Below are 72,089 nucleotides of genomic sequence, written 5' to 3' on the forward strand. Positions count from 1 at the left end.
ATTCTACTAAAAATTAAGAGATATTAAAACCTTTTGAATAAAAAATTAAAACATAAAAACAATTATAACCTTACAATCATGAAAAGAAAACATATAACAATAACCAATTCAATTCAATGTTAAGTTTACATCTAATTTAATAAAAAATTACAAGAGAAAGAAGTTGTTTGAATAAAAAATTAAAAAGAACAAAGTTTTCATCAATCCATAGAAAAAGGTTCACCCACCATCCTAGGGTTCACAAAACCACTCCTACAATTTTGATATGTTCTAAAATACCCTTCTGATGATAATTCCCATCCCATCCCCCATTCACCGTGGGTGGAGAGAAACTATGTCCAATAAAAAAAATTCCTAATATATAATCGTTTAAAGCCATTTAAAATCGAAACCGATGAACCCATTCATTAAAAAAATTCGATTTTGATGTTACAAAAAAAAATCTTGCAACTATTCGAACCGAGCTGTTTACACCGAAATAGAACCGTTTTCCTTCTCCTGTATCCGAACTTTACTATGATACGAATCCGCACTTGTTGTAGTCGTCAACGTCGCTATACAGAATTTCATCAAAAACGTAGCTATACAGACAGAATCATGAGATGAGTAAGACACCCAACAACATCAAACAAAGGAAAGATACCAGAGGAAAGCAAGAAAGAGGCTGCCGACCGAAACAGAGAAAAAAAGGAAAACGGGAGAAGTTTGTTGCTGGAAGGGAATTTTGGGCAAAAGGGGCATCAACAGAAATCCTAAATGGCAAACCAGTCATCTTCTTCAGCATCTGTAATTCTCTGTGCTTCTTTCAATCAAGATAACAGGTGAAATTCCTCTCACTAAACGAACAAACTGTTAAGATTTTGATGATGTTTTGTTTCAATTACGGTTTGATTATGGAATTTAAACGAGGATTCATATGATATATTTTTATATATATATATAAAAAAAAAAATCCTCGCTTGGGTATTGTCTTCTGTTTTTTCAGTAATATTTCCATAAGTATTGACTTGAAGTAGTATCGAATTGCAGTTGCTTTGCCATTGGAACTAGGGATGGATTCAGGATATTCGACTCTAATACTGGGAGAGTTTTTTATGAAAGAGGTTAGTTAAATACCCAATCCAAATTTATTTATTTATTTCAGGTTCAAATTCATTAATTCACAGTCTCCTTTTTGTCCAGGCTATTTAAACTAGTACTCCCGAGAAAAACCCATAAATTGATAATCTGTAATAACCTACTTTAGAAGATAGCTTTTATTTTAGGTTCCGAACGATGAATGGATCGGGGAGGGCAGGGGTTGGATGGAAGTAGAGTTGTAAGTACAGTTGAAGAAATAGGGAACTTTTATATCTGGGCTAGTGATACTTCATTGACTTAAATGTATTGAATTCTTAGTTTCTCTATTGCTTTGTTCTTCTTGATCAAATATATGTATATGATTGTCAGATTCTTCAGTTTGGACTTACTTCTAGTAAAAATATAGCTTGGATATGTAGTATGTACAATTCATGATACTATGAGAAGGTAGTTAAAATCATTACTAATTCTATCCTGATGGAATATGATATTATGCTAGCAATTGGAGCTTTTAGCATCGTTGAAATGCTGTATAGTTCAAGCCTTCTTGCCATAGTAGGAGCGGGGCAGCAGGTATTTACACAGCTCTTAGTCTTTTTGTGCTTCTATAATGAGAGTACACTATTCTCCTAAGTATTGTACAGTTGATTGTTATATTTTAATCCAACTGCAACAGCCATCATTGTCCCCACGTCGGCTCTGCTTGTTCAATACTATGACTGGCACTGCACTTAGAGAGCTAAATTTCTTGACGTCGATTCTTGCTGTTCGTGTAAATCGGAAGAGGTAAGGAAGTCTAACATATTGGTTGTTCAAAACTAGAATTCCAGAATTGAGAATAGCTTGAATGATCTGATCGATCACCCCAGCCCTTTATTTATAATAAAATCTAGTCACATAAGAGATACAAATCCCCCCAATGCTATTCCTACTAGGAATTCCCACTAGAACTAGGAATCCCCAATAGGAATCGTATAAGGGGGAAAAAACAGAAATAAAAACACAAAATAGAATGCCCAAAAAGTCCAGAATACCGTGGGGGTATTCTGGTTACATTATTCAACACTCCCCCTCAAGTTGGAGCAAAGATGTCGATCATGCCCAACTTGACTAGATTAGGATAAAACAACTTTCCAGGCAGTCCCTTGGTGAAGACATCAGCAAGTTGATCCGAAGAAGTCACAAAGGGAATACAAATCTACCCACCTTCTAATTTCTCCTTGATAAAATGCTTATCCACCTCAACATGCTTGGTACGGTCATGCTGTACTGGGTTGTGCGCTATACTGATTGCAGTCTTGTTATCACAATACAACATCATAGGAAGGCGAATAGGAATACCTAGATCTTGTAGCAGTCCTTTAAGCCAAAGTAACTCACAAATTCCCTGTGCCATAGCTCGAAATTCAGCTTCGGAACTAGAACGAGCAACTACATTTTGTTTCTTGCTACACCAGGTGACAAGATTTCCACCTACAAAGGAACAATATCCAGAAATAGACTTCTGATCTGCAGAACCAGCCCAATCAGCATCAATGTAACCTTCTATCCGTAGGTGACCATGTGAAGACAAAAGAATGCCTTTTCCAGGAGCCGACTTCAAATAGTGTAGAATACGAAGAACAGCCTCCATATGAGAAGTGTAGGGATCATGCATAAATTGACTCACAGCACTCACAGCAACAGTAATGTCTGGACGAGTGTGTGAAAGGTAAATCAACTTCCCTACAAGTCTTTGGTACCGGCCTTTATCAACAGGCTCACCATCATTTTCCTTGAGCCGAACGGTAGGATCCATAGGAGTATCCGCAGGGTGGCAGCTAAGCAAACCTGTTTCGGCCAACAAGTCTAGGACATACTTTCTTTGGGAGAGAAATATGCCTTCTGAAGATCTGGCCACTTCAATCCCAAGAAAGTATCATAATTTACCTAGATCTTTAATCTCAAATTCCTGGCCAAGGAAGGTCTTCAACTGTCTGATCTCATTACTATCATTGCCAGTAACCACTATATCATCAACGTAGACTATAAGAACAGTGAGTTTTTCACCAACCCTCTTGATAAAGAGTGTGTGATCAGCATTACTCTGCTTATAGCCCACAGAAATCATGGCCTTGTGGAATCGACCAACCAAGCCCGGGGTGACTGTTTCAGCCCATACAATGCACGCTTCAGCCTATATACTTTTCCTTTATTTCTGTCACAAGAAAACCCTGGTGGAATGTCCATGTATACCTCCTCTTCCAGTGCCCCATTTAGGAAGGCATTTTTAGCATCTAGCTGTTGCAAATCCCAACCAAAGTTGACTACACATGACAACAATACCTGAACTGTATTCAGCTTTGCAACAGGTGCAAAGGTCTCCTGGTAGTCAATGCCGTATGTTTGAGTAAAACCCTTGGCCACGAGTCATGCCTTATATCTATCCACGGTGCCATCCACCTTCTGTTTCACCACAAACACCCATTTACATCCAACGGTTTTCTTCCTAGGTGGAAGAACCACAAGCTCCCATGTATTATTTTTCTTCAAAGCCTCCATTTCCTCCATCATGGCTGCCTTCCACTTTCCATCTGATAGAGCTTCCTGCCAAGTATTAGGAACACGAACAGAAGAAAGGGAAGAAATAAAAGCACGAAATGATGGGGAAAGGGAGTCATAAGAAACAACATGAGATATAGGATGCTGAGTGCAAGTCCTGACACCTTTGCGAAGGGCAATAGGTAACTCAGGAGAAGAAATATTACCGGGTGGAGAGACAGGTCCTGGATCCAGGTTTGGCAATTGGATGGGTACTGGAGCAACGGTTGATTGAACCTGCTTATGTTTCCTTCCATAGGTCTTCATATTGCTAGCATCAATCCTCTTTTGAAATTCACTAATAGTCCTCTAGATAGGAGTTTGGGCTGCTCCCCCTGTACAGGAACCTCTTCCCCTGACTCGGGGGGAGGACTAGAAGTAGGCTGAACAATCTCTCCCACTGACTCAAGTGGAGGACTAGAAGTGGGTTGAACAGACTCAAGATAAACAGGCTGGAGTAGAGGTGGAGAGTTTACAGTCAACACATCTTTACTTACACTCTCCCCCTGAAGATGTGGGGACACATAGTAGGAGACACTCTCATGAAACACGACATCCATGCTGACAAAAGTCCGGCGGGATGGGGGGTGATAGCACTTATATCCCTTCTGTGTAGCTGAGTATCCCAAGAAAATGCACCTAAGACTACGGGGATCAAGTTTGCCCGGGGACCTGGTATCCCTGGCATAGCAGACGCAGTCAAACACTTTGGGTGGAACAACAAATGAGGAAGAGCCAAGTAATAACTCAACAGGGGGTTTAGAGTTAAGGACCCTACTGGGCAGCCTATTAATCAAATAGGCTGCAGTGAGGACAGCATCCCCCCAATAAACGGAAGGGACGTTCCGGGCAAACAAGAGTGCACGAGCGACCTCCAAGAGGTGGCGGTTCTTCCTCTCAGCCACACCATTTTGGGCTGGAGTATCAACACAGCTGGTTTGATGGAGGATCCCATGGGCAGCCAGGTATTTTTGGAACTAACCTTCCATATACTCGCGCCCATTATCACTCTGTAAAATTTGAATAGTGGTATTAAATTAAGTTTTAACCATCTGGTGAAAGTGTTGAAAACATGAGGAAACCTCACTCTTATTGTGCATAAGATAGACCCAAGTAAACCTAGAATAGCAGTCAATAAAAGTAACATACCACCGATGCCCTGAAAGTGAAATTTTCCTACTAGGACCCCACACATCAGAATGAACAATATGAAATAAAGAAGCTGATCTTTTATTGGAAATGGGATAAGTTGAACGTGTCTGTTTGGCCAAGACACAAGGCGCACAAAAGAAGTCTTCTTTATGACAAGACTTACCTAATGCTAGAAATAAAGTAGATAAAGTACCTAAAGGTGGATGTCCTAGTCTAGAGTGCCATATGTGTAATTCAGAAGAGAAAGATGCTGGGGAACAAAGCCGAGAAGGTAAAGCCTGTGTTGATGCAGGGTCTCCATCAAGAAGGTACAATCTGCCATGCACTTTACCCGATCCAATCGTCTTCCCCAAGTCCAGTTCCTGAAAAACACAATGAGTAGGAAAGAAAGTCACTTTACAGTTTAAGGATTTGGTGATACTGTTAATGGAGAGAAGATTAGTGGTGAACTTGGGTATATGTAGCACTGAAGATAAAGTCAGAGAAGGGGAACAACCAATGGATCCTTTCCCAGATATGGAGGAGAGGGACCCATCAGCAATTTTCAATTTGTCCTTACCAGAAGCAGGAAAATATTTGTTAAAAAGGCTGGAGGAACCTATCATGTGATTAGTAGCTCTAGAATCTATAATCCAAGGAGTGGAAACTACTGATGCACAATGACCACCAAAGGAAATACCTGTACGGGCAAAGCAGAAACCTGAATTGGCAGCAGATGTAGTGGGGGCAGCAGATGTGTTCAACAGACGGCGGAGAGCTTGAAGTTCGTCCTGGGAGAAACCGATGTCAATAGTGGGAGCTGAAGTTACACTTTCAGTGTGATTGGCCTTGTTTTTAGATTTAGCATGACAACGTTTGCTCTCAAAATCAGTAGGCTTCCCATGAAGTTTCCAACACTGAGCCTTAGTGTGATATGGTTTGTGGCAATGATCACACTTCACAGGCTCTTTAGTAGTAGCAGTAGCAACAACATTATCAGCAGAAGTGTCAGTAGTAGTCTGTAAAGCTGATCTGGCGACCTTAGGAGTAATCATCATAGCAGCCTTGCTTGTCTCTTCACTGTGTACATATGAAAAAGTTTCCTCCAAAGTGGGGAAAGGAACTCGACCAAGAACCTGTACCCGAATAGGGATCATAATCATCATTAAGTTCAGCCAGAAAATCATATACCCGAAACTGATCCACAAAGGTATGGTAGGCAATAATATCTGCAACAGTGGTAGGCTGGAATCGAGCATAGTGATCCAGTTGCTGCCATAGGCACTTGAGGGCAGCATAGTACTTAGTGACTGTCATCTCCTTCTGAGTAGTGTTTTGAAGAGTCTTCCTGATCTCATAAACCTGAGCACCATTCCCTGAACGACCATAAGTACCCTTGACAGCAGTCCATATCTGAGTGGCAGTGTCAAGGAGAAGGTACTGACTAGAGAGGTCAGTGGTTATGGAATTCAGAACAAAAGACATCACCATTGCATCATTGGCAGCCCATTTAGTGCGAGCAGCCCCTTCTTCAGTGGGTTGCTTGGTGGTACCGATAAGGTGGCAGTGAGTCCCCCGCAAAGAACAATGGAGATAATGATCTGGCCCAAATCAGATAATTGGTACCATCAAGTTTGATGGCAGCAGCATAGGGCAGGAAATCATTCTTGGTCTGATCTCCTCCAGAAGCAGCCGAGTTAACCTCTGAGTCACCCATAAGTCAGCAATGCAGATTGCAAAAAAAAACTGATTTTCCAAAAAACTGCAGAAATCGATCTTGAATTGGGCAGAATTCTGATCTTCAAAAAACAGCAGGACCTTGGTGTTGAAACAGTGTCGATTGCAGTAATTGAATCAGGGAATAATCCCTCAAAAAAACTTCCCAAACAGCAGCCTATAATAGCCAAATCGATAAGGTTTCAGGGTTTTTCAAAACCCTGACAGTTGAGATCGATAAGAGAGGAAGTAGGCTGCAGCTTTGAGGTCTTCAATCAATTTGAATGCAGATATGATAGTTGCTGTCGATAGGCCTGCAATGATGCTCCAACAGAAAGCAATCGATCTCCCACTGTTATGAGATCAATTTCCACAAGAGTTGAAGCAGTCCCAAATCGCAGAGATGAACAATGGCAGCAGCTATCGATCTGATTTAGGGTTTTAGAATTGAGGTGGGATAGAGGGCAGCACTCGAACCATTCTTGGATCACCTCATGGGTGCTGCCCTAGAAGGGTTTAGGGGACCAAAGAAAGAGAAAGAAGAGAGAGAGAAAAGATTGAAGAAGGGAGAAGAAGAGGGAATCGATGGAAGGGGGAAGGGGTTTTTTTTTTGAAAATCGAGAAAGGCTCAAAACCGTAGCTCTGATACCATGTTCAAAACTAGAATTCCAGAATTGAGAATAGCTTGAATGATCTGATCGATCACCCCAGCCCTTTATTTATAATAAAATCTAGTTACATAAGAGATACAAATCCCCCCAATCCTATTCCTACTAGGAATTCCCACTAGAACTAGGAATCCCCAATAGGAATCGTATAAGGGGGAAAAAACAGAAATAAAAACACAAAATAGAATGCCCAAAAATTCCAGAATACCGTGGGGGTATTCTGGTTACATTATTCAACAGTTACCTTCTGAAGCAGCACCCTAGCTTTTCCATGTAAATGAAGTTCATCAGCTTGGGTGACATTTGAATAGTTTCATTAGCAAACTATATTGAGTTGCCCAATTTGATGATTATTAAACAACCTTAGTAGCTCAATTTTCTGGTCCAGTTAATATTTTGAAAGAATAATTCAAACCCTAGAATGTTATTATGTAATGTATCTATATCTGCCTTACCTTTATCTTTATGATAAACGCCTCTGTTGCTGTGTGCCTGTGAGCTCAGCAGTGTAAACCAGATCACAATTACTAGAACAAGATGATTGACTACTACATATATGTATGTACTTCTTGTTTATTCTGATTAAGTTCAATAAATTTGTATGCAGGCTTGTTGTGGTGTTGCAAGAAAAGACATACATATATGATTTGAACAGTCTTGCCATCCTGGACACAGTTGATACTGTGCCAAATGCAAAAGGTAAGATTGGAATCTCTTTTACATTCCACTCCCTCCATCCCAAAAGACTGTCTTGTTTGAAAAAAAAAAACCTACATTTTAAGGTGAGTGTTATTTATGCATTAACCACCTGTTAATTCTAGTCCATTTTCCAATACTACCCGGTCTTAACTTCTTCCTCATTCAATTATGGCATGTGATTATAATAAACATTTAGATAATAAAATAGGGACCTTATGAGAAATTCAAAAAGCTTCATATCTTGGTTTTTACGAGGAAAAACATTTTGGGACAGCAAAAAACCTCAAACAAGGATATCTTTGTGTTTCTTTGACTTTGTCATGTTCTAACATTGTATTTCTAAGTTCTCTAGCAAACTTTGGCAATTTTTTCAGACAGTCAATTTGCTTCAGTTACCTTATATGCAAGACTTATTTCAGGGCTTTGTGCATTTTCTCCTAGTTTGGATGGTTGCTATTTGGCTCTTCCAGCAAGTACGACAAAAGGATCTGTGTTGGTATATAATGTGATGGAACTCCATTCGCATTGTGAGGTTAGTTTGCTATGAGACCTGTGTAATGTGATTTCTCATGGGTATCATACTTTTTGCTGCCATGTCCTTTATGAACTCTTTTACTTTTATTGTTTTCAGTCACTGATATGCTGTTGTCTAATCTCCCTTCAAAATTCATTGCAATTTAATTTCTATCTTGTAAACGGTTATTCAAGTAATATGTTATAAACACCATAAATGTTATGCAAGTTCAAAACATTTTTGCCCAGTGGTAATCTTGTCTCTTGACATAGGGAACACGTTGGAAGTGTTTTAGATTTTGAACTGAAATATTGTGAAAATCATGGGAATATTGTGAAATTCTTGGAAGCAATGATTGTACATCAGGAAGTGATAAGAATCAGTATATTACCAAATGAGGTGATGAGAAAAGTTTGGTTTACTAAATGGAGCGTCAATACTCATACCCTGAAATAATTATACAAGGCTATTAGAATATATTAAACTGAGTCTGAAGCAGACTTTCTAAAAGCTTTTGAAATTCAAAATGATATATCATTAATGGTTTTTGCTATGTATTGGTGTTAGTTTCTTATAGGAACATTTGGAGAATGGAATGAGATAGCTGCATATTAATATGGTATTTTATTCTTCAATCAGAAATGTAATTGATTTTCATTATGTTTCATATTTCTTTTGCCCTTCTTTGTGCCTGATTGCTTCTCCCCCCCCCCCCCCCCTCTGCAGTTGTTTTTGGTTGCAATTGGTTCTTCCGTTTATTTGAAATGAATTACCATATGCAACTAAGCATGTAACTATGAGAGAACGGATTTATGTTTTGTTCCCTCTATCAGTTACTTTCAATCTGTTTTATTACCTATTTACTTTAATTCATGTTTAAAATAATGTAAATTACAGATAGATGCCCATCGTTCACCATTGGCAGCGATTGTACTTTCTTCCAATGGGATGTACATAGCAACGGCTTCTGAACAGGGAACCTTAATCAGAGTTCATCTGGTTTCACAGGCAACCAAGGTGAAGCATACCGCATTATTCTTTCTTCTTTAACCAATGGAAATCTGCTGTTTCTGTTTTGCAAATATCTTTGCAGTCTATAGAGATGCAGTCCCATAGATTTTGACCGTGGAGGCAAGGAGGATGGGATCCATCATTTGATAGGTTGCCTATGAGATCTACAAAAAGAAACTTGAATTGTAATCATTGATATATGAGGTCCTATTATGGTTATGTATGATATTTTGAAGGGAAGTTTGTATCCTCTGTAATCGAAACTATATTCTAAAATTGCTGGAGGATATTATAAATTTGACCATCATATGTGGGAATCACCACTTTTTCACTTCAAAGATGTCAAGTGGTGGACTTGCTAACCCAAAAAAAAAAAAAAACAAAGGGAAAGAAAAGACACTAGATGTTATGTGGACCTCAGGCTTTCTCCTTTTCTTGCTTGACTTTTACCAACTAGTGTCCAGATAATAACATGGATCAAAACAGAAAATAAAAATAAGAAAGCCTTATATTATCACTAATGGTTTGTCACTTTTTCCTTTAAATCTTCAGGTATCTGCAGTATATGGAACCTAACCATTCTTTCTGTACCAGTCATATAGTTTTCGAAGAGGGACATACCCGTCGACTATATATTCCTTGTCGTTTGGACCATCTACGGAACTTCCAGATATTCTTATTGCTACAAGCTCTTCGGGTTCTATTCATGTGTTTTTTCTTGGATTTATCCTAGATCAGAGGTGAGAAGCCCCTGCATGAAGAAATGACAATTTTTTGATTGACCAAAATACAAACGCATTTAATTGAAAATTTCTTCTCTAATTATCATATTGTTTTTCAGCGAAATCATCTGTTACTTGTATGATTTCCTTTTGCTTTGAAGACGCTTTCTGTTAAATACATTCCATGGAAACAAATAGAGTCTTATTATAAGATGTTTTTCAGTTTTATGCCATATGTAAGGTGTTTTTGAGTTGCATGCCACATATTATTTTTCCATTTACTCTTATGCCTCTAGGATTTTTTTTCCCCCATTAAAATGAAGGCACAACCTTATGCAGATAAAGGGCCCTGAAACACTCCTAGGGTTTTGCTGATGGATTCGAAGCCTGCACTATGCGGTTTTCTGAAACATAAGGGTTGATGTGGCAAATCCAACAAATTGTGGGGCACTCTCAACATGAGCCACATGCACAGTTCTCTTTTTAATGTCAACCCCATGGCCCACGTTGGATTGCTCTTATGTTCTTGAATCAATATATTTTAGAGGGTGGGCCTTGGTGCAACGGTAAGGTTGCTCCATTGTGACCAAGTGGTCACATGTTCAAGTCTGAAAACAGCCTCTCTGCGGAAGCAGGGGTAAGGCTGCTTACATTATAACCTTCCCCAGCCCCCGCAGTGGTGGGAGCCTCGTGCATTGGGTACGCCCTTTTTTTTTATACAAGTTTAGAGTTAGTATATCTTTTTGTCACATGGAATAAGTGTTGGAATATATGGGCCAGAATACTGTGGGGGGTATTCTGGACCTTTTTTACTGTTTTTATTTTTGTTTCTATTATGTGGGTTTAGTCCCACATTGCTCAGATGTAATTTTGTCTTCTATTTTCACTAATATAAATAAAGGCTTGGGGTGATCATTAATCATCCAAGCATTCAGCTCTAATTCTGCCGTCTCAACATGGTATCAGAGCAGGTTTTGGATTAGGGTTCTCCTCTCCTCCATTCTCGATCTCCCTTTCCTCTCCTTTTTTTCTCTTTTGTTCTTTCATATGTCATAGGGCAGCACTGATGAGGTGATCCATATGATCTAGTTGCTGCCCTCCATCACCTTAGTCCATGCTATAACAATTTCAATCGATAAGGGATTGCTCTCTGTCTGCGAAATTTGAAGACTTCATATTTTTTGGATTGATTCAATCTCCATTACATGGAATATCTCCACCTCTTTGAAGATCAAGACCAGCGGCAGTTTATTAGCCAAGCCTCTATCTCCAGCCAGCTCTTCTGAAGATCCCCTCTTTAATCGATTTTTTCAGGTTTCCCAAAACCGTGCAAATATCGATCTTGGGGATACAACTTTCTGTTAGTGCTGATTTTTGGAAGAGTGATTCAGCAGCCCTACAGGCCCACGTAATCCAAATTTCAGCTTCATCCCATGCTTTTTTGACAGCCTTCTCCCAAAAGTCGATCTCAACATTATCAAGGTTTTCTCAAAACCCTGAAAATATCAATTTCAGGGAATTACTTGTCTGTTGCTGCTGATTTTTGGAGGCACATCTGATCATCTTTTACAGAGTCTCTCCTCCTCTTTCTGGACATTCTATTGGAGTATTTAATGGGTTTCTCGTCACAACAGCCTCTCTCTGTAATTTGGGCTTCTCTGCTGCAATTATGGGTGACTCTGTTACTTCCACTGCTACTTCTGATAATGATGGCCTAGGCAAACTAGACTATCACACTTTTTATCCTAATCCAATCAAACTGGATGGTTCTAATTACTTGCTTTGGTCTCGGTCTATTTCCTTTGCTATTGCTGGCCGTGGCCTTACTGGTCACATTAATGGCACCACTGTTATGCCAACTGAGGCTGGTCATGCTCAAGAAAGATGGCTTGCCAACAATGGTGTTCTCATTAAATACCTGATTGGATCTATGACTTCAGATTTGCAACATAATTTTCTTCTCCTTGATACAGCCTCTCAAATTTGGGCTGCTTGCAAGGAAACTTACGGGCAGCTTAGTAATGATGCCCAAGTATAGGAACTCATGCAGAAGGTTCTCCATACTACTCAGGGAGAATTTTCAGTTTCTAAATACTATGCTACTCTACCCAGTCTGTGGCAACAATTGGACCACTTCTCTGATTTCCACCCTCCTCCAGTTGCTGACATTGCTTCATATAAGAAGCATGTGGACAAGATCAGGGTGTATGATTTTTTGGCTGGTTTAAATGTGGAGTATGACCAGATTCGTGTTTAAGTATTGGGCCATAAGCCTTTTCCCACACTTGAACAATCCTATGCCTTGAGAGCCTCCATTTCTTCTATCATAGCTTTCTTCCACTGAGGATGATTGAGGGCTTCTTTCCAATTTAAGGGTTATCTTGGTGGAAGAAATCGCTAAAACGAAAGCTTTAAAGGAAGGAAGCGTGATAGGACACAAAGTGAAACTTAGGGTGATAAGTACAATATCTCTTTTCTTTCCTCAAGGTAATAGGTAAATACAGATCATAAACAACAGAAGGAGGAAGAGCGGAAGTACCAGGGTCCAAGGGGGAATTGGTGTCCTCTGAGGAAAACCGTAGGGCTGTTATGTTGCACCCACCTATTACTGATAGATCAGCCCTCAAGGCTGCTGCCCCGGCTACTCCTGCACCTGTTGGCATTGCTTCTCTTGGTGATTCTACTACAGGGACTGTTGTTTGCGAGTACTGTCACAAACCCTACCACACTAAAGAGAAGTGCTGGAAACTTCATGGGAAACCAGCTGACTTCGAAGCAAAAAGGGCTGCCAAGACAAAGACAAATCCAAAGAACAAGGCTCATCACACTGAGACTGTTACTACAGCCCCTGCTACTGACATTGGTCTATCCCAGGATGATCTCCAGGCATTCCTACATATGCTAAGGACTTCCGCTGCTGCTGCCTGTACTACATCTGCTGATACTGCCAACTCAGTTGCTCCTTCAGGTTCACACTTTGCCCGGTTAGGTATTCCATTTGGTGGTCACTGTGCTTCTATAGCTTCCCATCCTTAGATCATAGATTCTGGAGCTACAAATCACATGACTGGTTCCTCTAGTCTGTTCCATCATTATTCTCCCACTTCTGGGAAAGACAAGGTCAAAGTAGCTAATGGTTCCCTTTCCTCTATATCTTGAAAAGGAATTATCAATTGTACTTCTTCTCTTCTTTTGTCCTCTGTTTTACATATTCCTAATTTTACTACTAACCTTCTTTCTATTAATAGTATTATTTGTGATCTTAATTGCAAAGTAACATTTTTTCCTTCCCAGTGTGTTTTTCAGGATCTGGGCTCTGGGAAGACAATTGGATTGGGTAAAGTACATGGTGGATTGTACCCTGCTTGAAGATGGTCGTCCCTCTCCACCATCATTACCTTCTCCGCTACCTCAGAACTCCTTGGTCTCTTCTGAACTTTACCAATGGCATTCTAGATTAGGTCACCCTCCATTAGGAATTTTAGCGCATTTATTTACTAGTTTGGTCACCGCATGTACTAAGGATGACTTTTTTTGTGAGGCTTGTGTTCTGGCCAAACAGACACGCTCCACTTATTCTTTATCAAATAAAAGGAGTTCTTGTTTTCAATTGGTGCATTCTAATGTTTGGTGTCCTAGTCGTAAAACATCTCTTTCTGGTCACCGATGATTTGTTTCTTTTATTGACTGTCACTCTAGGCACACATGGGTGTATCTTTTACATACGAAAAATCAGAATTTTGAGTGTTTTCGGCATTTTCATAAAATGGTCCAAACTCGGTTCCAGGCTACTCTCAAAATATTGAGAAGTGATAATAGAACAAAGTATAAAGAATCTCAATTTTAAAAATATCTAGATGACCATGGTATTGTTTACCAGACCAGTTGTGTTGATACCTCTGCCCAGAATGGTGTGGCAGAAAGGAAAAACCGCCACTTGTTAGAGGTGGCCAGGGCTTTGATGTTTGCTAGGCATGTCCCATCTCAGTATTAGGGAGATGCTGTCCTCATTGCTGCCTATCTCATCAATAGGCTACCTTCCCGGGTCCTTGACTCCCGTAGTCCAGCTGAGATTTTACTGGAGAACTCCTCCTTTATTGTTATTCCCAAGGTGTTTGGTTGTGTGTGTTATGCTAGAGATACTAACTCTCCAGGCAAACTTGAACCTAGGGGGTTACGTTGTATTTTCTTGGATTATTCTCCAACCCAGAAGGGTTACAAGTGCTACCACCTCTCTTCCTGCAGTACTTTGGTCAGTATGGATGTTATTTTTCATGAGACCGTTTCCTATTATTCTTCACCACCTCTTTAGGGGGAGAGTTCTAATGAAGATGTGCTGACCTTTGAGGTTCCTCCTTTTCTAACCCCTACGGCTGCTGCCTAGCCACCTGAGGCTGCTGTCCAGCCTCCTTTGATTGCTGCCCAATCTCCCTTGGCTGCTGCCCAGCCCCCTCTGGCTGTTTCCCCCTCATTCGAAGGGAGTCCTTTAAAGGGGGAGACCATGGGAAAGAGTATTGTTGATGTTCCTATTCAAGGGGAGCTGACTCCTGTCCATAGAACTATTGGTAAGTTTCAGAAGAAGATTGACAACTCCAATATGGTCACCTATAAAAAGGGAAGCACCAAATGGGGGCAGCTTCAATCCACTGTAGCACTGATAGCCATCCAGTTGCCGGCTCAAGATCCAGATTCTTCCTTTCCTGGTAAGCCCTCTTCCTCCGACCTACCTATTACTCATCGCAAAGGTACGAGGACTTGCACTCTGCATCTCATATCCTGTTTTGTTTCTTATAGTTCTCTTTCTCCTTCTTTTCGTGCATTTGTATCTTCTCTTTCTTCTGTTTCCATTCCTAAAAATTAGCAGGAAGCATTTACAGATGGAAAGTGGAAGGCAGTAATGTTGGAAGAAATGAGAGTACTACACAAAAATAATATGTAGGATCTTATGGCTCTTTCTCCAGGGAAAAAACCAGTTGGATGTAAATGGGTCTTTGTGGTTAAACAGAAGGTAGATGGGACAGTGGATTGGTATAAAGCACGATTGGTTGCAAAGGGGTTCACTCAAACTTATGGAGTTGACTATCAGGAGACCTTTGCACCAGTAGCGAAACTTAACACCGTAAGGGTGTTATTATCTTGTGCTGCAAATCTTGGGTGGGATCTTCAGCAGTTGGATGTAAAGAATGCTTTCCTCCATGGGGAGCTTGAGGAAGAGGTATACATGGATGTTCCACTAGGTTTCTCTGATAATAGGACCAGGGGCAAGGTCTGTAAATTGAAGCGTGTTCTTTATGGTTTGAAGCAGTCACCTAGAGCTTAGTTTGGCAGGTTTCATAAGGCAATGATTTCAACAGGATATAAGCAATGCAATGCTGATCACACTTTGTTCATCAGCCAAGTTGGTGACAAAGTAACTATTCTCATAGTCTATGTGGATGATATTGTGGTCACTGGTAATGATAGTGATGCTATCAAGAAATTGAAGCACTTCCTTGGCCGTAAGTTTGAAGTAAAGGATCTGGGGACTCTAAAATATTTTCTAGGGATAGAAGTTGCTCAATCTTCAAAGGGCATCTTTCTTTCTCAAAGGAAATATATCCTAGATCTATTGTCTAAGACTGGGTTGCTAGGTTGTCATCCTTCAGATACTCCTATGGAAGCTTCTACATAACTTAGGGAGAAAGAGGGTGAGTCGACAAAGGCAGTTATCAACGATTAGTGGGCAAACTAATCTATCTCTCTCACACACGACCTGACATAGCCATTGCTGTAAGTTTGGTGAGTTAATTTATGCATGATCCTCATTCCTCTCACATGGAGGCAGTCCTTCGTATTTTGCGATATTTGAAGTCTGCTCCCGGAAAAGGAATTCTTCTCTCTCCCATTGATCATTTGAAGGTTGAAGCTTATACTGATGCCGATTGGGCTGGCTCTACTGACAGAAAATCAATTTCTGGCTATTGTTCTTTTGTGGGTGAGAACCTTGTCACGTGGCGTAGCAAGAAGCAAAATGTTGTGGCAAGGTCCAATGCTGAAGCAGAGTTCCGTGCAATGGCACAAGGAATCCGTGAACTGTTGTAGCTTAGAGGATTGTTGCAGGTTATTGGTGTTGCTGTCCATCTTCCCATGATGTTTTATTGTGATAATAAAGCAGCCATTAGCATTGCTCATAACCTTGTCCAGCATGATTGTAGTAAGCATGTTGAGGTTGACCGATATTTCATCAAGGAGAAACTCGAAGCTAGACTCATCTGCGTTCCCTTTGTGAAGTCTGCTGATCAGTTAACCGATGTGTTCACCAAGGGGCTAAATGGCAAAGTGCTTCTTCCTATCTTAGTCAAGTTGGGCATGAACGACATATATGCTCCAACTTGAGGGGGAGTGTTGGAATATATGTGCCAGAATACTGTGGGGGGTATTCTGGACCTTTTTTACTGTTTTATTTTTGTTTCTATTATGTGGGTTTAGTCCCACATTGCTCGCATGTAATTCTATCTTCTATTTTCACTAATATAAATAAAGGCTTGGGGTGATCATTAATCATCCAAGCATTCAGCTCTAATTCTGATCCTCTCAACAATAAGGTTATGACCTATAGGACTGAAACTTGCCACATTGAAAAGGGATAATCTGAGGAACCTGTGCATTTGGATCCTTTAGACTTTCAGGCTGCCAACTCGTCTATCATTTCTTAGAATTGTTTCAATACAGCAACTAGTTGCTGTTGGTCTGTGGAGATATCTTCTTTCCATGGGCCATAGTTTTCTGCCATTTGGATAGCTGATTTGGGTGTTTTGACTGTTAGATAGGGTATTGTCTGGACTGGCTATGTGTCAATCTCATCCATACGCCCACCCAATTATATACATGTGATTGAAGATTGTTTTTAAAATCATGCCTTTTAATTTTGTCTTTTTTTTTTGTATAATTTTCGATCTTTACAGGAGCAAAAGATCAAGTAGTCTTCTTGGTTCAATGATTCCAAACTCGATAAATGATGCCTTTGAACCGGGTTATCACCATGTACTTCACAATGCAAACTCAGCAGGAGTCAAAAGGTAAAGCAGTTTCCAGCCGTGCCGTTTAATTTAAAGTAACCCTAAGATACCTGTTGAGTATCTGTAAGAACATTCTACATTGTTATTATTGTATATTCATGGTTCACATAAGGCAAAGCTTTTGGATTCATTTATTGGGGTGCCCCATGGGAGATCTTCTAATGAATACTCAGAAAGTATGGTAGGGTTCTGGATTCATTTTTGATTTGGCAGAGCTACTAGTGGGGCATATTAAACAATGAGATCTAAACTTTTTTGCATGTTCCAAATGTCTTATGTTGTTTAGTAGACTCATTAGGTTACTTAGATTACATACTTGTGTGTATGTGAGCGTAATGTTCTCCTCAGCATATTAATTACTTACATTGGGTGTTCTGGTGCAGCTATGCCACGATTCGCAGTATAGACAAAGTTGCCAGCACATCTATATCCCAAGTTGCTACCTCTAAGTAAGTCGTCTTATATTTCTCCTTGTCCTTGAAGGTTTCCTGATGAAAATGACCTATGTTTAAAGCCAGGGCTGTAGCTATCTGGTAGTGTTCTCCTCAGCACATTAATTACTTACATTGGGTGTTCTGGTGCAGCTATGCCACGATTCGCAGTATAGACAAAGTTGCCAGCACATCTATGTCCCAAGTTGCTACCTCTAAGTAAGTTCTCTTATATTTTTCCTTGTCCTTGAAGGGCTGCTGATGAAATGACCTGAGTTTAAAGCCAGGCCTGTAGATCCTAGGCAACTAGCTGTCAGGTTGAAATATTTTGATTTATTAGTTACAACTACCTGGGAATTGCCTAGGATCTATATCCCTTAATGTAGATTTGTAGACCTACAGTTATGGTTTTTGCCTATACTTGTTTAGTATTGAACTCTGCAATAGGGTAGCCTTAGGATATAGAGGTTCTATGACCTCTTTGAGTAGTGCTGAAAAATGAAGCATATGGAGAACTAGACCATTCCATATGTTTACAATTTTGGGTACATTTAGATTTCCTTTAAGAGAAAGTGCTTTGGGTGCTTAGTGGTCCATGTGAACCTTTAATGTGAAAAAAATGTGTTTGGTTTGCTGATTTTTATGACTTTTCATGTGTACAGACACACTATTATTCTTCCTTCTGCAAAAAGGGGGAAAATCCTTTCCTTTATTTATTTATTTATTTATTTGACTGAAACTGGAAGTAGGGGGACCAAAGATGGTTCAAATTTTTTATCTGGGCCTCTAAGCTACCTTCTGGTTTTGTCTAAAGATGCTATTGTTATTCTGTTTCTAAGAAATATTTCTGAGAATTGAATTTATTTGGTCCCTTAGATGGGCCATTTACTGGAACCAAGGATTGAGGAATAAGCATACAACATCAGATCCATCCGACCGATTGTGATCTTGATTGGTCTGGGCCAGTATGGATCTTGTTTATTTTCCTATTTCAATGCAAGCAATCAGATTGCTAGGATCAATAATGAGTTTAGGGGTCAAAGTTCTTTTATGTTCGATTCCCTGATTGAATTGTCTAGATTGATGCTGTGTGTTTTCGACCTAGGATCCCATAACTGAATGATTAAAAAGGCTTACTCATATAGTGAAGATCCTGTTACCTTTGGTATGTGAATTACATAATTCTTGTATCTATAAATAGATTGCTTAATTTTTTCTACATTGGATTTTACAGAGCTTGCATTTCAATAATCACATCCAACGGATACTTTCAGGAGTACAGCTTAAGTTTTGACCATCTAAATGAACCTTTGTGGAGTTTGGAGCGTGAATTCAATCTATTAACAGTAGTTCCAGATAATGTCAATAACTCATGACCATATAAGAAACTAGCTTTGATCATTCATCAGTTCAACTGCATTGAAGTGCGAAGGACTGACAAAACGAAGTTGATGAAGGGAGCATTTGTACAGAATGGGACATAATTAAGGTGATCCGGTGGTTGGCATACAAAATGGAGGAAGGAAGGGCTCCAAATTTCCAGTTTATTTAAATGGGGGGGGGGGGGGTGCCATCCAGACTTCCAGTTACTTGGAGAGAAAAAAGGTCAGTATAGCCAAAAATGGAGGCATTGTTCAGTATTTTTTTTAACATTAGTCTAAGCTAATTACCCCTCTCCCCCCCCCCCCCCTTTCTCTTTTTTCCTTTCATTTATTATCCAACAGCATGTTTGTTATTTACAGTTTAGAGTGAATATGAGACAATGACATCAGCCTATCAATAAGAAGTCTAATATTTATGTTTCATTCTGTGTGAATCTCATTCTTGCTTTTCCCTCATTTCAATTTTGTTTGTGAAAGTACATCTAATTGATAACTTGCAGTGCAGTCTAAATGACAATCCAAATGCGCTGTAAATGTTAGATAGAGCATCGGCTGCTCGGGTTGATCCACATTCCACCTGAACTAAATAAAAACTTATCTACATTATTGTTAGCAGCCCTAGTAGCTACAGAAATTACATGCTCATCCGTACAACAAATAGAAACATCCATTCTAGACATAAGCCCCTTCTCCTCCTTGGGCTAAATACCAAATCCCTCTCTCCTTTTTTTGTATATCATGGGTTTCAACCAACTTTTTCCTTTCTCTTCTCTTCTCCGCACCACCTGCAAAGCCTCGTAGCACCTCGGATCTGCACCCTCTCACCTCTTTCTTTGCAGAAAACAAAGGTCGTCTTCTCCTCTCAAAGATCCATGCACATTATTTATTCCCTAAATCTCAATGCACCACCTGTGAAGATCTGCCAAACTTTGTTCTAATACCACTGTTGGGACAACTATACAAACACAAAAAAGAAAAAGAAAAAAAAGAAACACATAACATCATACACAAATACGAGGAATTCAATGTGGTTCGGTACGATTGTCTACATCCACCTAATAGAATCAGAGAATTTTATATTAACTAGAAAAGCTCTACACCCCTCTGCACCATCTTGTGTGATCCCCTACTAAGGTTTTCCTCAAAGAGAATGAATAAACAACCCTAGAAACCCTAACTCCCACACAATTCCAATTTGACCTTGTATATATAATGGAATCAAAACCAACCCAATTAAATATGTACAAGCCAAATAATAATTGTGTAGGCTCCACAGAACACAAGACATAAAACCAACACTAAGGACCTCTACTTCCTTAGGCAAAGAATGACATTATTTTTGTCTTTGGGATGGTGAGATCATTACATTACCTTTGTTATATAAGGAAGCTAGTTTAAGTTCTATCTTAGCCCAAAGTTGTTTAGAGCTATTCAAATTTAGATACAGAAGGAAGAGAGTCTAGTTTCAAGTTTTGAATGCTGTGCAAATGGAGCCAAAAAGAGCCTCACCCTCTTGTTCTTAGGTTTGGATGTGGCACCACATTGAACTTTTATTGCATTGTACTGGATCTAGTTGGTGCTTTTTTTTTTTTTTTTTTTTTAATAATGAAAATATATTTAGAGGTCCTCAAAATAACTCAAAAATTATGTTTTTTACCCATGGTAAAGAGAGAATATCTTTATCCACCACTTTTGGTGGTTGTATTTTGGGTATTATTCTGGTGGGATCCTCTTCACCCATGGTTAACAGATACAAATTTTTTTTTTTCCAAATTAAATGATTAAGTTGGAGTGGAAAAGGAAAAGGGGTTAGAAATACTGTTTTAACCTTATTAATTAAACCCACAATTAAAAGTGGACCTCAATTTTTTCTTGAAGCACATCAAAGTTCTAACCCAGAAAAAATATCAAATCAAACTTTTGTCAATTTTGAAACAGATCTCTCTCTCTCTGTGTGAGTCCAACACTACTTTAAAACTATAGTAAACAATGGGGCAACTTTGAGATTAGAAAAGTAAAAGTCAATTTTGAGGCAGCTTTGCAATTGTAAAGAAATAATGGGGCAACTTTGAGATTACAAAAGTAAAAGTCAACTTTGAGGCAGCTTTGCAATTGTAAAGAAATAATAGAGCATCAGGTAGACTCGAGACTGCCAAGAAAAAGCTTTCGTGATGAGGCACTGTAAATAACAGTTTCCCTTTATTATCTATTTTAAATTTTTAAGTCTTGCTTCAAATTATATTCAGTTACATAGAATGGTACTATATTATATTAGGGCAAGAGATCGTGGCTGGCTATGTGACCCCTGCACTAGTGTCGGACCAATGAGAGTGTGTGCGGGCATCAACATGGGTGGGATTTTTTTATTTCACGGAAAGCGGGGAGATAATTTCAGGTGCTCTTATGTTTAGACACAGGCTCCACGTAGCCTAGCAGGAATATTTTCCCATTATATTGAAGTAAAATGAAATTTTTTTATAATTTTATGAAACTTTAAACACACTTTTTAACCATTTCTTTTATTTTTTATTTTGTTCAAGTTGAAATTAGATTTATAAAATGGGTGTAAAAAAATCTTCTATCATAGGGACACACCCACATCCATCCATGCATGGTTCTTAATCCCGGGATCGGTTAAGGCCAAAACCGATCTGATACTGATTCGGATCTATCAACATCGATCTGGACTGGACAGATTTACCCTTGCTTTTTAGCAAAAATCAATTTTTATTATCTTTTTACCCTTTTCCATACCATTAAATCGATATCAGATCGGTCAAGATTCGGGATCTGCCTCGACCGATACTGATCCAACCAGCCGACATCGGCAATTCGACTATCCGAGATTACGAACCATGCATCCACAAGCGGTGCCAATAGAGGCAGCACTAATTTTCTCGATACCTGAAATTGTTAGCCGCCCTCACCCACACAGATAATAAGTGGAATGGGCTTAGAATGTTGGGCGTGTCTATATCTTAACACAATTAATGAAATTGGTGGGTTCAGCCCAAACAAAAAGCCCAATACACTGACACCCCCTCCCTTCACCCGTCTCCCTGAGTTTAGATCCTCTACTGTCGAGCAGCCCACCCTACTACCAAGACATAGTAAGATGAAAAATAATCGCCTTACCCCTGCCCGAGTGCCTTTGACCATTGGAAAATGAAATTTGGGACAGTAGAAGGAAATCCAAGCACATCCCCTACTCAGTTAAAGAACATCAATCAAACCAGAAAACCAAAAATCTGTGAAGATGAAAATATCTTTTCGATGTTTTGGAGATGATGAGATAGATCAGTAAGAAAATCTTCGCTATGAATATAACAAAGCAGATAACTGTATATATTTCAGAGTAATCAATCAACTACATATATATATATATAAATTAAAGTCTATGACTTTCATTTGAAACATCTAAGTTTGATCAAATATTTGATGGAGCTACCCTGGTAGAAGTGCGTTCTTTTTTTCGCTTCCAGTAGAGAAAGACCTGAACCATGTACAATGATACAAAAATCCCCAGATAAGTGGTACAAAGTATGGCTGAGGACTTCCCATTCAATATGTAGGCACTGTGTACAGCTTCCCTACATGATTGACACTCATAACATAAGATCGTCAAATTTGTGCTCCACGAATTGCAGTTTGGAATATGAAAAGAGCTGTTCTTCGAGTTGGAGGAGTTGCAGGAGTCTGGTTCTTTGCAACAAGCAATGAAAATTGGATAAAAAGAGAAAGCAGAGATTTCATCCTGGCAAAGGTCTGTTTCATGGAGCCAATCTTAAAATTGAGCCCAATTCCCTTCTCTAACCTTCCATAAAGTTAGAACAAAAATGGTGAACCCCAGAATCAGGCCAAGCTTCATAAGGAAGTAGGTCACTAGAATCTGATGGGGACCCGAAAAACCTGCAAGTATTCCAATGAGTGCAAGAAAGATAAAACCAATTTGTAAGAGGGTGAGCCACCAACATTCTAAAAAACAGCAGGTGGGGGAGTTACTGAATAGAATAAAAACCAGAAGAAACCCAAGTATGCCATCAATGATGCTTATGTAGGCAATCCAAGGGATTTTATCTGTATCAGCCATTGCCAATGTTAATTGAAGCTCCAATAGTTACTAGCTCTGTTCAGTATCAAGTGGAAATCATCAAATAGTAAAGCTTCTTGCTCTTTGATCTGAATCCTGGGATGGAAGAGGGACACAACAGATTGGACACAAAAGAGAAAAAAAAACAAGGGTCTTGGTGTGAAACTCTTAAAGAGAGAAGAATACGAAGTTTGATGTAAAGTTAGGAACTAAAAATGGCAATTGAAGTGGAAAACACAGTTTCTGCTAACGGAAATTTGGAGGTTTTTCCGGTCCATGGAAAGTAGGAGGTTAACTGTCATTCTCAACCCAATGGTTTTGATTGTTTACTAATTTCTGCTTTCTAGAATTGAGGCACTGTTGCATATCTCCTCCATATTTCTTGAGGCCCAAAAAAATACCTTTAGACATGAATACACTTTAAAAGGGGTTATGCTTTTCAATTTAATCCGATCCTCCTTCAATACCCCCATGATAAAACTAGGAAAGAGATGGTTTTGCTCATCAATTTGGATTCAAATTTTAATATACAATTTTGGGACTGTCTGATTGACACCTCGATAGGTGTATTTAGAATAGGAGAAGGTATTCATACACGGGATGGGTATTTATGCCAATTAATTTTATTCAATGCACGACCGTACATGATAACTTTTGCCTCTAGAATATGCTAATTTTTATTTTGGCACTCTTTGTCTTATTTCCAAATGTTCTTAAGTTAAGCATACAAAATGGTTTTGAATAGGTTTGATAGCAAGGGGAATTGAAGGGAAGGAAATTTTCAAACCCAGTAAAGAAACCTTTGTAATCATTATCCCACAAGGTTATGTCATTAATCCCAAATCATTCTATATGGGTTTATTAAATTTCACTTTACTTTGCATTTAAATTTTTTAGATTTTAAAAGTACATAAAAATTACAGCAAAAAAATATCATTACTAAATATGATAAAAAAAAATAAAATTTTAAGTAGTTTATGCAATCATACAGTTTTCTTTTTAGATTTAAAATGTTTCACTTTCTTTCTTTTCAATTCCCCTTGTAACCAAATGGAACCTTGAAGGGTGTCAATAAGAATCCCTTTAAGAGGGGAGGGGAGGGGCTGGTTATGCCCCAAGGACATATGGGCTTGATATGGCTAAAACTGGGCCAAATTTTGGTTTGGTCCATTAAATTGACATTCCTAGTTAGTATCTAGAAGACTACAAAAAGTAGGGGTGTCAATAATGCCCGGCTGGCCTGAACCGCTCCGAGCGCCGACCGGACTTCGACTTCGCGCCAGCCGAAGGGCTGGGAGGTTGAGATTTTGGCTGGCCTGTCGGGTCGGTCGGGTTCGGGATAAGACTGGCTTAGCCCAGCCTGCGGCCGACCGACCCCGATAGGGCTACCATTTAGTATGGAGCGTAAGGCGAACTCCACCTTCTTTCCGTCCGATGTTGTACCCGATGCAATACCTTCTTTGGATCCACGTACCCAATCACCATCGACTTGTTCTTCTTGGGATCCACATCCACTTGCGTCACTCCTTTCATCCTTTCCACGATTTCTTCACTCTCCTCTCACACCCTTCACGTCTATCCTCACCTTTATCTCCACCGTTTGTTACAAAACAGAGTAGTTCCCTTTTAATTAACAACCAATTTATAGAGACCAAAGAAGAAGAAGAAGAAGAAGAAGAAGAAGAAGAGAGCAGAGTAGCTAATTAAGTAGTTTATACTTGCAATTGCTAGTTCTTCTTGAGCTTCTTGCTATTACTACTCCTATGAGAGAAATCAAAGATTTCGGAGATATGATTCAGAGCACCCATTTCGGTCGATCTTTCTTTCTTCATTCACTAAAGATGGAAATTTGAGATTTGAGAAAATATTGAAAATGGAGATGGTGTTGTGGATCATGGAATTCCCACTCCCCATATTTATGTATCGCGGAGCTCAAGCTCGTACGCCAAGCGCCGCCCAAGGTAACGGATAGGGCTATGTCTTCTTCATAGTTTGACGCTATGGTCGGGTCAGGTCAGGTTAGGGAAAACCCTGGCGGGTCGGGTCGTGGTTGAGGGTTTCTTGGCCCTGCCGGGTGGGTCGGGTCGGGTTTAGGTTAAGGCCTCTAGGATCGTGGTCGGGTTTAGACAGCCCGGCCCAACCCGACCCATTGACACCCCTACAAAAAGGGTAGGAAAATTTTGGTTTGATCCATTAAATTGACATTCCTAGTTAGTATCTAGAAGACTACAAAAAAGGGTAGGGTGGGGGCAATTACTATCACTCCCCTACACTTGGCATATATTTATTAAAACTCCACTAATTAACAGTGTTTTTGTTTTTCCCCCCCCCCCCTCCCCCTAAATAAAGTGAACTTTTACCCTCCCTTCTCTCCCTGATGTTTTAAAATGCCCAATGGTTACTCTATTTTTAAAATGACTGGTTCAAAAGACAACTAGTTTGAATCAAACCAATTGAACCAAGAAGGCATCTAATTCCATCCCCTTCCATATGACAACTTCAACACTTTTGATCTGCTATGCTGCTAAAATCTCAATTCTTTGTTTTTTTTGAGGGGTGGGAGAGAGAGAGAGAGAGGACGGGGAAGAAAATGCTCACTAAAGAAGAGGATGAAGAAACAGCATCAGAAAGCGAGCAAGACTCCTCATTTACACCCCCTAGCTATTAGTTGCTTGTATCATGACAACCAATCTAACTCCCTCTCACCAATGGAGATTTCCTTTATCCCCCAACTGCCAAGGGCCCAAGGCAATGTGCTAAGCGCCATACAATTAATGCAAATCCCTAATTTTAAGGGCTTGTGACCATCTCTTCTAGTCACACTCCTCATTTTAGTCTTTTTGTGTAACAACTCATCTCTGTTTCCACTACACAGATGATTCATAAAACAAACAATATATATACTTGCCTTTTTTTTTTTTTTTTTTGATAAAATAATATACATACTTGGCCGTGGGGAGTAAAGAATATAAAAATGGATCTCAGACTTTTGAGAGAGAAGAAAAATATGGAATTGATGTGACAATGGGTTTAAAACTTGATGTGATAACATAAAGTTGTCACACACTGCATTATCCAATTCAATTGGTCCAAGTATGATGAAAGCCAAATTTAATTTGTAGAGCACGAGCTCTAGAAAGGCCAACTCGATCTACTTTATCATTGGCCTTTTTGAAAGGTCTAACTTGAGGGCTATCAGCTTTGAGGTGGTCTTCATATGATGTAGCACCTCAAGGGCTATATACACATTGTCATAGATGGTCCTCGCAAAGGGATAAAATCAGATTGGCATGGGCTAATAATTGAATTCAAAATAGACTTACGAGGGTTAACGTACTAAACCATTCGCAATAATCTTGTAAATAATCATGTATAAGTTATTGTGGGCGGAAATGGTTCATCTCACAAGGGTTTTCTTGTTTGGGGATGGATAAGCACAATTATAATGATCTCATTAAAACGTCTAAGCATATGATCACATGTATAAAAGAGCCATTGAGCTAGAGAAACAACATATCTGCACCAATAGTATCCTCTAATGAAATTGGAAAATATATTTTGACTGATAATTAAGCCATTAAATCTCAAAGCCCTGATTTGACTTGAAATGTAGCAAAATAAATTTCATTAAATGAAAAACAAAAAAGGCAAGCAAAGAGTACGATTATGGCTATCTATTATTACACATTCACTACTAGCCTAAGTACATAGAATTATATATTTGACAAAAACACTTATGGCACCCTCCTCATCGAGGCGAGGACTTCATTAAAATCTCAACACAGAGCCAAGGGCAAGCAATTGATCAAACTCTCGAGTTAATCTAATTTACGCCACAAAATGGACTGATGATCAGATTAAAGGGTCACCATAGACACAAGTCAGGCACAAGGAAGATTTTTTTAAAAAGGTTAAGTAAGAATCACAGTATCAAACAATTATTATGAGCGAGATCGAGAGAAATGGGCAATAATGCTCATCAGAGGGCCGTGGGAGAGAGGTCCAAACATAATTAGATTGGGACCCCAACACTCCCCAAAGTCAAAACCAAAAGGAGTGTCCTAATTAGAACAAAATGGGCATAACCAACCCATCATGACGAGAGTAAAAGCGCCCCTCGATCGGCCCAGCTGAATTTATGGGTGCATCCAACACATTTTCGCATGGGCCTGGATGAGGGATAACATACCCCAAAGGAAGAGCACCCAACATAGTCACATACCTTTGCTACATGGGCTAAATGGATCTGAAGATCTATAATGGGCCTGGATGAGGGATAACATACCCCAAAGGAAGAGCACCCAACATAGTCACATACCTTTTCTAGATGGGCTAAATGGATCTGAAGATCTATAATGGGCCTTATGTGAGACTATGGGCCAGGTATTGTAGGCAACAGTAGTACTCATACCCACAAACGACCATCGGTCTTATCCTCCGAGGTTCGAGAAGGTTTTGCCATTGGGTGTTGTACGTAGCGGTCATGACTCGTGATGGGTAGCCATCGAGCATACATCGTCATATTATAATAAGAGCATCTCTTGCGCCACCTAAGGACAAACATGGTGCCTTAGAGAGTATGTTTTGAACTAATCCACAGCTGGCCGATAAGAATAGGGATGTAAATGGATCGAATTCGGTCAGATAGTCCTATCAACTTTTTGAATTCACAGATAAAAATATGTACAACCTTGATAATATATCATCTTCAAACTTATTTACTGGTTAAATAATTTAAATAAATTTATATTTGTTAAAGAAAATGCACTACTAAATGTTGTGGGATTTAACAAATTAAAGTCGAACAATTGAACAAATATTCGTCATTTACCAACATCCAATCAATTTGCATTTGGTAAAAGTGTTTCCATGTTTACAAATCTAGTACCGTAAGCTAAATTACTGACTTGAGATTTAAAAAATGCCAAAGAATGTATATCAGCGAAGAATTGGTTGTGGTCAACAACAATGAAATAGAATGAACATTTTAGGCAGAGGTATTAGGTAATAAATGTATAGATTGCTGAATTAATGGAACAATTATGCATATACTACATAAAAATAAAGGATCAAGTTTTCCTCCACCCACAGTAGAAAGGGTTTCGATCAAGAGGTTTGGAAAGGTACTAAAACCTTATAGGGTTTGTGAACCCTAGGATTGTGGGCGAACCATCCTCTATGGTTGGAGGGAAACTTAGTCAAAACACAATTATGCATAAACTACATAATTCTATAAAATATCCTACCACTGGCAAAAAACATCATAGCAATGTAGAGTCGCAATCAAATTTGAGAACGCTAGAAACTACAAAACAGGAAAAAATAGGATAATACAATACAATTTTCCGTATAATTTTAAGGTAGTTTTGATATGATTTCTATTTCAATTTCTGATTGATTTCCAAGTGGATATCAGAAAATAAATAAATATACAAACTCATCCAAGAGAACACTTCCTAACAGTTTGATCTCTCCCCAAGATTATCTATGTTATATCCATCTCCATTAAAGAATTGAACAACTCATTTCATTGTACTACAAACCAAGCAAAACTCATTTCTAACCAAAGGAGAACTTAAGTGGCCACAAATAGTTGTTAGTAAAAGAAGCAGATGGTAAACTTGATCACATATAGAGACTTTTTGGTATGTTTATTACAAAATCATCTCTCAAAGTGTCCGTGAGAACCATGACCATGCTTCCATTATGCACTCTTCAACCTTATAGGAAAATAAATAAAACAAAGGATAAAATGGGGAATAGAACATTAAAGGAGAAGCACCAATCATCTTATAGAAGTCACTTATAAGGAAAATATAGCTTTTTGTGAATTTTTCTCTTTGTTTACTTGTACCCATGGGCACTCCTTTGTGTACAAAAACTTTACTTAATCTTTATATATATATATATTCGTTATTATCAAAAAAAAAAAAAATCTTATAGAAGTCGTTGTCTGCCTTATTCCCATTCCATGTCCACGTTGTTTATCTTCCTTCTGTTATAGATATCATTGAAGACTAAATTATTCACAAACAAACAGTATGTTTAATATAACCATAGGTGAGGCGCCGCCTAGGCGTCCAGGCGCCTTAGTTAACTTGGGTGCCTTGGTCTCCTAGGCGGGCGCCTTGGAAGTCTTGTTCGCCTAGTTGGTGTCGTCTTAAACTTTGACCCTCTTCACCGCCTTGGATCGCCTAACCGCCGTGACAACTATGAATATAACAATATTGGACTCACATACTCGTAGAAATAGAAGAAGTAACAAATCATGGTTAAAGGAAAAATATACTTAAATGACATTACCTTGGTCCTTGAATTTCATCAGCCTTGTTTAAGATTGTAGAGCCTTGATACCATAGCAATCCTTCCTAGTGAAGGGATCAATAGTAGAAAATGGAAATTAGAAGTTCAAAGGATTCAAATTGACATTATAGTAGAAAATGAATGAAAAAGTCATGGTGTTAGATCAGTCTGTATTAATAAAGTTGATAGAAGAACTGCTTCCCTTCCCTATATTTTAGCAAACCATTCTCGTAGAAGTCTTACCTCAGGAGATGTATTAGATCAAGTACCAAATTTGAATTCTTTGTAAGTTTTTAATATAACTTTTTTCCATAAAAAAAGGTCTTTTTTTTTTTGGTAAGGTTTCCATAAAAAAAAAAAAAGTCATGGTGTTCTTTTAAATAAATAGTAGCATGGTGAATCAGTGGCATTGAAGAAAATCTTACATGACAGAATACATATTTATTAGTAATTTATTGGTATATAAAATAATCTAATACGAAAAAAATGATCCACGCTAGGTTAGATGAAATATTGGCAAATGGTCCACAGAGTGAGATCAACAAAAGTGAATGTGCATAGAAATTTCAGGTTTGACCCTGAACAAGGGATGGGATGTGTCATGGGGGTCAAATGCTGAATGTGTCATATGTGTAGAGTATAGGATTTGAAGGATGATTCATTGGTATATAAAATTATCTAAAAGGAAGAACAAAAAAAAAAAACTGATAATTTATGTAAGAAATACCTTAAAGTCTTGAGCTTGCAGTAGTCAAAATCTCAGACTGTCTAAAAAGAGGAAAAAAAAAAAAAAAAAAACTACTTTAAATATAATATTTAAAAAATAATTGTGATACCAAAGCAGCCTACCCTATAGCAAAGCCCTAAGAACAGATTGCAAGGAAACACCAATAACGAATTACAATTAAAGACCCCCACCCCCCGGGAAAAAAGAGAAGCTACAATTAAATAACAACAGACAGAGTGGGCTGGATAAAGGAAGAATTAAACTATACACTACCTTCCCATTAACAAAAGTGGTGTTACCCGCAGCATCTAGGGCATCAGTTCTCTCTCAGATCCTGTGACTTATGTTGTCCATCTCAGCAAGCGTCCAGCATTGTCACTGATGGGGCCATAAGCATCAATGGCCATAAACACCGGATGATAAATTTATGGGAAGGAGATCAAATGCTACCTGATCGTGTATGTGTACGGTGCGTGGTCCCTACTACGTTCAGACATAGGGTTGCGTAAAATGATCGTCACACTCTTAGAGATTTTCTATTTTTCATGGGAGTACGACGGTCATTTCATGCGGCCTTATGTTTAGGCACAGAGACCGTACATTACACACCTTAAATTTATTGAAGATTATTCTTTGTTATTTATTTGACTTTTTTTTTACCATATGAGCTGAAATTTATAAGTAAATAAAGAATTATATAATTGAGGCATTAATAATGCCGTCCAAACAATTCGTGGATAGAAACTCTTTTCTTGTAAAGCAATTATATCACATGAAATATTAGATTTGATCACATTTGATTTGGATGCAGCTCTCCAAACTTCTCCTTCTTATTAGAATTTTTGCTGATCCGCATGTGATCGCTAGCAGCCGTAAAGATGAACTTTGACTTCAATATAAAAATGTATATTGTAAGTGGGAACCAAAAATTGTCGGCTTAGAATTATATAATTAAGGACATACCCTGTAAAAAGTATCTTCTACCATAGAACAACTCTATATTTGACAAAAAGAAAAAATGCAACATGACCAAAAATATATAAAGGCCTCACAAGTCATAAACTGTTCAACACAAAACACGTGCAAGTGGAAATTCATAAAAATAAACTTCCTCCTTCTTCTTCTTCATCATCAGTTTAAAAATGTATATTGTCAATGTGAACCAAGAATTGTCAGCTTAGAATTATATAAGGATATGTGCAACATGCAGCCATGTAACAAGTATCTTCTACATCTCTCTCTCTCTCTCTCTCTCTCTATAGCTATATTTATATATATATATTTGTAATAAACTTATGTGTTGGTCATTATTGAGTTGGTAAACTTAGAAGAGGAGGTTTCGATCATTTGTTGGTAAGTAAAAGAAGACATAGAAGATATGGGTCGTTTAGAAGATTACATGCCAACGATGGCCATGGTGTTACTGCAGTTTACCTATGCAGGTCTACATCTCTTCACCAGAGCTGCCCTTTTGGAGGGACTGAGCCCCAAGGTTTTTGTTGTTTACAGGCAAGCAATAGCTACTTTGGTCATAGCACCTGTAGCTTATTTCTCTAACAGGTGGGTGGGTCTCTCCCTCTCTCTCTCTCTCCACCCTCTCTCTCGTCCCAAATCTGAATTGTTTTTGTTTTGTTGGCAGGAAAAAGACAAACAGGAGTTCTATGGGATTGAGAAGCTTTTCTTTGATTTTTATTGCTTCTCTTATTGGGTATGTTTGTACAGGAATCTATAACATTCAAGTTTTAATTGGTTTTTTTAATTTGTGGTTTTGGATCTTCTATGTTGTGATTAATTTGGATGGTTGGTGTTGTTTTGGGTTTATTTACAGTGTGGCAATCTATCAGAACATATTTTTTGAAGGTCTTTATCTGGCCTCACCATCAACAGGAAGTGCCATGTCAAATCTGCTTCCCGGAATCACATATCTGATGGCAACTGTTGTAGGGTAATTAATTAGTCCATCAAAACCCATCCATGCATATATGCATCCTCTAATACATACATAACTTCTAGTTAGTAACTAACTCATTGTTATGCATGTTCTATAAACTGATCAGATTAGAGAAACTGAATATTAGAAGCCTGAGAAGCATGGCTAAGGCAGTAGGGACAGCAGTCTGTGTTGGTGGAGCTGTTTCCATGGCATTGCTAAGAGGCCCAAAGATCCTAAATACTTCAATATTCCCATTCCAAGACCTATCTCTGAGTTCAGGAGGTGGTGAGAATTGGCTAATGGGTTGTCTCCTTCTCTTTGGAAGCAGTTGTTGCTGGTCATTTTTTCTGATTTTACAGGTATTTAGCCATCCAAAAAATTTCAATTTATTTAGTTATTTGTGTAAGTTAAATTAATAATCCCATGGATATAGTTCGGATCTAACCTGAACGGATATGGGAAGGTAGCGAAAGAGATCAAGAACCAAGCTTTTTGATTACTAGTACCATTGACATGCACAATCTTTTGCAATCTCTAGATATCTCGCAAGCTTCTCCACAGAGAACTTCACACCATTAATTCTAAGGAAAAGATGGAATCCCACAAAGAACACAAAATACTTGGAGAACAAGAGTGAGAGGAGAGAATTAATTAAACTCAGGTTGTGGGGCCTTAGGGTTTTTGGAGGTGTTTATATAATCACTCAAGCCCCCCCCCCCCCCCCACCTTGCAGAGTCATAATCAGAGTGGGCAGGAGAGGAGGGGGAGTCGGTCAGACCCTCTTTCTCTCTCCTTCTCATGGGTAACGGGCTGCTGCCCCGGGTGGGCGCTCTGAACCGGGTCCGATATCTGGTTCCTATTAACAATATGGATCACTAACATGCTCTTTATGGTCTAATAACAGGTCCCAATGTCTGCTTGCTATCCTGACCACTTATCATTGTGTGCTTGGATGTGCTTCTTGTCAACACTACAATCAGCAACACTTGCTTTCTTCTTAGAACCAAACCCAAGTGCATGGAATCTACATTCTATTTCTGAGATCTCATCTTGCATCTATGCTGTAAGTAGTACTTTTGTTATCTACAACAGTTCAAGTGTTGGTCACTGTTCTTTAAGGGTATAAACTAAATCTATAAACATGCATGAAACTGGAATGGTTGGTTTACAGGGAATCGTAGCATCTGCAGTTACTTTTTCTGTTCAGTCATGGTGTATTCAAAAAAGAGGACCTCTCTTCGCGGCGATGTTCAATCCTCTTTTGACTGTTATAGTTACCATTTTCGCTTGTATTTTTCTTCATGAAGAACTTTTCATTGGAAGGTAATAGTATCTTTTGGTTTTCTTATTTGGCATCCTTAGTGTTTTTTTTTTGGTAAAGGAATCCTTAGTTTTAGGCCACTAAAAGAGTTACTGTTTCAATTCAGGTTGGCAGGTTCTTTTGTTGTGGTGGTTGGTTTATATATTGTGCTTTGGGGTAAAGCTAAGGATCTTGAAGAAATCAAAGAAGAGGTGGGCCCAATACACGATACAATGAATACAGTGACAATCTTGATTGATGAACCCTTGAAAGAGAATGGTAAATCAGATTTGGAGGAGCCCCTTTTGGCTCATGGTAATCCATCTGATGTGAATAATGAAATTCCAAGGACCCAATAGTGGATCAATTTGTTTATTTGATCCTTGAGGGGGGAGGAGGGGCTTTTTCATGTACTATTAAATGTATAACCCAAAGAAGATGGGATTGGAATTCGTGTGTTTCCATAGATACAAGTGTGCCAATTTATACAAGATTGCAAGGGTCAATCACCCATTTTGGTCCCTAATTAACTCCTATCACTACAACAAAAAAGGGTATTAGCGACGCATTTTAGAGACGGAAAAATATTTTTGTCCCTAATAAAAATTAATAGCGACGGTAATGTAATTTCCGTCCCAAACAATAGAAAAGATTAGTTATCTTGGGACGGACAAGCTATCCGTCCCATAAAATGTGTACTAGGGACGGATTTTATTATTCGTCTCGAATAAAACATATATTTGCGTTGGAAAACCATCTCCGTCCCTATAAACCAAGTACATAATTGGGACAGATAACTTCTCCGTCCCAAAAAAATTTAATAGAAACGGATATCTTGTCCGTGCCATGTATAGGTTAGCCTGGGTAAGTTAGAGACGGAACGTTCCGTCCCTACTATTCTAGTTTTATTTGAGACGGAAAGTTTTTGTCTCCACAACAACAAATTTATTTGAGACGGTGCTAATTTTATCCCTATAATAATAATTTTATTTGCGACGGCTATTATTCTGTCTCTATTAAAAACATATTGTTGGGACGTTGAAATTTCCGTCCCTATTATAAACATTTCGTTAGGACGGTCCAAATTTCCGTCCTTATTATAAACCTTTTCTTTGGGACAAAAAATATTCTGTCTCTATTATAAAAAATTTTGTTTGGGACAGAAAGTGTTCTGTCTCTAAAATAAGATTTTGCTTCCCAATACCCACACCAACCTTTTCCCCACTTTTTGATAGCATACGCACGAATAGGGTTGTCAATGGTCGATTCGGGCTGGATGACTTTCGGTGTCGGAATGAGTGAGACCAAAACCAAACCGTTAAGAGACATAAGTTTTCGGTCAAGATACAATTTCTGTTAATTTTGGTTTTTTCAATATTTGGTTAATATATTTTCGGGTTTGAACCATAATGATATCTTACATTCATAACTTGCATATAGTGAAAAAGTATTCGATAAATACATTTTAATTCACTTGAATAGGAAAATTGATTTGATGTTCATATTATACAAATCAATTTTCATATTCATAACCTTATTGATTTGTAACACTTTTCCTAATAATAAAAAAATGTACTCACATGTCAGCATTTAAGGGTGTTAAAACCAAACCGAACCATTTAACACCCTTAAATATACATAAATTAATATGCCAAAATCAAATAGATACCATTTACTGAAACCAAACCAAACCATTTAAAACTGGAACCTTAAAACCATTTAATAAATGGTTTGCTTATGGTTTCAAAATTGAGACCGTTTAATTAAATGATTTAAACTGATTTGGACCCTTTTAACTGAATCCAGACCGTTTAACACCCTTAAACTCATGGGAGTGTTGGCCTAGGCCACACTTCCTGATAGAGTTCTTCCCCCCCCCCCCCCAAGTACTTATTGGGTAATAGATCTCTACTTGGTCGCATGGTCTCTAAAGCGGTTGGGCCAATGGGGGAGCACGTCTGAGTATCATTAAGGGGGCAAAGGTGTCATTTCATGGTTTCCTGTGAGAGGGCGTAGGAAACACCCCCAAGTGGAGATCTTTTTTCCCATAGTTATATTAGGGAAAAAGATCCCTGCTTGGTGCGCCCGTATACCCTCTCATAGGACACCGTGAAAATGACGCTCTTACCCTTTTTGGTAGATACCCATGTATACTCTACCATTAGCCCAGATGTTGGTATAGGGACCATGCAACCAAGTAGCAATCTCCTGCCCTTTATATTATTTTATTTTTTTTGGATTACGCGGTAATTGGTTTTATGTGGGCGGGAATGGTTTTTATTTTTCATTCCCGCTATTCCGTGAAAAACCCTTCCTCTTCCACATCTACACTTCTGCGTGAGAAGTGTAGAACCCCTAACATATGAAACACCCTCTGTCTCCTATCGCTCTCCCTCACTCTCTCTTTCGAAATTCCTACCTCTCTCTAATGATTCTCGCTCTCTGTACTCAGCACAGAAATCTCAAGCTCTTTCTCGTTTCACTCTCCCTCTTGAAATCCCCTGTCTCTCTTTAATCACTCTCCCTTTCAAACTCTCTCTCTCTCTCATGAACGTTAACAATGTGGTCTTCTTCTACCATCTGATTTGCATCATTATCGTTGGAAGCAAGCATAGATAAGAGGACAAACAGAGCTGCGATATCATCATTTGGGTTCTAAACACAGATCCAATCCCTTATCTCTGTTGCTGGTGAGTTTCTCTCTCTCTCTCTCTCTCTCTCTCTCTCTCTGGTTTGATGCTTTAATGTTGGAGAATAACTTGATAAACTTTTTTGTGTTAGTGAAGAGTGTAGAATGGTCTTGCTTGTGCATAAGCAATTTAAAGTGAAATAAATTACCTCTGATTCGTTATCCAATCTCAACTTGTTAACCAGATATTTCATCAGCAATCGAACTATCATTATGCCATCCCTATTGGATTCCCCAAAAAAAATAATAATAATAGAACATCCTAGTTAATATTCCGAAGATAATAGACCACTACAATGATATAACCTTCCTTGGTCATGGAAAATCTGCCTGCCATGAAAAAAGAGTCTCTTTGCCGCCATCTGTTTGAGGGGAGCAATGGTGATGCAGATTTCCAGTGATATAAATAAGAGAAAGATGGCATGCGGTTTTGATCCAAACCTGACCCATGGTTCAAGTTCTGGATCAATCAAACTTCTCCAAATCATGGACTAGCTTTTAGCAGTTTATTTCCTTTATTTTATTACTATTTAAGTTGTTTGGATAGACTAGAATACCACTTATAAATTCCAGATCTGTTTTTAAGTCTATGTCAGCTATTTATTCAGTTTAGAATTCCGCCCTTTTAAGTCCATGATAGGAAGACATTCCTTTTTTTAGTTGGGTTTTTATTTCTTTTATTATTACATTATTTGGTCAATTAGGGACTCTCCTCTTAGCCTGTGCAAGGGAAGCAGTTACCTAATCAAGTTAGGGTTGTTATAAGGTAATTGAGCCAAGTTAGAAAATTTTCCAAAGACTGTTGGTTGATGGAGGACTTTTAGTGTGTCTGAACTATCTTTTTAAGTTTTAAAGAAATATTTTAAGGCTTAACAGCTCCCAATGATTTGACTAATGGAATTTTGACTTCAGCGTACCAATTCTGTGGTGATTCAGAATATTTCTGTTGTGGTGATTCCAGGGAGGCCTTGGTGGTGATTCTAAGGTAGTGTTTCAGGTGGGATGCCTGAATACTTATCCTCTTCTTCTCTTAATTATGTTTTCTTTATTTAGTTACTATTCTGTTTACTAAGTTCTACCTTCTTCCTGAAATTTCTTGTTCTGGTTATTAACTGTATGTTCTGATTTGATTTCAGTTTTGAAAACTTTTAAATTTCTGGTTGAACCCAAGAGTCCTTCTAGTCAACTTGTTAAAATCTCTATTTGTTTTATATTTGTTTTTAATATTTTGGTTCTGTCATTTGGCTTAATTCTCTGCTAAATCAACTCTTATATCCATACATAATAATCTGGTTTAATGATTGAAAATACTGTGGTTGTTTCAGTGTCTGGTCTGGATTTTTAGTTTCCTAACCTCAGTAGGAAACCACCATAACTTGCAATCTGACCTTCATATTCAGATTTTGTTCTCAGAACCATTCATCCTGTTGAACAGGCTACTCAATTTGAATTTTAGTCACATTAGACCTATTTGAATGCATTATTGATTTTCTTTCATTACTTTTTGGTTCCTCAATTCCTGCAATTCTTGTTTTCTATGGGATTTCTGAATTCTTAAGCCTTAGGTGATTTACCACCCAATTAAATATAGTTACTATAGACATGCAAATGACAAAATAACTTCTTGGTGAGTTTTCCTACAACTATACTATGACTTGCACTCTGTTTTCTTTTTCCTCAGTTCTTTTAGTTATGAATAACTGAGTTTTATTGTGAAAGAGAAAGGTGAGTAGAAACACACTACAACAGCCTTCTGAAATCAAGCAATTCATCACCTTCTCCCACATAAATTGGGGCATTGCAATGAATATGATCAAGATGGTGCATCCTGGACAGATATACCCCTCCAATTCTACTGGCATGCTGGCCAACCACTGGAATATCTGCAAATTGGGATAGCATCATATGTTAGTTAACCAAATTTATATGTTATTAGATTTACAAATAACATAGCACTGGAATATCTGCAAATTGGGTCATGTGGGTCATGACCTGTAGTATAGTGACCCACATTTACATGGTTTGCTTAACTCCATACCATCTCCATTATGTTCTTTGTGTTAAATATCTCTTTAGAGCTTGCTGCTATTTGTTTCCCTACCTGAATCTGTGGAATGTCGCTGGCCATTTTCATATCTAAAATAGAGCAATCATTTTCTGTTTCATATTTATAGGCTGCCCAGATTTGCTGCATTTCTTCTAGTTGTTTACTTTGTATTTTCGTGGAAGCTCCAGTGGGACCACTGAAGAAATTCAGTCTAAATTGAAAATCAAGTCCTATATCCCAATTTAGATTGAACCCATGTCATCATTATGCTTCCAACCCTTTTACCTTAAGCCAGAATTTTCAATTTAGATTCTGGTTCCAAGTATGTTCCCAGACTTTGTGATCTTTAGGACCCCATTCTAGGCTGTGGACCCCATCAATTTAATACCTTGATCTTCGTATGATCATTTTTTAAGTGATCGTATATTCTGTATTAATAGGTATTATCTGCATTATGTCTCTTTAAAATTTTAACTTTTGCCTTTTTCAGTTACAGTTAATAGCTATGTCTAGAAGTTGGATTGATAACTCAAGGGAACCATCTTTTAGGGTATCTACACTATACATACAGGAGGTCAACAATTTTCTAGACTATGCATTTTCTAATGCAGCTATAGGGGATGAGATCTTATGCCCATGTGTAAAGTGCATAAATCAATTATGGAAGACTCGAGACGAAGTCTTTGAACATCTGATATGTGATGGATTTTTAAGGAGCTATACAATTTGGAATTTCCATGGGGAAGACGTATCTTCACACACACCTCCCCTTGTAAGTCCTATCCTACATGATGAAGGTGATATGGATGATGGAACACGTAACATGTTATCTAAGATGTGGAGAAGAAATGTACATGAAGGACATGGGGATGGTGCCACCAGTGAACATACAAAGGGGCGGAGTGTCAAGGCAGAGAAGTTTGATCAGTTGTTGGAAGATGCGGAGAAGGAGTTGTATCCAGGAAGCATTAAATTTACCAAGTTGTCATTCCTTATTCGGCTTTATCATATAAAATGCCTATGTAAGTTGAGTGACAAAGCATTCTCAATGTTGCTTGACTTATTGAAAGAGGCATTTCCTGAGCCGAATTCATTGCCAAAAACTTTGTACGAAGCAAAAAAGATTGTAAAGGATTTGGGACTCACTTACAATAAGATTGATGCCTGTAAAAATGATTGTATGTTGTATTGGAAAGAAGCAACCAATGCTAAGTTTTGTTACAAATGTGACACATCAAGATATACATCAGAGGACAAAAAAATCCCGATTAAGATATTACGTCATTTCCCTTTGATTCCAAGGTTGCAAAGGTTATACATGTCATCCAAAATCGCATCTAATATGCGATGGCATCAAGAACAACGTACAGATGACAAGAGGTTACGACACCTAGCTGACTCTAAAGCTTGGAAGGATTTCGATAAGCGGCATCCAACTTTCAGTGAGGACCCTCGTAATGTAAGGCTTGGGCTCGCAAGTGACGGATTCAATCCGTTCAAGACAATGACCACAGATCATAGTACATGGCCTGTTGTGGTGATGCCATATAATTTGCCACCATGGATGTGTATGAAGCAACCCTTCTTCATTCTTACATTGTTTATCTCTGGCCCACAACAACCTGGGAATGATATAGATATATATTTGCAACCTTTGATAGATGAGCTAAAAACATTGTGGGACACTGGGGTTGAGACTTATGATGCATATAAGGATGAGTCATGTAAGATGCATGCATGCTTGTTATGGACCATCAACGATTTTTCGGCATATGCTAACCTCTCAAGTTGGAGCACGAAAGGTGGTTTGGCTTGTCCTTGTTGCAACAAGCATACTTCATCCCGTTGGCTGAAATATGGAAGAAAGTATTGTTACTTAGGCCATCGCCGATTCCTTCCCAGAAATCATAAATTTCGGAGTGATAAAAGATCTTTTGATGGTCATGAAGAACATAGAGTCCAGCCGGAGCCACCTTTCGGATATGATGTGTTAGAACAATTGTATGGTGTTGAATTTCCTCCATTTGGAAAGGATGATAATGACAAAAACAAAGGGAAAAGGAAAAGGGGAATACAACAGCCAGAGACCCCACTTAATTAGAAGAAAAAGAGTATATTTTTTTATTTGCCTTATTGGAGAGATAATCTAGTCCGTCACAATTTAGACGTGATGCATATTGAGAAGAATGTGTGTGATAGTATCATTGGCACATTGTTGGATGTGAAAGATAAAACAAAGGATAAATTGAATACACGTCTTGATTTGAAAGAAATGAACATACAAGTAGATCTTCAACCAAAAATTATTGAAGGTAAGAATAAAGTGATATTACCCCCTGCATGCTACACACTATCTAACAAAGACAAGGAGGTCTTCTGCACAGTTGTGAAGACTGTGAAGGTTCCAGATAGTTATGCCAGTAATATCTCACGGTGTGTGAAAGTCAAAGAACGAATTATGTCAGGAATGAAGAGTCATGACTGTCACATTATGATCCATCAACTTCTTCCAGTGGCTATACATAATATTTTGCCGAGAAATGTTAGATCAGTATTAATAGAATTATGTGGGTTCTTTCGAGAATTGTGTAGTAAACTTAGTATAGAGGAGGACTTCAAGAGACTTGAAGAAAATGTTGCTGTAACACTTTGCAATTTGGAAAGGATTTTTCCACCTGTATTCTTTGATGTAATGGTGCAATTGATCATTCATTTAGCATTCGAGGCGAGATTGGCGGGTCCAGTACAATACCGTTGGATGTATCCAATTGAAAGGTTAGTGCTTAGTACTTTGATGAATAAATTACTTGTTTAGGTACTATTTATTAATTAAAACCAATAACAATGGGATGACACTTTCTGTAATATGTTGTATCTTTGTAGATTCCTCAAACACCTTAAGGACCATGCCCGCAATTCTAGTCGTCCAGAGGGATCAATAGCAGAAGGATACCTTGCGGATGAATGCTTAACTTTTTGTTCTCGATACTTCGAAGGTGTGGAAACAAGGTTAAATTGGCCTATTAGGAATGTGGGGTCAATTGAAGTGGAAGATCCAATCTCTATATTCTCAAACATAGGTAGGCCGCTAGGAAAGTGTGAGATGTTCCGACTAGACATGACAGAAAGGAACCAAGCACATCGATATGTGTTGCTCCATTATGATGGAATAGAAGGATATCGTAAGTAAGTATTAAATGTAAATTATTCAAGTTTTAGTTTTTATGGGTTTATTTTATAGCAACATTGTGTAACATTTTTCTCTCTCCAATTTTAGACTCCACGGCGAAGAAATTCAAAGGGAGTTAGGTCGTAGGACTCGCTCAGATAAAGTTAATGATATCCATCTTAGGAAGTTTCCCAAACGGTTCAATGAGCATGTAAGTTTAGCACTTCAATAAATTTGGAGCTTTGCACTTGGTCATGCCAAATCAGCATATGAATGTTTGTTAAGAACATCTCTAATCTTCTTTCGATTGCTATTCCATTGTCAGATATTGAAACAACGTCAGAGTGGGATTGAGGTGTCTGAACATATCAGATGGCTTGCTAATGGTCCTAACTTTAAGGCAAGAAGTTATATGGGCTACATTATTAATGGGATCAGGTTTCACACTAAGCACCTTGAGATTAATAGAAAAACTCAGAATAGTGGGGGTGCTAGTAACAGCATTGACACACAGTAGATCAAGTCGGAAAGACAAACAATATATTGAGGGAAATGTAACATATTACGGTATTCTAAAGCAAGTCCTCGAATTGGAATATTCTGCCAATCTCAGAATAATGCTATTTCGGTGTGATTGGGCTCATATTGAGAAGGGAGTGAAGAAAGATGAGTTCGGGATCACAGTTGTAAATTTTAATCATTTAATGCATACTGGTCAACTTGAGCTAGATGATCCATTTGTATTTCCTTCACAAGTAGAGCAAGTGTTTTATGTCCCAGATCCCCTCAAGTCAGATTGGCATGTTGCCATTAGGACAAAAAATAGGGATATTTATGACATGGAAGGGGAGTCTACTGATGTTATTGATCAGGTGATAACACAGAGCACATTGCAAGTTGGGCAAAATGTGATAGGTTTAAATGGGGAAAGTGATGGTGATGTTAGTTGGATCAGGTCTGATATCGAAGGAATGATAATAGACACTCCTATCGAAGTTATCAATGCAATGGAAAGTTAATTAGTGAAGTGACCTCAAATTGAATAACCATAATGGGTAAACATGAAATTATTTGTTATAAATTATTTATTATTTTTTCTTAATATTATTATGTATTATTTAGTTCAATTTATTAATATTCTTGCCAAAAACAGGTACCACCAATGAGAAAGATACAACACAAACAAAGTCGGGTACACTCGAGAGAGAAGATGCAAAACCAGTCAGAGGCTACTGATCAGCCATCACAATCATCACATGGTCGACAGTCTTCTCCAGCTCCAACTCCAACTAGAACCTCTGATCCACACTTGGCCCAAGATGAACCCGACTCTGATGCTAATACAGATGGAATGGATTCAGGTAAGACAATTAATAATTATTGGTTAATGAATAAGTGGATCTTGGGGTACCCATGTGTTGGGGAGAGACTTGGAACATCCAACGTTATTGGCATGCTTGCTTGCTTTACTTGACTTTTCTACTTTGATATTTTATTGGTTTATTATAACGTTTAATTAGAAGTTGTTGATAATTTTATTGTCTTACCATAACCATATATCCCTCCTCTATCTATATAATGTTTTTTGGAAGAAAGGATGCAATTTCATGACATCTCAGGTAATTGAATGAACATTTTTGCCATGTAGATTTTGGACCAATTATGAGAAAGAGGCGAGGATCAGCAAGGGGCCTCAAAATTGCTTCATTGCCCCCTAGCCAAAGAGTGGACATTTTTGTTAATGATCGCGGGCAACCATGCAACGATGAAACATCCCAATTGATGACTTGGATTGAGACACTAGCATGTGCTTCATCGAATTTACCGTGCAATTATACAGATTGGAGAAAGATTCCAATAAAGAAGAAAGATGATGCATGGAAGAAAATCAAAGTAACATGACACTCAAATAATAACATCCAGTATTACTTTTTCCAACAGATTCAATGTTTTAGTAACTGATATTTTTTTTTTAATGTTTATAGGAAAAATTTAATCTTACCGATGATACTAAGGCATGGGCATTACAGAAGTTGAATGATCGTTGGAGAGACTTTAAGTTTGACTTGAAGGCAAAGATCTATAACCGATATACCACATATGAGGAACGGGTTCTGAATCGTGATAAACGTGTTCCACTAGAGCAGTGGCTAGATCTCCTCCGCTTGTGGGATACCGATTCTTTTCAGGCATGACCTCTACTAATGCCATGAAATTATATTTTTTTAATTTTAAATTGGGGTTTTTCTTATTATGCGAGATTTTGTTGAGATTTGCATTTATGATTTTTGGGATGTAAATATAAAAATTGGATAGAATCATCTTTTGTTCAGAATAGTTTATGTTAATATTAATTTTGTGTATTTTTATTTAATTTTATTTCTATTTATCTTTCTTAAATAGATAAATATTAATGTACAATATATATAAAAGTGTGTTTTAGGGATGGATATTTTTGTCCCTACCAAAAGGTAAATAGATTTTGTACCTGTAATCAACATAGAGACAGTAAATAATTGTCCCAATCATGGATCTTTAGAGACAGAGAAAAACCGTCTCTAAGTTTTAATGACAGAAAATATCCGTCCCTAAAATTGTATTATTGTCCCAACATATAACCTTAGTGACGGAGGGAATTGTCCCATAATGTAATATAGAGATAGAAATGTTCCGTCTCTAAAAAGTACAGTAATACTGACGGATAATAATTGTTCCTAAATTGTTATTTTTTGAGACGGCAAAATCGTCCCCACATACAAGGGTAGAGACGGATCGTATTCGTCTCTAAAAACTTTTACGCGACAGAAGCTTACCATCCCAATAGAAAATATTTTTAGGGACAGTAGATTTCCGTCTCTAAAATCATTATATTGGAGACAGAAACAATCCGTCCCAATTGAGTTTTATTTAGCGACGGAAAGATTACTGTCGCTAATAAGGTAATATAGAGACGGATATTTATTGCCGTCGCTAGCATATGCGACGCCTCTTATAGCGACGGGATAGGGACGGATATTTGTTTCGTCCCAAGATGGTTTTAGCGACGGAAAATACATTTTTGGGACAGTATTTTTCCGTCTCTAAAAACCCAGTTTGTTGTAGTGTATATGATTGTGTACTGAAATCAATTATTCTCCCCCTTGAGACGATATCCATGGTGTGGTGTCATGTAGACATCTTCGTAGAGATCTCCATGTAAGAACACATTGTGAACGTCCATTTGATGTAATAATCATCTTTGGATAGAGGCAAGGGCTATTTGAGTGCGGACTGTTTCAAGCTTTACGACTGTGCAAAAGTGTCCTGATAATCGATTCCTTCCACCTGATTGTAGCCCTTGGCTACAAGGTGAGCCTTATAACGTTCTATTAAACCATCAGAACGCCGCTTTATTTTGAACACCCATTTTGACCCAATTGGTTTTTTTTGTTGAGGTAAAGGAACAAGTGACCATGTTCGGTTCTCATGTAATGTCACAATTTTGGCCTTCACTACATCACACCACTGTGGGTATTTCATTGCCTCAACAAAGGTTGCAGGTTCACTTGTGGTTGCTAAAGAGGAGACGAAAGCAAACAATGTAATTGGGACAAAGGTTGCAGGTGGCCCATTGTCACGCCCCTATTCCAGACAATGAATAAAATACATTATAAGGGGTGACTAGGACGACGCGTGTCATCCTACTAAGCTGCCTGGATCACTGACATAGTGCCCCAACGCACAGTCATAACCAATATTAAAGTAATATAATATCAGAGTGCGAAAAGAGAATATTACATTCCAAAAGATCAATAGTTTTGCGGAAGCATATAAAATCAAATAGTTACAAGATGTTCAAAGGCTAAATGATAAATACTGTAATTAATACATTTTCCATGACCATCTAATAACTATCAACAAGGGTATAACAGTAAATATTTATACATGGGCTTTAAGCCCTAAAATAATCAAAAAAGGGACCTAGTCCCAACCATCATTATGCCCTGTAGGCAACATCATTTTGAGGACATTGATCACGGTGCTCCTCCGCCACCTGCATCATAATCTAAAAAGTGTGTACACGAGGGGGTTAGCTCCACTGAGCCAGTGAGGGGATGGGGATGCATAAACACATAGATCACATAGTCCAATGATGCATGCATATGTTAAATAAATTTTTCACCTATCATCACAACTAAGTCAAAGGTATATGCTACTATGACAACTCGGGTAACACTGTGGGTCACTTTTATCATCACTACAATGAAACCTCAATTGTCACTTGGGGGCCTAAGTCGGACAAAGCCACCAAAACTTCCCAGTGGCAGACCCCTTAATAACCATCACTACCATGACTGGCTCTCTCTCACACCACAGAATCCGGGCTCTGGTTATCCAACACCTAAACCCCTGTTGGCAAGGGTCGTAGCATAAGGGTGCAAAGTCCTAGCCGCAGATATACTACATGCAAGTCCTATCGTCCCGAGAGGTATTCCAAGCGCATCAACTTTTCATCTGATTTAGCACCCGGGTACCAGCATGGCACGGCGCATACAGTTTAATATGAAATTCAATCAAAGATATTTTATATATAATCCGGGGCTCCAGCACCGGCATTCACCGACACCGTAACCCGATAAGAAATAGAAAACAACCACAACATCATCATATCAATCATTTAATAAAGTATGCAAATGCATAAATATGCTTAATAAATTATACTAATAGCATGATACATAATGCAAATATTAGTAACAAGCCCAAACAACCAAACCCACTCACAATATAAGTTATCTCCCGAAGTTACAAGTTGTCGCCGCGATTAAGTAATATGCCACAAGATGGGAATTTTAAACCTAAATAAAGAGGGAGAACAGGGTTAAATAAGTAAAGGAAATGATCCCTAAAAGGTCTCTCTTAATTCTCCTAAGTATAAGATTTCAGAGACAGGGTGGTTTTATGGGTGGTTTCATGCCCAATTCCTGAATCCACATGTAAATCCTAGCTAATCAAGGACTCAGGAAGGTTTCTGCCAAGTGTGGTTTTATAGGTGGTTTGTCTCAGAACATGAAACCGCATCTAAAATAGACTTTAACAGGGGCTTATTCAGGGGGTGGTTGCAAGGGTGGTTTCTCGTAGGTCCTGAAACCATATGTAAAACCACATACCTGCAGAACCAAAATTTGAAAGGTTTCTCACCAGGGATTTCTTTCTCAAGGGATTTAAAGGTAAGGAGGCTTCCTCCTAGGTCCATTAGGGTTTTAAGACCTCACTAGGTTTATGTATCCCAAAGGATTCAAGAGGAAAACCAAGGAGAACCAAATCTATAGCTCAAATAGGGTAGAAACCCTAGGTTTCTCAAATAGAATGAGATTGAGAGCTTTAGAGCAAGCCACGGAGTGAAATAACTCCACAATAACCAAAGCTAAGAGTTTCAATCAATCTTTGGGTTCCAAGACAAACCCTAGATCGAATCTCTCCCATTTCCCAAATCCCAAAACCCAAAATAGAAGAAGAGAAGTGGGATTTAATGGCTTACCTACCCCAAGGTAGAAGAGCTCCACGTTGAGGCTCCAAGAAGTGGGGTCTCAAGCCTCCAACCAAGCTGCTCCACCCTTCTCCCTCCTTTTCTCCTTCCTCTTTACTCCTCCACGTTTAGGGTAGATGAGAATGATGAATGAGAAGTGAATGCTCCCTCCCCCTTTTGGACCTATCTATAACAAGTGGGTATTGGGTCCTTCAAGTCCAATGGGTCATGAGAGCTAAATGGGTCGACCCATTAGTTCTATTTAGGATAAGAGAATGGAATAACCCATCCTTGAGTCAAATAGAGTTAAATGGGCCCTTAAGTTAAATGGGCCACTTAAGCTAAATGGGCCTGCCCACTGGTTATAATTAGGAAAGAGCCTAATTAAAAGATGGTTTCACATGATATGGGTATAAGCTCTTCACATGTCTCCCCAAGGCAAGTGGGATCCACAAGTGAAATATTTCCCACTCAACTAAAATAGTCTGGGCGGTTCAAACCTTGATCCGCACTTCGAAGACATCAAGGAAAAGGGTAAATAAATAAGTCAAGGGCTAGAACTTACTTCTCCATTGTCATGGTTTGTCCCCCATGACCTCGAATAGTTTTCTCCACAGGCAAACCCGTACTTTGGTCAATAATTTTGTAGCTGAGTTTGACCACTAGTGAGAATAGCTCACCAGCATACATAGCAGCGGTAACTACACATCACGGGAAAGAAATAATAATTAATTATAATCCCGGGTGCAGGTGTAACACCCATTCACCTAAACTTGATTAACTTGAGAATTCTAGGACTATATGTGGAATGCACCATGCCAAAAAGAGTGGGAATTGTACCAAAACAAACAATGTAATTGGGACACCTGCAAGGAAAGTGCTCAAAATGGCAACCCACCTACGTTGTTCACCAAGTATAAGAAATAGGGTTGCACAAAAGGCCACAATCATAGTTGCCATGGAAAAGAATGGAGTGGATAGCCAATTATCAATCGCTTTGGTAATGATTTTAGAAAATCTTCTTCCGCATAATGGGACGTGAGGATGGACAAGAACATCAACACTGAAGAAGAAAAGAGTGAGCAAGCATCTGAGATTATAAAAATCAAGAATAATTTTGATCTCAAGAAGATGGGAAACCTGAAATCTTGATTACTTCCTCCAGGAATGGTAAACCCTGCATAATTCACGCTTAAGAAGATGGGAAACCATGAATGAATTTGCAGTATCCTTCCTAGGGGATGGATTTTACCTAAGGTTCCACTTGGAACCCAAGGTGTGGCTTTGGACAATGGATAGACCCCATCAATGGACCCTACACTCCCAACTACAACCATAGAGACCACCCTTGCAACTCATGTTGATGTTTTGGGTTCTAAACAACCCTAACCCTAAAAATCGATCAAGGAGAGAGATCAATCCATGGTTTTCGTAAGACCAATGATGGAAACATGTACTAATGACCTTAGAGAGGTTTAGGACACCCCTCCTTAGCCCTTGTGGCTGATGAATCCCAAGGAAAAAGGGCTGGGAGATAAAAACCTACGAAATGCTTATGCTACTTCGAACAGATCAACGAACGGAACCAGCTATCGAGCTTTTGTCCGTAGATCCGTTCCATATAAATTGGGTGACATAACCAGACGGAACAATGAACAGATCCAAGGATTGATTCCGTCCGTGGTTCCTTTCCCCTCGGTAAAACCTCGGTACTGAGCGGAACAATGAACAGAACCATAGGGTTGATTCCGTCCGTGGTTTCGTTCCCCTTTGTAAAATCTCAGTTGTGGATGGAGGGACGAACAGACCCATTGGTAGGTTCCGTCCATAGTTCCGTTCCACCTATTTCAGCGCAAATGCCTGGGCGGATTCAGGGACGGACTCACCCTGCTGCCTACGCCTTTGAGTTCGTTCGTGCTATGTTTTTAATAACCAACAATTACTTTGGGGGACTTCCCTTAGGGCCCCTCCTATATCTTCTAACCATGTTCATGCATCCCTAGGTGATCTAATTAATCTGGGGGAGTGTGTATCAAAGCAATCCTTAGCAATCGCACAGAATGATACGTATACGACAAGTGAGTGGGTTTTGACTTTGTTTGGGTTTGCCTATATGCATCTATACATCTATATATTGTTAATTGCATCATTATGATCATGTTTGCATTATTGCATCTATTTCTGTTTGATACTGATGATATGGATTATGATGTGGGCTGTGTTGGGTTACGGTGTCGGGGAGCACCGATACTGGAGCCCTAGATTATCTAAACTAGTAATTTTTCCTATATGCACCTTGTTGTGCTGGTACCCAGGTGTTAGATGGAATGGGACGTTGATATACCCGGATTACCTCTCGACACGATAGGTTCCATATGGTATATCTATGGTTAGGTACAGTTCCTTATGCTACAACCCTTACCAACAGGGGTTTAGGTGTTGGGTAACCAGAGCACCTGATACCTGTGGAGAGTTAGAGAGGCCAGGTCAGGGGTAGTAATGGTTATTGGGGTCTGCCTCTGGGTGGTGATGATTACAGTCGGTACGGACTCCAATGTAGTAATTGAGGTTACATTGTGGCATCGAAAGGAAGGACCCACAGTGTATTCCCGAATTATCATAGTAGTATATACCTATTGACCTAGTATTGTGTGTTAAGTGGTAAATGAATTAATAATGACATGCATCATGGACTATTTGTGCTGTTGTGTGTATGTGCATGCCCATTCCCTCACTGGCTCAGTGGAGCTAACCCCCGTGTATATATTCTTTTTAGATGATGATACAGGTACTGGCTATCTTGCTGGTCTCGAGGTTGAACCCTTGGGAAATGATGATATCGGAACTGGGTATCTGGAGGCTGTGATCGAGGAACATGGCGACGGATGCCCATGTGATGATTGTGCCTACAGGCCTTGGTGATACTTGGGACGTGGTCCCTTTTTGTTAACTTTTGGGCCTCATGCCTTGTATAAGCATTCATTGTTATACCATATTTTGAGTAGTTATGTCATGGTCAGTCAGTAATGGTAACAGAACTTTATTATGTATCATTAGCCGGTTGAACATACTATAACTACTACCTTTAAACGTTTCCGCTTATACATTGGACCTTTGAAAATGTAATATTTATTTCCTTTTTGCACTCTGATATTAGTGAGACATTGATGTTAGTTTAGGACTGTGGATTTGGACATTGTATCTGTGATCATGGTAACTTAGTGGGATGACGTGTATCGTCCTAGTCATCCCTTTTATTATTATTATTATACCCCTTATCGGGATGGGGGCATTGCATTAAGGGCTTGTGAACCATCTCTAGCTTCTTGTCACTCCTCATTTTAGCATCTCTGTGCAACAACTCATCTCTATTTCCACTACACAAATGTTTCATAAAACAAACAATATATATACTTGGCCATGGGGACTAAAGCATATAAAAATGGATCTCAGATTTTTGCGAGACAAGAAAAATATGGAATTGATGTGACCATGGGTTTAAAACTTCATGTGATAACGCACAAAGTTGTCACACACTGCATTATCCAATTCAATTTGTCCAAGTATGATGAAAGAAAGCCAAATTTAATTTATAGAGCACGAGCTCTAAAATGGCCAACTCGATCTACTTTATCATTGGCCTTTTCGAAAAGTCTAACTTGAGGGCCATGAGCCCAACTTTACGCTTTGAGGTGATCTTCATATGATGTAGCACCTTAAGGGCTACGTATACATTGTCATAGATGGCCCTCTTAAAGGGATACATCAGATTGGTATGGGCTAATCAATGAATTCAAAATAGGCTTAAGATCGAAACCTTTTGCAATAATCTTGTAAATAATCGTGTATAAGCTAATGGGGGCGGAAATGGTTCATCTCACAGGGGTTTTATTGTTTGGGGATGGATAAGCACAATTATAATGATCTCATTAAAACATTTAACCATATGATCACATGTATAAAACAGCCATTGAGCTAGAGAAACATCTGCCCCAATAGTATCCTATAATGAAATTGGAAAATATAATATGGCTTATAATTAAGCCATTAAATCTCAAAGCCCCGATTTGAATTGAAACGTAGCAAAATAAATTTCATTAAATGAAAAAAAGGCATGCAGAGAGTACGATTATGGCTATCTATCATTGCACATTCACTTATAGCCTAAGTATGTAGAATTAGATATTTGACAAAAACACTTATGGCACCCTCCTCATCGAGGCTGATCGAGGACTTCATTAAAATCCCAACAACGAGCTAAGGGCAAGCAACTGATCAAACGCTTGAGTTAAGCTAATTTGTGCCACAAAATGGACTGATGATCAAATTAAAGGGTCACCATTGACACAAGTCAGGCACAAGAAAGATTTAATAGAAAGGATAAGTAAGATTCACAGTATCAAACAATTATTATGCGCGAGATAGAGAGAAATTGGCAATAATGCTCATCAGAGGGTCGTCGGAGGGAGGTCCAAACATAATTAGATTGGGACCCCGACACTCCCCAAAGTCAAAACCAAAAGGAGTGTCCTAATTAAACAAAATGGGCATAACCAACCCATCATGATGAGAGTAAAAGTGCCCCTCGATCGGCCCAGCTGAAATTATGGGTCCATCCAACACATTTTCTCATGGGCCTGGATGAGGGATAACATACCCCAAAGGAAGAGCACCCAACATAGTCACATACCTTTTCTAGATGGGCTAAATGGATCTGAAGATCTTTAATGGGCCTTATGTGAGACTATGGGCCAGGTATTGTAGGCAACAACAATACTCATACCCACAAACGACCATCGGTCTTATCCTCCAAGGTTCGAAAAGGTTTTGCCATTGGGTGTTGTACGTAGCGGTCATGACTCGTGATGGATAGCCATCGAGCATACATCGTCAAATTATAATAAGAGCATCTCTTGCGCCACCTAAGGACCAACGTGGTGCCCTAGAGAATATATTTTGAACTAATCCACAGCTGGCCGGTAAGAGTAGGGATGTAAACGGATCGAATTCAGTCAGATAGTCCTATTGGTTTTTGGACGGATTCGGATAATTTCCAGATAATGATTTTTTGAATACAGATTCTTCTAAATGGATATGAACACGGATCGAATACGAATTTTCGACTATGCGTTGACATCTTTACCATTTTTAGAATGAGGGTTAGGTTTGAGACTTGAGAGTTCAGAAACTATCCTTTCTTCTACTCTTCTTAGTCATTGAATTTTTTTTACGTTTTTTACTTTTGATTTGATCTTGTATTTATTTTAATAGATATGTGATTTCATGTATCACATTGCATAAAACAATATATATAAACCAATAGAAAATCTAGAAAAAGAATCAAATTATCTTAACTTATAAATTTATAAAAATAAGATAACAAAATCCAATAAGGTAACTTAAAAGGCTAGACGAACATAGAAATATATTCCAGATATTTTATTACTGTCGGATTACTAAACGAATCGGATAATAATCGATCGGATAAGGGGATTTTCATATTCGTATCCGATTAGTTTCGGACGGATTCGAATTCTCCTAAACGGATACGAACGCGGATCGAATATGAATTTTCAAATATCCTTTTACATCCCAAGGTAAGAGTAAGACATGGACCATGCCTTGTATAGCACAATTAATCTTAAAATCAAATCAATTTCTATCAAGAGAGTCTCAAATCTATCCGGCCAATGGTTGGTTGGTTATCTTATCAAATCATCAATGAAAAGTGACAGGAGGTGATGAAAAGGGCTTACACATGATAACCCATGAAGTTTTTTTAATATCCCAAATTTTAGTAGAATATCCAAGTTGGTAGGCCTGTCTGTTGGGTAATTGTATTACAATTCCTTACAAATAATTGAAACAACACGAATTGCAATACAATAGATTAAGTAGTAGAAACTAGGCTTGACCTTTGGCTGAAATGAGAAGACCAAAGCTTGAATTTGATGTAGAACCACACCCGCAACAACTTGAACAAGCTTGAGGTTGAGTCACACTTGTGGTGCTGCCTTTAAGGTAATTGATGCTTCCTACTGCCAAGGAGTGTTCTGCACCACTACCCCAAGATAAAACAACCTCCAACTAGAAGATGAAGCAGTCCTTCTAGTCCCTTGAAGGAGCCAAGAGCTTCAACACAGCAACCCTCTAACACACTTAGAAGAAAAGAGAGAGAGAGAGAATAATACTCCTAGTGATTGCTAAGTATGGGCATGAACATGTATCCAAAGATGTCTCTTACAAAGCAATTGGTTGGGTTTATATAGGCCCAAGACCAATCCTTGCATTCCCTTGGAATTCTCAAGAATAACCATCCACTTATGACCAAATTGAAGAATAAGATTTATGGGCATGAATATGGACATGAATTGGAGGTTAATTCCAAATTCATGGTCATTCCCCACTAAGGGTCATGAATGACCTTAAAATTCATTCATTCTCCACTAAGACCATAAAGACCTTAAAACCCCATAAAATGGTCATTCTCCACTAAGGACCATAAATGCCTTAATACCCATAAAGGGAGAGACATCACCTATGGCCATGAATTGAGAAATCAATCTCATTCAATATCCTTGACCCACCTTCCCACTCATGATAGTGACCATGAATAGACTTTAGGGTACCCATAGAATGTTACAACCTTTGGAATTACTTCTTTGATCACATGGGTCCCACACCATAACAAAGCAATCAAAAAATTTTGAAACTTAAAATAAAACAAAATATATTTTAAATCTAACACTGTCAACACACTCCATCAAATTTTGGGCAATGTAGGGCATCTGACATGGTAATTTCCAACTGTGTGGATAAGTAGGATCTAAGGTAAACACCGGATGATAAATTTATGGGAAGGAGATCGAAAGCTACCTGGTTGTGTATGTGTACAGTGCGTGGTCCTTACTATGCTCAAGCATAGGGTTGCGTAACATGAGCGCCACATTCCTAGAGATTTTCTCCTTTTTATGGAGACACAACGGTCATTTCATGTGGCCTTGTGTCTAGGCACAGAGGCCGTACATTGCACGCCTTAAATTTATTGAGGATTATTCTTTGTTATTTATTCTTATATTTGATTTTTTTTTTACCATTCCGTATGAGTTGAAATTTATAAGTAAATAAAGAACTATATAATTGGGATTATTAATGCACATGCATTAATAGTGCGGTCCAAACAATTCATGAATGGAAACTCTTCTCTTGTAAAGCAACTATATCACATGAAACATTTGACATGGGTGCAGCTCTCCAAACTTCTCATTCCTATCAGAATTTTTGGTGATCCGTATGTTATCGCTAGCTGTCGTAAAGATGAACTTTGACATCAATATAAAAATGTATATTGTAAGTGGGAACCAAAAATTGTCGGTAAAGAATTTTATAATAAAGGACATGCCCTGTAAAAAGTATCTTCTACATAGAACAACTCTATATTTGAAAAACAAAAAACCCACGGCTCCAAAAAAATTATATAAAGGTCTCTGTTCAACACAAATCACGTGTGGGAATTCATTAAATATTACACACAAACATGCTCGAAAGGCTTACCTACGTATTAGGCCTTTTCCAACCTACCCCAGTCATAAGACAACATGCTCTTCAATCACGTTGAAAACAGCTTAGAATTTTATAAGGACATGTGAAACATGCAGCCATGTAACAAGTATCTTCTACATCTCTCTCTCTATATATATATATATATATATATATATATATATATATGCTTGTAATAAACTTATGTGTTGGTCATTATTGAGTTGGTAAACTTAGAAGAGGAGGTTTCGATCATTTGTTGGTAAGTAAAACAAGACATAGAAGATATGGGTCGTTTAGAAGATTACATGCCTACGATGGCCATGGTGTTACTGCAGTTTACCTATGCAGGTCTGCATCTCTTCACCAGAGCTGCCCTTTTGGAGGGAATGAGTCCCAAGGTTTTTGTTGTTTACAGGCAAGCAATAGCTACTTTGGTCATAGCACCTGTAGCTTATTTCTCTAACAGGTGGGTGGGTCTCTCCCTCTCTCTCTCTCTCTCTCCACCCTCTCTCTCGTCCCAAATCTGAATTGTTTTTGTTTTGTTGGCAGGAAAAAGACAAACAGGAGTTCTATGGGATTGAGAAGCTTTTCTTTGATTTTTATTGCTTCTCTTATTGGGTATGTTTGTACAGGAATCTATAACATTCAAGTTTTAATTGGTTTTTTTAATTTGTGGTTTTGGATCTTCTATGTTGTGATTAATTTGGATGGTTGGTGTTGTTTTGGGTTTATTTACAGTGTGGCAATCTATCAGAACATATTTTTTGAAGGTCTTTATCTGGCCTCACCATCAACAGGAAGTGCCATGTCAAATCTGCTTCCCGGAATCACATATCTGATGGCAACTGTTGTAGGGTAATTAATTAGTCCATCAAAACCCATCCATGCATATATGCATCCTCTAATACCTACATAACTTCTAGTTAGTAACTAACTCATTGTTATGCATGTTCTATAAACTGATCAGATTAGAGAAACTGAATATTAGAAGTCTGAGAAGCATGGCTAAGGCAGTAGGGACAGCAGTCTGTGTTGGTGGAGCTGTTTCCATGGCATTGTTAAGAGGCCCAAAGATCCTAAATACTTCAATATTCCCATTCCAAGACCTAACTCTGAGTTCAGGAGGTGGTGAGAATTGGCTAATGGGTTGTCTCCTTCTCTTTGGAAGCAGTTGTTGCTGGTCATTTTTTCTGATTTTACAGGTATTTAGCCATCCAAAAAATTTCAATTTATTTAGTTATTTGTGTAAGTTAAATTAATAATCCCATGGATATAGTTTGGATCTAACCTGAACGGATATGGGAAGGTAGCGAAAGAGATCAAGAACCAAGCTTTTTGATTACTAGTACCACTGACATGCACAATCTTTTGCAATCTCTAGATATCTCGCAAGCTTCTCCACAGAGAACTTCACACCATAAATTCTAGGGAAAAGATGGAATCCCACAAAGAACACAAAATACTTGGAGAACAAGAGTGAGAGGAGAGAATTAATTAAACTCAGGTTGTGGGGCCTTAGGGTTATTGGAGGTGTTTATATAATCACTCAAGCGCCCCCCCCCCCCCCACCCACCTTGCAGAGTCATAATCAGAGTGGGAAGGAGAGGAGGGGGAGTCGGTCAGACCCTCTCTCTCTCTCCTTCTCGTGGGTAACGGGCTGCTGCCTCGGGTGGGCGCTCTGAACCGGGTCCGATATCTGGTTCCTATTAACAATTTGGATCACTAACATGCTCTTTATGGTCTAATAACAGGTCCCAATGTCTGCTTGCTATCCTGACCACTTATCATTGTGTGCTTGGATGTGCTTCTTGTCAACACTACAATCAGCAACACTTGCTTTCTTCCTAGAACCAAACCCAAGTGCATGGAATCTACATTCTATTTCTGAGATCTCATCTTGCATCTATGCTGTAAGTATTACTTTTGTTATCTACAACAGTTCAAGTGTTGGTCACTGTTCTTTAAGGGTATAAACTAAATCTATAAACATGCATGAAACTGGAATGGTTGGTTCACAGGGAATCGTAGCATCTGCAGTTACTTTTTCTGTTCAGTCATGGTGTATTCAAAAAAGAGGACCTCTCTTCGCGGCGATGTTCAATCCTCTTTTGACTGTTATAGTTACCATTTTCGCTTGTATTTTTCTTCATGAAGAACTTTTCATTGGAAGGTAATAATATCTTTTGGTTTTCTTATTTGGCATCCTTAGTGTTTTTTTTTTTTTGGTAAAGGAATCCTTAGTTTTAGGCCACTAAAAGAGTTACTGTTTCAATTCAGGTTGGCAGGTTCTTTTGTTGTGGTGGTTGGTTTATATATTGTGCTTTGGGGTAAAGCTAAGGATCTTGAAGAAATCAAAGAAGAGGTGGGCCCAATACACGATACAATGAATACTGTGACAATCTTGATTGATGAACCCTTGAAAGAGAGTGGTAAATCAGATTTGGAGGAGCCCCTTTTGGCTCATGGTAATTCTTCTGATGTGAATAATGAAATTCCAAGGACCCAATAGTGGATCAATTTGTTTATTTGATCCTTGAGGGGGGAGGAGGGGCTTTTTCATGTACTATTAAATGTATAACCCAAAGAAGATGGGATTGGAATTCGTGTGTTTCCATAGATACAAGTGTGCCAATTTATACAAGATTGCAAGGGTCAATCACCCATTTTGGTCCCTAATTAACTCCTATGATTGTGTACTGAAATCAATTATTCTCCCCCTTGCGACGATATCCATGGTGTGGTGTCATGTAGACATCTTTGTAGAGATCTCCATGTAAGAACACATTGTGAACGTCCATTTGATGTAATAACCATCTTTGGATAGAGGCAAGGGCTATTTGAGTGCGGACTGTTTCAAGCTTTGCGACTGTGCAAAAGTGTCGTGATAATCGATTCCTTCCACCTGATTGTAGCCCTTGGCTACGAGGTGAGCCTTATAACGTTCTATTAAACCATCAGAACGTCGCTTTATTTTGAACACCCATTTTGACCCAATTGGTTTTTTTTGTTGAGGTAAAGGAACAAGTGACCATGTTCGGTTCTCATGTAATGTCACAATTTTGGCCTTCACTATATCACACCACTGGGGGTATTTCATTGCCTCAACAAAGGTTGCAGGTTCTGTCACGCCCCCATCCCAGACAAGGGATAAAATACATTATAAGGGGTGACTAGGACGACGCGTGTCATCCTACTAATCTGCCAGGATCACTGACACAGTGTCCCAACGCACAGTCATAACCAATATTAAAACAATATAATATCAGAGTGCGAAAAGAGAAATATTACATTCCAAAAGATCAATAGTTTTGCGGAAGCGTATAAAATCAAATAGTTACAAGATGATCAAAGCCTAGATGATAAATACTGTAATTAATTCATTTTCCATTACCATCTAATAATGATCAACAAGGGTATAATAGTAAATATTTATACATGGGCCTACGCCCTAAAATAAACAAAAGGGGAACAAGTTCCTAGAATTCTCACGGCCCGTAGGCTCAATCGTCACAAGGACACCCATTGCCATGTTTCTCTAACACGGCTTCCGGCTCCTCCGTACCTGCATCATAATCTAAAAATTATGTACACGAGGGGATTAGCTCTCCACTGAGCCAGTGAGGGGATGGGGATGCACAAACACACAATTCACATAGTCCAATGATGCATGCATATGTTAAATAAAATTTTCACCTAACATTACAACTAAGTCAGAGGTATATGCTACTGTGACAACTTGGGAGACACTGTGGGTCACTTAACATATCGCCACAATGAAACCTCAATTGTCACCTGGGACCTACGCCGATCGAAGCCTCCAAGACCACTCAGTGGCAGACCCCTGATAACCAATACTACCATGACTGGCCTCTCCCACCTCCACAGAATCCGGTGTACTGATTACCTAACACCTGAACCCCTGTTGGTAAGGGTCGTAGCATAAGGGTTTAAAATCCTAGCCGCAGATATACTACATGCAAGTCCTATCGTCTCGAGAGGTAATCCGGACGCATCAACTTTTCATCCGGTTTAGTGCCCGGTTACCAGCACGGCACGGCGCATATAGTTCAACATGACATTCAACATAATTACTTCATAAATGTATATAGCATCCGGGGTTCCGGCACCGGCACCCACCGGCACCGAGACCCATCAAAGTAAAGCATCTCCTATCAACATCATAACAATCATATATAAAAGTATACAATATGCGCAAGCATGCTTAATAATTTATAATGATAACATAATATACAATGCAATAATAATATCAAGCCCAAACAACCAAACCCACTCACAGTATGTGTTATGTCCCGATGTTATGAGTTGTCGCCGCAATCAAGTAACACGGCACAAGATGAAAACTTTAAACCTAAATAAAGAGTGAAAATAGGGTTAATTAAGTAAAGGGACGGATCCCCAAAAGGTCTCCCATAATCACTTTAAGTACAAGGTTTCAGAAGTAGAGTGGTTGCAGGAGTGGTTTCATGCCCAATTTCTGCAACCACAGGTAAATCCTAGGAAACCAGGGGTTCAGGACAGTCTCAGTCCAGTGTGGTTGCAGGAGTGGTTTCTCAGAAAATGAAACCGCACATAAATCCTAGCTTTCCAGGGGCCTTCTCAGGGAGGTAATCTCAGGGTGGTTTCTTGCAGGTCTGAAACCACATGTAAAACCACATACCTGCATAACCAAAAATTGAAAGGTTTCTCACCAGGGATTCCTTTTCCAAGGGGTTTAAAGGTAGGGAGGCTTCAAGAAAGCTTCCTCCTAGGTCCATTAGGGTTCTAAGACCTCATTAGGTCCATGTAATCCCAAGGATTTAAGAGGAAAAATAAAGAGAACCTAATTTAGGACATAATAGGGTAGAAACCCTAAATTTCTCAAATGGAATGAGATAACTTAGGCTTAGAGCTTGTAATAGAGTGAAATAACTCCACCATAGTCTAGGTTTAGAGGTTCCATCGATTCCTTGGGTTCCAAGAGAATCCTAGGTCGAATCTCTCCCATTTTTCAAACCCTAAAACCCAAAATAGATGAAGAGAGGTGGGCTTTAATGGCTTACCTTCCCCAAGGAAGTGGTGCTCTACGTTGAGGGCTCCAAGAAGTGGTCTTCAAGCCTCCAACCAAGATTCTCCACCCTTCTTCCTCCTTTTCTCCTTCCTTCTTTCTTCTTTCCTTCTTTCTTCTTTCTCCTTTCTCTCCTCTTTCTCTCCTCCACGATTTAGGTTAGATGGGAGAAGTAATGAAAATGAATGCTTCTCCCCCCCCTTTGTCTTATTTATAGAAAATGGGCCTTGGGTCCTTTAAATTAAATGGGTCAATAGCTAAATGGGTTGACCCATTGGTTTTAATTAGAAAAGAACCCAATAAGGATGGGTCCAATTGGTTGGGCAAGAAATAGAATAAAACCCATTTTTGATCCCACAAGTCAAATGGGTCAAATAGGTTGAATGGGTCGATCCAAGACAAATGGGTACTTTAAGTTAAATGGATCACCTAAGTTAAATGGGTACTCTAAGTTTAATGGGTCAAGAGGGCTTAATGGGTTGGCCCATCAGTTCCATTTGGGTAAGAGAAAGGAATACCCAACCTTGGGTCAAATAGAATTAGATGGACCCTTAGGTTAAATTGCCACTTAAGCCCAATGGGCCGCTTAAGCTAATGGGCCTGCCCACTAGTTATAATTAGGAAAGAACCTAATTAAAAGATGAGCTCACATGATATAGGTATAATTATTCTTCACACGTTTCCCCAAGGCAAGTGGGACCGACAAATAAAATATTTCCAACTCAACTAAAATAGTCCGGGCCGTCCAAACCTCGGCCCGCACTTCGAGGGCATCGAGGGAAAGGGTAAATAAATAAAATTAAAGGATAGAACTTACTTCTCCATTGCTATGGTGCGTCACCCATGACCCTGAATAGTTTCCTCCACAGGCAAACCCGTATCATGCTCAATAATTTTGTAGCTGGGTTTGACCACCAGTGAGAACAGCTCACCAGCATACGTGGCAGTGACAACTACACGTCACGGGGAAGAAATAATAATTAATTATACTCCCGGGGTGCGGGTATAACATCCTCCCCACCTTACAAGAAATTTTGTCCCCGAAATTTGAGGCAGCTAGGGGCTTAAGTGAGAAGGGTTGTTGGATAACAACATCCCAAGTCACCCACATCTTAAACTAAGTCAAAGGTCGAGTCAAGATGAGGCAGTGCCTACATGGCACAGCAAGTCAGGTTCCACAATTCTCTTTTCCTTACAGGGTCACATTACCACAGGGGTGTGGTTCACAATAACCCTAGGAAAACAGGGTTCCCACTACTAAGTTAAGTCTCAAGGAACAGAGGTTGCCTAGATCTTCCAGATCAGGTGATACCACTCTAGCCTTCACTACTCTGGTCAGTCTTGAGTTACAGGATTTAACCTGTCCATTTCCAAACATAGGGTTCACATTCTGAAGGCTTTCACCTTTGGTTGTCTCATTACCTAACCCAACTTTAGAATGATTTGGAATATTGATGGAATCTCCTATTGTTCACTCCTAGTACGGAGGGAACGCATTTGGTGATCCATTACCCCATTCATATCTGTCGTTGGAGAAGGTCTTGTTACATCCTTCAGTTTTAGCTTTCACAATCTTTAAATCTACTACACAGTTATCCCATAGGGAAGAATCCACATCAGTCCTCTTTCGAGAACCAATAACCTTTTAATAGTTTTGGTCCAAGTCAACTCTTTAAGCAGTCTCCATAATTTAACCTATCCGGTCATTAAATTCATTATTCATTTCCCTAAGGTTTGGTCAACCAGGTCAGGGCTCCAACTAGTTTCACAGTAAGGTCAAGGTAAGTCATACTTGTAGTACCAGAGAATCACTCTAGTCACACAAGTCCAAGGTTCTACGGTATATCTATATATATTTATCACACCAATATGTAGGCATAAATTTAATAATTACATTCACATCCCTATAGACATATCTGTCATCTAGATCAATCCACAAGAACAAGAAGTTCTCAGGTACGGTTCACTAAGTCTTTTTTTTTTTTTGGAAAGTCAAATCACGGTGTAGGACTTTCTCTATGAGTCTAAACAAGGTTTGGATAAACCAAGTAAAGTTCAAATAGAGTCGTCACTAGTTTGAGGTGTTATGAATGACTTCCAAATACATGTGACCTTCATGGCTCAATCACCTAGACCAGCCCAAACCAGCCTATCACTTTCCTTTCTTAGTACCTACCCATAAGGTTTGGGTCCTTAAATTCACAGGGTCTAAGGTCTTCATCCTCAAAGGTAACTCTTCTCCTTTTATGTAAGAGAGGAGTCACAGCGGTTACCAATGCCTGCTAGTTCTTATTAGCTGGCCCAGTCGGGTACAAGTCCTAACCTCTTTCAATTCAAGGTATTGACTAGACTTAGGTGGTTCCCACAAATGGATCACACAACAAGGGTGTCCGATCTAGGGTATAGGCACATAATCATTACATATAAGTGTAGTCAAAGGTCTCCAAAACAAGCTCAAAATCCTAAAAGAAATCGGGTGGACTCACGAGCGACGTCAGTACTCCGGGTGCGTTCGTGGCTCCTCCGCGAAAATAGGGAGAGCGGACTAATGGGCGGATGTGGAATGCGAATCTGTTCGTTCGTCCGATCTCAGAAGTCTCAATGGCCAAGAGGGTGTAAGTCAAACGGATCTACGGATGGACGCATGAGTGTGGATCCGTTCGTTGATCAGCACAGCTTTAAAATGATAATTTCAAGTTTTTTTTTTTTTTTTTTTTTTGGGGCGGAGTGGATTCACGACAAGTGGATCCGTTCGTTCATCCATTTTGCAGAATTTTAACAAAACAGAGTCGCGAGTTTTAAAACTCACTTTTGGCTCCAAAGAAAGGGACATAACCGCAGGGAGAAAAATCTCTACAGGGACTTCCGTTCAAGCTTCCCTTGGGTGATTTTTCTTGTAATCTCAAGCCTCAAGGTTCAACTCTCAGTTGTTCAAGATATGACTTTCTTCCTATTTCTACTTCCTCTTTTCTTGGATTTGGGATGAATCATTTCAAGTTGTGATCAAATCTTGATTTTTCTTATAATCCCATGGTCATGTACACCAAATCCATACCAAACCGATTGGAACTAGGGTTTTTAGGTGTAATCAAGCCCTATTTGATCGATGGCACTAAGTTGTTGGATCCTTGTTTGATTACTGCATCTTTTATAAATTTTCAAGTCTTTGCAATCATTTTAGAGATTGTTGCTATATTCGTCATGTCTAGTTGAATATTACTTGGATTATGTTCAAGTTTTGGTTGTGGTAAAATCCTCAATTCAAATATTTTGAGAAAACTCTCCAAATTCAAATCTAATTCTTTTACATGCCATAAAATCTCATAGAAAATTATCGCATTGCCTTATCTTCAAGCATATTCCTTGTATATATGATTATTGATAAAATCCTTAGAATCTTTCATCTTTTCCTCAGATAAATAATTCTTGTCTCTTGTTGGGATATTTTCATCCAATAACTTGCTTGTTTGACATTGCTTGGAATGTAAAGTAGCCAAAAGTATATGTTGTTCACATTGATCTCATTATTCACATCCACGCATTAGGAATCTCACATGGATTTTACATGTGCATTGATCTTATTCATTTATCTCCAGTCCAAATATCTTCCTATGGTCATCATGTCTCATTTTCCTTATATACTCTTGTCACAATACAATTTTCACAGCTTGTAGACATTTCACTTCTATACTTTTATTTGCCAAGCATAAAGCTTAAGTTACCAGGGTAAGATATGCCACAAGAGGGGCGAGGGAAACATCAAATGGAGGTAACAACCACCAAAAATAGATTGGTTAAACCAAACAGGGCCAAAAATCCTTTCTGGCTTGGGCAGTTTTAGGTGTGGTTTCAGTAAGTTGCAACCACAGGTAAATTCGGGCTTTTACAGAACCAAATTTTGTTCTCAGAAATTCACGGATTCTCAGTCGGTTTCACAAAATTGAATCCGCGGGTGAACCCGCATGGCCCAAAATTAAAATTTTAAAACCCACGACTTAGAGGTTTATTTCCCTCCTTCAAAACATAACTCTAAAGCTCCGGAGAAACCCTAACTGCGACCGTACTTGCTCTCTCCTCACTCCTTGGTGGATTTTAGTGCTCCAAATTACTCCGCAACAACATCCAATCGCATTCAGGTAAGATCTCTCCCTCTCCCATTGATTTCTCTCAAGGAGAAACCCCAAAATCGATTTCAGGTTTATAAAACTTGGGGTTTTTGTTTCCTTTTGCTCGGTAGGTTACTCACAACCTAATCTTAACCATTTTCTCACCATAAGCAACCTATACAAGGGCTTGCATACAATCTTGGCATCTAACTCAAGGATTTAGGTTGGATTTTGGAAAAACCAAAACCTAATCAAATTTTCCTCTTCTCTTTTGCCATGTATGAATCGGTCTTACTAGATAGGGCTTAGTTTACATTCCCTGAGTTATCACAAACCATATTTACTTGTTTCTCATGATTCAATCTCCCAATCACAAAATCTGAAAATTTTCTTTAAAGTTTATAGCATTTTTCAAGATCAAATAAGTCCATATTTTACTTGAACTCACTATTTTGCATAAAACATTACTTCCTAGGCATATTATAACCATGAATCTTCATTATTTATCATGTTATTCACATAATGGACATGCCTTTCCTTTTTCCCAAACTTCTTAGATCACAATTTGATAAAAATCAAAATTTTCTAGCCTAAGAATCCTGCTGTAATTTAATTTGCTTTGAAAGGGAAAATCAAGGGCTAGGTTTTGAACTTCACAACCTTACATTGATCATCTACTTAGGCCTTAGCATTCAAGGTACTAATTTGCTATCAATCTTGGCTTTTGGTCGCAGGTTAAAACAATCAATGGCTCTAAGAACACAGCGTGCATGCGTTGAACAAGTTGCACCAACTGTCCTAGATCCACTATGGTTTCAAAAGATAGAGGACCAAGAACTTTACCAAGACTACTTCCGCTTCAAAAATATAGTAGAAGGGCGGGATGTAGTGTTGGATGATCTCAAAGCTTACATGGTGGGGCAGAGATTCGAGGCATTGGGGTGGACCAACATTCTCAACCTTCCTGAACCATACTACTTGAAACTCATTCGCTATTTCTATATAAATCTGGATACCGAGAACCTGGGCACACAAAATTATCGGGTTGTTTCATGTGTCAAGGGGGTCCCTATAGCCTTCACAATAGCACAGTTAGCGGGGATTCTTAACGTATCTATTGGGGAAGCGAAGACCTATTGTTCACCTAGAAGGAATCCCTATACCTTAATCAAGTGGGAGGTACTGACATTCTGACGGCCATCAGGCGACTGAACCTGCGAGTGGTGGATGGCTTCGATGAGGTCACGAAGCAACTCTCCAACCAGACTTGGCGCCTAGAGGGTATCGAGAGAGGGGTAGGTGACATCGACACCTTTCTTGGTCGCGGTGGTGGCGGTGGTGCAACGTCTAACCCAGCTTTCTCTCAATAAATTGAAGTTATCCCGGATTAGTTCTTCTAGTTCTTGTCTTAGGATGAACAACTGGGGACTTTTAGAAATGATAGACTTGTATATTTAATCTGAGATGAACATAATCAAATATTTTGAGTTGGAACAAATGGGATCTTGCATTTTGAGGAAAGGCACAGTTATGCCGAAGCAGAGAATCTGGAACAATTATGGTGTTTAGATTGTATCTCTTGATTGAGTTGGATGGAATCATATGTTTTTGTTGGAATAGATGAAATCATGAATGTTGAAATGGGAAGGATATGATTGCCTCCCAAGAAGATTTGGAACCATTTGGTATTTTTAATTTATCTTATATATATCTTTATGTATTTGCTTAATTCTCTCTTGTTTAAATCATTGTTGATAATTGTGGTTGGTTCATTATTGTTTATGAATTATAACATATAATCGCCCATCCATGACCTACTCCAGACTTAACCAAGCAATTACATAGTTGTAGCTTAACAACCTATGGTTCAAGTCCTAAGTTCCATGTTGCCTATTATCTTCTAAGTTCTTATTTCACCACAATCAGTCTTCTCCTATGTCTGCACACAATCATTTATGTTCTTGAAGATTTTTAGTTTAGAACCTAATTGTGGAGAGTAAATCAAGAGTCCGCGAGACTGTGGTCGGTGCAGAGCATCATTGCTCTGATACCACTCTGTCACGCCCCCATCCCAGACAAGGGATAAAATACATTATAAGGGGTGACTAGGACGACGCGTGTCATCCTACTAATCTGCCAGGATCACTGACACAGTGTCCCAATGCACAGTCATAATCAATATTAAAATAATATAATATCAGAGTGCAAAAAGGGAAATATTATATTCCAAAAGATCAATAGTTTTGCGGAAGCGTATAAAATCAAATAGTTACAAGATGATCTAAGCCTAGATGATAAATACTATAATTAATCCATTTTCCATTACCATATAATAATGATCAACAAGGGTATAACAGTAAATATTTATACATGGGCCTACGCCCTAAAATAAACAAAAGGGGAACAAGTCCCTAGAATTCTCACGGTCCGTAGGCGCAATCGTCACAAGGACACCCATTGCCATGTTCCTCTAACACAGCTTTCGGCTCCTCCGTACCTGCATCATAATCTAAAAATTATGTACACGAGGGGGTTAGCTCTCCACTGAGCCAGTGAGGGGATGGGGATGCATAAACACACAATTCACATAGTCCAATGATGCATGCATATATTAAATAAATTTTCCACCTAACATCAAAACTAAGTCAGAGGTATATGCTACTGTGACAACTCGGGAGACACTGTGGGTCACTTAACTTATCGCCACAATGAAACCTCAATTGTCACCTGGGACCTACGCCGATTGAAGCCTCCAAGACCACTCAGTGGCAGACCCCTGATAACCAATACTACCATGACTGGCCTCTCCCACCTCCACAGAATCCGGTGTACTGATTACCCAACACCTAAACCCCTGTTACTAAGGGTCGTAGTATAAGGGTGTAAAATCCTAGCTGCAGATATACTACATGCAAGTCCTATCGTCCCGAGAGGTAATCCGGATGCATCAACTTTTCATCTGGTTTAGTGCCCGCTTACCAGCACGGCACGACGCATACAGTTCAACATGGCATTCAGCATAATTACTTCATAAATGTATATAGCATCCGGGGTTCCGGCACAGGCACCCACCGGCACCGAGACCCATCAAAGTAAAGCATCTCCAATCAATATCATAACAATCATATATAAAAGTATGCAATATGCGCAAGCATGCTTAATAATTTATAATGATAAAATAATATACAATGCAATAATAATATCAAGCCCAAACAACCAAACCCACTCACAATATGTGTTATGTCCCAATGTTATGAGTTGTCGCCGCAATCAAGTAACACGTCACAAGATGAAAACTTTAAACCTAAATAAAGAGTGAAAACAGGGTTAATTAAGTAAAGGGACGGATCCCCAAAAGATCTCCCATAATCACTTTAAGTACAAGGTTTCAGAAGTAGAGTGGTTGCAGGAGTGGTTTCATTCCCAATTTCTGCAACCACAGGTAAATCCTAGGAAACCAGGGGCTCAGGACAGTCTCAGTCCAGTGCAGTTGCAGGAGTGGTTTCTCAGGAAATGAAACCGCACATAAATCCTAGCTTTCCAGGGGCCTCCTCAGGGAGGTAATCTTAGGGTGGTTTCTTGCAGGTCTGAAACCACATGTAAAACCACATACCTGCAGAACCAAAAATTGAAAGGTTTCTCACCAGGGATTCCTTTTCCAAGGAGTTTAAAGGTAGGGAGGCTTCAAGAAAGCTTCCTCCTAGGTCCATTAGGATTCTAAGACCTCATTAGGTCCATGTAATCCCAAGGATTTAAGAGGAAAAACAAAGAGAACCTAATTTAGGACATAATAGGGTAGAAACCCTAAATTTCTCAAATGGAAAGAGATGACTTAGGCTTAGAGCTTGTAATGGAGTGAAATAACTCCACCATAGTCTAGGTTTAGAGGTTCCATCGATTCCTTGGGTTCCAAGAGAATCCTAGGTCGAATCTCTCCCATTTCCCAAATCCCAAAACCCAAAATAGATGAAGAGAGGTGGGTTTTAATGGCTTACCTTCCCCAAGGAAGTGGTGCTCTACGTTGAGGGCTCCAAGAAGTGGTCTTCAAGCCTCCAACCAAGATTCTCCACCCTTCTTCCTCCTTTTCTCCTTCCTTCTTTCTTCTTTCCTTCTTTCTTCTTTCTTCTTTCTCTCCTCTTTCTCTCCTCCACGATTTAGGTTAGATGGGAGAAGTAATGAAAATGAATGCTTCTCCCCCCCTTTGTCTTATTTATAGAAAATGAGCCTTGGGTCCTTTAAGTTAAATGGGTCAATAGCTAAATGGGTTGACCCATTGGTTTTAATTAGAAAAGAACCCAATAAGGATGGGTCCAATTGGTTGGGCAAGAAATAGAATAAAACCCATTTTTGATCCCACAAGTCAAATGGGTCAAATAGGTTGAATGGGTCGATCCAAGACAAATGGGTCATTAAGCCAAATGGGTACTTTAAGTTAAATGGATCACCCAAGTTAAATGGGTACTCTAAGTTTAATGGGTCAAGAGGGCTTAATGGGTTGACCCATCAGTTCTATTTGGGTAAGAGAAAGGAATACCCAACCTTGGGTCAAATAGAATTAGCTGGACTCTTAGGTTAAATTGTCACTTAAGCCCAATGGGCCGCTTAAGCTAATGGGCCTGCCCACTTGTTATAATTAGGAAAGAACCTAATTAAAAGATGAGCTCCCATGATATAGGTATAATTGTTCTTCACACGTTTCCCCAGGGCAAGTGGGACCCACAAATAAAATATTCTCAACTCAACTAAAATAGTCCGGGCGGTCCAAACCTTGGCTCGCACTTCGAGGGCATCGAGGAAAAGGATAAATAAATAAAATTAAAGGCTAGAACTTACTTCTCCATTGCTATAGTGCGTCACCCATGACCCCGAATAGTTTCCTCCACAGGCAAACCCGTATCATGGTCAATAATTTTGTAGTTGGGTTTGACCACCAGTGAGAACAGCTCACCAGCATACGTGGCAGTGACAACTACACGTCATGGGGAAGAAATAATAATTAATTATACTCCCGAGATGCGGGTATAACAGGTTCACTTGTGGTTGCTAAAGAGGAGACGAAAGCAAACAATGTAATTAGGACAAAGGTTGCAGGTGGCCCATTGTCATGCCCCTATTCCAGACAATGAATAAAATACATTATAAGGGGTGACTAGGACGACGCGTGTCATCCTACTAAAGTGCCCGGATCACTGACACAGTGTCCCAACGCACAGTCATAACTAATATTAAAGTAATATAATATCAGAGTGCGAAAAGGGAATATTACATTCCAAAAGATCAATAGTTTTGCGGAAGCGTATAAAATCAAATAGTTACAAGATGTTCAAAGGCTAAATGATAAATACTGTACTTAATACATTTTTCATGACCATCTAATAACTATCAACAAGGGTATAACAGTAAATATTTATACATGGGCTTTAAGCCCTAAAATAATCAAAAAAGGGACCAAGTCCCAACCATCATTATGCCTTGTAGGCAACATCATTTTGAGGACATCGATCACGGTGCTCCTCCGCCACCTGCATCATAATCTAAAAAGTGTGTACACGAGGGGGTTAGCTCCACTGAGCCAGTGAGGGGATGGGGATGCACAAACACACAGATCACATAGTCCAATGATGCATGCATATGTTAAATAAAATTTTCACCTATCATCACAACTAAGTCAAAGGTATATGCTACTATGACAACTCGGGTAACACTGTGGGTCACTTTTATCATCTCCACAATGAAACCTCAATTGTCACTTGGGGGCCTATGTCGGACAAAGCCACCAAAACTTTCCAGTGGCAGACCCCTTGATAACCATCACTACCATGACTGGCTCTCTCTCACACCATAGAATCCAGGCTCTGGTTATCCAACACCTAAACCCCTGTTGATAAGGGTCGTAGCATAAGGGTGCAAAGTCCTAGCCGCTGATATACTACATGCAAGTCCTATCGTCCCGAGAGGTGTTCCAAGCGCATCAACTTTTCATCTGGTTTAGCACCCGGGTACCAGCATGGCACGGCACATATAGTTTAATATGAAATTCAATCAAAGATATTATATTTATAATCCGGGGCTTCAGCACCGGCATTCATCGACACCGTAACCCGATAAGAAATAGAAAACAACCACAACATCATCATATCAATCATTTAATAAAGTATACAAATGCACAAACATGCTTAATAAATTATACTAATAGCATGATACATAATGCAAATATTAGTAACAAGCCCAAACAACCAAACCCACTCACAATATAAGTTATCACTCGAAGTTATAAGTTGTCGCCGCGATTAAGTAATATGCCACAAGATGGGAATTTTAAACCTAAATAAAGAGGGAGAACAGGGTTAAATAAGTAAAGGAAATGATCCCTAAAAGGTCTCTCTTAATTCTCCTAAGTATAAGATTTCAGAGACAGGGTGGTTTTATGGGTGGTTTCATGCCCAATTCCTGAATCCACATGTAAATCCTAGCTAACCAAGGACTCAGGAAGGTTTCTGCCAAGTGTGGTTTTACAGGTGGTTTGTCTCAGAACATGAAACTGCATCTAAAATAGACTTTAACAGGGGCTTATTCAGGGGGTGGTTGCAAGGGTGGTTTCTCGTAGGTCCTGAAACCATATGTAAAACCACATACCTGCAGAACCAAAATTTGAAAGGTTTCTTACCAGGGGTTTCTTTCCCAAGGGATTTAAAGGTAAGGAGGCTTCAAGGAAGCTTCCTCCTAGGTCCATTAGGATTTTAAGACCTCACTAGGTCCATGTATCCCAAAGGATTCAAGAGGGAAACCAAGGAGAACCTAATCTATAGCTCAAATAGGGTAGAAACCCTAGGTTTCCCAAATAGAATGAGATTGAGAGCTTTAGAGCAAGCCACGGAGTGAAATAACTCCACAATAACCAAAGCTAAGAGTTTCAATCGATCTTTGGGTTCCAAGACAAACCCTAGATCGAATCTCTCCCATTTTCCAAACCCCAAAACCCAAAATAGAAGAAGAGAAGTGGGATTTAATGGCTTACCTACCCCAAGGTAGAAGAGCTCTACGTTGAGGCTCCAAGAGGTGGGGTCTCAAGGCTCCAACCAAGCTGCTCCACCCTTCTCCCTCCTTTTCTCCTTCCTCTTTACTCCTCCACGTTTAGGGTAGATGAGAATGATGAATGAGAAGTGAATGCTCTCTCCCCCTTTTGGACCTATCTATAACAAGTGGGTATTGGGTCCTTCAAGTCCAATGGGTCATGAGAGCTAAATGGGTCGACCCATTAGTTCTATTTACGATAAGAGAATGGAATAATCCATCCTTGGGTCAAATAGAGTTAAATGGGCCCTTAAGTTAAATGGGCCACTTAAGCTAAATGGGCCTGCCCACTGGTTATAATTAGGAAAGAGCCTAATTAAAAGATGGGTTCACATGATATGGGTATAAGCTCTTCACATGTCTCCCCAAGGCAAGTGGGATCCACAAGTGAAATATTCCCCACTCAACTAAAATAGCCTGGGCGGTTCAAACCTTGATCCGCACTTCGAGGACATCAAGGAAAAGGGTAAATAAATAAGTCAAGGGCTAGAACTTACTTCTCCATTGTCATGGTTTGTCCCCCATGACCCCGAATAGTTTTTTCCACAGGCAAACCCGTACTTTGGTCAATAATTTTGTAGCTGGGTTTGACCACTAGTGAGAATAGCTCACCAGCATACATAGCAGCGGTAACTACACGTCACGGGAAAGAAATAATAATTAATTATAATCCCGGGTGCAGGTGTAACACCCATTCACCTAAACTTGATTAACTTGAGAATTCTAGGACTATATGTGGAATGCACCATGCCAAAAAGAGTGGGAATTGTAGCAAAACAAACAATGTAATTGGGACACCTGCAAGGAAAGTGCTCAAAATGGCAACCCACCTACGTTGTTCACCAAGTATAAGAAATAGGGTTGCACAAAAGGCCATAATCATAGTTGCCATGGAAAAGAATGGAGTGGATAGACCAATTATCAATCGCTTTGGTAATGATTTTAGAAAATCTTCTTCCGCATAACGAGACGTGAGGATGGACAAGAACATCAACACTGAAGAAGAAAAGAGTGAGCAAGCATCTGAGATTATAAAAATCAAGAATAATTTCGATCTCAAGAAGATGGGAAACCTGAAATCTTGATTACTTCCTCCAAGAATGGTAAACCCTGCATAATTCACGCTTAAGAAGATGGGAAACCATGAATGAATTTGCAGTATCCTTCCTAGGGAATGGATTTTACCTAAGGCTCCACTTGGAACCCAAGGTGTGGCTTTGGACAGTGGATAGACCCCATCAATGGACCCTACACTCCCAACTACAACCATAGAGACCACCCTTGCAACTCATGTTGATGTTTTGGGTTCTAAACAACCCTAACCCTAAAAATCGATAAAGGAGAGAGACCAATCCATGGTTTTCGTAAGACCAATGATGGAAACATGTACTAATGACCTTAGAGAGGTTTAGGACACCCCTCCTTAGCCCTTGTGGCTGATGAATCCCAAGGAAAAAGGGCTGGAAGATAAAAACCTACGAAATGCTTATGCTACCTCGAACAGATCAACGAACGGAACCAGCTATCGAGCTTTTGTCCGTAGATC

General features: G+C 39.0%; 3 protein-coding genes across 5 annotated transcripts; all 3 read left to right on the top strand.

Moving 5' to 3' along the window:
- The first annotated feature begins 626 nt into the window (after positions 1–626).
- LOC122657297 (autophagy-related protein 18b) lies at positions 627–19,286 on the top strand. Of its 3 annotated transcripts, XM_043851949.1 has the most exons (12): positions 627–821; positions 1,030–1,103; positions 1,580–1,653; positions 1,757–1,866; positions 7,783–7,874; positions 8,294–8,406; positions 9,286–9,405; positions 9,994–10,139; positions 17,066–17,179; positions 17,563–17,628; positions 17,764–17,829; positions 18,845–19,286. In XM_043851949.1, exons 1-12 carry the CDS (start codon positions 757–759, stop codon positions 18,984–18,986), a joined length of 1,182 nt encoding a protein of 393 aa, XP_043707884.1. In that variant the 5' UTR covers positions 627–756; the 3' UTR covers positions 18,987–19,286. The 3 variants fall into 3 exon arrangements, with proteins under 3 accessions (XP_043707884.1, XP_043707885.1, XP_043707887.1); XM_043851950.1 differs by lacking the exon at positions 17,764–17,829; XM_043851952.1 differs by lacking the exon at positions 17,563–17,628 and having other exon boundaries at positions 628–821.
- A 12,204-nt stretch (positions 19,287–31,490) lies between these two features.
- Positions 31,491–33,704, top strand: LOC122659129 (WAT1-related protein At4g30420-like). The gene is made up of 7 exons (XM_043854276.1): positions 31,491–31,672; positions 31,752–31,820; positions 31,941–32,057; positions 32,170–32,404; positions 32,950–33,108; positions 33,217–33,368; positions 33,473–33,704. Exons 1-7 carry the CDS (start codon positions 31,491–31,493, stop codon positions 33,702–33,704), a joined length of 1,146 nt encoding a protein of 381 aa, XP_043710211.1.
- Positions 33,705–54,582: 20,878 nt separating this feature from the next.
- Positions 54,583–56,807, top strand: LOC122659130 (WAT1-related protein At4g30420-like). Its single transcript, XM_043854278.1, has 7 exons — positions 54,583–54,764; positions 54,848–54,916; positions 55,037–55,153; positions 55,266–55,500; positions 56,050–56,208; positions 56,317–56,468; positions 56,576–56,807. The coding sequence occupies exons 1-7, from the start codon at positions 54,583–54,585 to the stop codon at positions 56,805–56,807; spliced, it is 1,146 nt and encodes a 381-aa protein (XP_043710213.1).
- The last annotated feature ends 15,282 nt before the right edge of the window (positions 56,808–72,089 follow it).

Source organism: Telopea speciosissima, chromosome 4, assembly GCF_018873765.1.
Source record: "Telopea speciosissima isolate NSW1024214 ecotype Mountain lineage chromosome 4, Tspe_v1, whole genome shotgun sequence".
NCBI lineage: Eukaryota > Viridiplantae > Streptophyta > Magnoliopsida > Proteales > Proteaceae > Telopea > Telopea speciosissima.

Coding starts and splice junctions, on each gene's coding strand:
- LOC122659129 (XM_043854276.1), top strand. CDS start 31,491: ATGGGTCGTTTAGAAGATTACATGCCAACGATGGCCATGGTGTTACTG. Junction 32,058..32,169: donor CTGATGGCAACTGTTGTAGG/GTAATTAATTAG, acceptor TAAACTGATCAG/ATTAGAGAAACTGAATATTA. Junction 32,405..32,949: donor CATTTTTTCTGATTTTACAG/GTATTTAGCCAT, acceptor GTCTAATAACAG/GTCCCAATGTCTGCTTGCTA.
- LOC122659130 (XM_043854278.1), top strand. CDS start 54,583: ATGGGTCGTTTAGAAGATTACATGCCTACGATGGCCATGGTGTTACTG. Junction 54,765..54,847: donor GTAGCTTATTTCTCTAACAG/GTGGGTGGGTCT, acceptor TTTTGTTGGCAG/GAAAAAGACAAACAGGAGTT. Junction 55,154..55,265: donor CTGATGGCAACTGTTGTAGG/GTAATTAATTAG, acceptor TAAACTGATCAG/ATTAGAGAAACTGAATATTA.
- LOC122657297 (XM_043851949.1), top strand. CDS start 757: ATGGCAAACCAGTCATCTTCTTCAGCATCTGTAATTCTCTGTGCTTCT. Junction 9,406..9,993: donor TGGTTTCACAGGCAACCAAG/GTGAAGCATACC, acceptor TTTCTGTACCAG/TCATATAGTTTTCGAAGAGG. Junction 10,140..17,065: donor GGATTTATCCTAGATCAGAG/GTGAGAAGCCCC, acceptor CGATCTTTACAG/GAGCAAAAGATCAAGTAGTC.